This window comes from Mustela putorius, unplaced genomic scaffold, assembly GCF_011764305.1.
Source record: "Mustela putorius furo isolate JIRA1106 unplaced genomic scaffold, ASM1176430v1.1 tig00000275_pilon_pilon_pilon, whole genome shotgun sequence".
Classification (NCBI taxonomy): Eukaryota; Metazoa; Chordata; class Mammalia; order Carnivora; family Mustelidae; genus Mustela; species Mustela putorius.
Genome location: NW_025421341.1, coordinates 26,528,935 through 26,601,023, shown reverse-complemented (window position 1 = coordinate 26,601,023; position 72,089 = coordinate 26,528,935).

Below are 72,089 nucleotides of genomic sequence, written 5' to 3'. Positions count from 1 at the left end.
AGATCGTGACCAGAGCCAAAGTCAAGAGTCAGGTGCTTAATGACTGAGTAACCCAGGTGCCACTCATTCTGTACTATCTTAATCAAATGAATACCAAAATGAGAATAAAAGATCCCAGAAAAAAATGCCAGCCCCTCTTTCCATTATTCCTCCATAAAATCAATCTTCTAAGAGATGTTTACTGAATTTTAAAAATTTAAATAACATAGCATGGCCATATTCACACAAGTACAGGCTTCATTGTATACAAATTCAAAATGCTAATGCTTTTGAATCTGCTTTCTCGGGTCTCTAAGCACTTGCATTCATTTTCTGAACCGTCAATGTCATTGAAAACTATGTGGAAATGAAGAAGAAATAAAAGAACTTATAAATCCTTACCAAACAATGACAGTTTTAGCTCATTAAGCTTCCATTAACCAAATCACCTCCAGCACAGCAGAAATGATGAATATCAATTGCAACTCAAATTTCTTAGTAACTTGGTCACCTCAAATCCATTTCAGAAGTATGCGGGAATAAATTTTAAATAAATTAAAAGGCTTATCATGCTTCTTCATAACATTCTTCAGAAGTTTAAGATTATATTCTACATTACTAAAATTCAGCCTGCTTTTCTATTAAATGGGATCAGTTTTAGAAGGTATGTACTAACATTTTTATCACAATTCTTGACTTCAACTGAATTGGCAAATGGAATTTTGGCTCAAGAGACACATTATCCAAGGAAAATTTTCCTTGATCCCTAAAGTGTTAACCACTTATTGGAGTCTTGGAAACAAATGGAAAATATTTACCAGCCCATAATTTTTAGTAGCCTGCCTTCCCCAAAGGAGTAGGTACATAGTAAATGAAATAAAACACGTATTCCTTTCCATTCAAACTGGCACAAAATGTACTGGTATTTAGATGAGCAATAATATTCAATGATTTCCTCCCTCAAACATGTTGTAAATTATGAACAGAACCAAGTAGGGAACAAAATAACAGTATCACTTGGGAATGGAGTCCTCTGCCAACACAATTCACTATAGGCACCTTACATTCTCTAGTTAATACCTTCCACATCCTCTCCATGAGTGAAGAAAGGTTTTGTTTATTTTTCTGTCTGTTGTGGTTGTGCATTGGGAATGCCAATGAGCCATTTTACTATGTCGTCAACCCAAACAGCTAAGGAATATTGGAAATTACATAGAAAATACAATTCAGGTGGTAGTAATTACCAGGACTAATAAACCCACAAATACTTCTACATATTGAATATTCAGTATTACATGCTATAGTAACTGGTTTCTCAAAACATTTATAGCATGGAAATGGATGATGATTTTAAATTTCTTGAACTGTAGAAGCTGAGATGAAAGCCAAGATAAGCCTGGTCACGGACTTCAAAGCTCTAAGTGACTGAAAGGTCTTGCCCACTTCTCTTATTTTATAGATAAAGAGACTGAAGCTCCAGGAGACTGAATGTTGACCAAGATGATATGTCTGGAGAACTGAAACCAAAAGCAGGTTCCTGGGCTTCCGAGCTAGTACTCTTTTCCTTTACCCTATATAATATGTGATGGCAGAACCTCAAAGATATATACATTACTGAAGACTTTAATTTCCTTAAAGACCTAAATTGATTCACCCAAAATATTCTAGAATTGAAATTCTGAGGACATTGGATGCCTAAACCCTGAGTGTCAGAACACATCTGAATCAAATTATTCCTAACAAACAATTAACATTAATTCAGCACTCTGTGGTAGCTCTTGAGTTCATTACTGACACTAATTAGCAAACCTACACACTATCCCTTTGAGGTAAGCTAAGCTTTATTAGCTTTGCAGAACAGATGAGGGATCCGGCTATACATTTTATGTGTTTGTTGCCAAAGGCTGTGGCTACTAAAATTCAGAAATACACCCCAAATTCAACCACTCCTAGAAGGATAGTGGTATTCTAAAAGGGCTGATTTCTAAATCTGGTTTTCCAAATCAGTCTCTTCTGATGCTGCAAGGCTTGTCTATGGTTAACTTTAGGTTAGCAGTCAGGTCCAGTTCATTGCCTGCAAAACCAGTCACTGCACAGATACCCATGCATGCCTTACAGATGCTATGCCAGGTGGAGGCTGGCCATCTAGGAAAGAACCCGGCAAGCCATGCCCTGACTGCCTGCAGCTTCCCAGAAAGCCCTGCCCCCATCATCTGTCAAACTTTTCTTGGCACTAACATACAAAGAAGAGAGATAATCAAGTGGGAAATATATGTTTATAACCTATTATTATCTTCAATCTTGACCATGAAACATCCAACCAAGAGTCCCCATTCAAAACTATGTGCATTACCTGGTGCAATATAGTAGAAATAAAGCAGTGTCTTCTGGGTGGCTGACAGCCTGGTGGTCTGGCTTCTACCAGAAGTTTACGTGGGACAAGGTAAAAAACAAAAACAAACAAAACAGGGACTCTGGCTTGCATTGATGATAGCATCTCATCGTGACTGTTTACTGTGACCTAGTAAGTTTAAATAGATAATTTTATCTTCACAACCATATAAGGTAAATACTATGAGATAAATGAGGATACTGTGCAGAGGGATAAAAGAACTTACTCAAGTGATGGAGTTACGATTCAAATCTAAGCCTGATGCTATCAAAGTTCATGCTCTTTTTTTTTTTTTTAAGACTTTATTTATTTATTTGACAGAGATCACAAGTAGGCAGACAGGCAGGCAGAGAGAGAGAGAGGGAGGGGGAAGCAGGCTCCCCGCTGCGCAGAGAGCCCAAAGCGGGGCTCGATCCCAGGATCCTGAGATCATGACCTGAGCGAAAGGCAGAGGCTTTAACCCACTGAGCCACCCAGGCACCCCAAAGTCCATGCTCTTTTATTCACTGCTGCTGTGATCCTGATAACAAAGACAGCAGAAAGGAAAACAAAGATGCACACTATCCCCACTCCCAACTCCTTTACCAAAATTAGATCAGGTGTATCTTAGATAAAACCAACTAAGAGATGAACAACAATAGCAGTCAGATTGAGTCTTACCACCCTAAACAACACAAATGAGATTCGTTCTAGAAACAAAATGGCAGAAGAGAAACCAGATGAAACATCTAATAATATGTTACCGTGAAAGCTAAATAGGATGGGAGAAGAGCAATTGCCTATAATGATTTTTGTAAACCTACCAAATATCCTAAATGGGCCGGGGGACCTCTGTCTATCAGCAGCAGATTTGTAAGTAAAAGCCACAGGACTTTTAAATTAATGACATATTTTTCTAAGCTTAGAATTATTTAACAATTTATTGAGTGTATGTTGTGGTTCACGTAGAAGTTAACACCTGCGGTTTTAGATTGCAGCTCTGCCACTTGCCAGGCTTGGGGTCTGGCACAACTGAGTTAACCCCTGTGAACCTCAGTGTCTCTTCTATAAAGGGTATTCAACCTGACATCACAGAATTGCTGTGGGGATTCAATGAAATGATTCCTTATAAAGCATCTGACACAGAGCCTGGCACACAATCTGCATTTCAATATATGTTACTATTATTATTAAACATGTGTGTCCACATACAAGATGTTAGAGAGAGAAGCAATAAACCGTAAAAAGTGGTCCTTTCCATTAAAGAATATATAAGAATATAAGAACTGTAGACCAGGGCTTCTCAGACCTGAATGTGTGCCTTCATCCCCTGGGGGTCTTCTTACAATGCAACTGCTGATTCAGTGGGTCTAGGGTAGGGTCCAAGATCTGCATTTCCAACAAAATCTCCAATGATGCTCCCATTATTGGTTCATGAACCATACTTTGAATAGGGAGATAGTACATGTCCAGAGTTGGGAGGGACTGCATAGTAAAGGCTGGGGTAGTAAGCTTTATAAGAGGATTTGAAATTGAGCTAAAGTTTGAAAGATAACTGGGACATGGACACCTCAGAAGGAGAGGGGGGACCTTGTAGGCCATGGTTGAGGGCAAGAAGGCAAGAGAACAAGTTGGACAAAGAGAAAACTTTGAATTGGTTGACAGTCTCTACTCCCCTCTGTGGAGTGTAGAGCTGCAATACCTTTTCTCTCAGACAGTAGCTCTCAGGCCTCATTGGGCACTAGGACCACCCGTGCAGCTTACAGATACAGATATCTCAGCCCTACCTGCAGAGATTCTGATCAAGCCGTTCTGCCTTAACTGAACTTTAGGTGTTAACATTCCAAATGTGGAGCAAGATAATATTGCATGTAAGCAATAAGTAACCATGCATTACAAAAATCCATTGTGCTGTTAACTTCACAAGTACTGTCAGTACCTCAGACTCTCTTAACTAACTATAAGCCATAGGGGAAATGGAGGCAAAGTGTTTCTTCTGCTTTATCTTTGTCTGCATGGCCCACTAGTGCTGCATAAATAGTCATTCAACTTCAGAAATATTTATTAACACCAAAGTTATACTTTCTGATTTCTAATCATCAGTGCCTCTGCAAGTCATGTAGTTTATTTAAAAAATTCTTTCAATAAATTTTAGGAGAACTTTTTTTTTTTTCTTAAATATATGTGCTACACTTTCCCTTTGCTGCCCTGAAAGGACATCAATCCCTTCCCAGAATTTCTTAGAAATATTGGCTGGCTGCCCTGAAGTTCTTAGAAAAAATCTTGGAAAAATCTTAGACCCTACTGATATGAGTGCCCCAGGTTTTCCAGATACTCTGTAAGACCTTTGTTCCTTCCTCTCTTATTCCTTCAAAACTGTATCAGTCCCCAAACAATAATCCATCTCTGATCTTTCTATGGAGGATAAAGCAAAAAAGATATTAAGTGTACCTACCTCTAATTCACCTTCTATAATTAGATTTCCCTTCCTCAATGTGAGAGATGTGAATTTTTATATAATTACTCTCTTCTACTTAATAGTCTAAATAGCTTTGTGAGTCTTTGATATCCCTTACCAAATGATCTCCTATTTAGCTGGAGCACTCCTAAAATAGCACAACTTCTGTGACCCATGAAAGTCAATGAATACATGTTTCCCAATACACTGCCTTGGGTAATGTTTCTCCAAAGTCTTTTTGGTTCTCTAATATGAATGAGACAATAGGGAACACATAGGGAGAGAAAAATAGGAAGTACTGAGAGGGAGGGTGGCAGGGAGAGGAGACAGCAAAGAGGGGAGGAGAGAAAGATCATAACCCCAATGTTAGGTTATTCGAGAGTGTGGACCTGTGGAGAAATCTTGACTAAAATATTTCCACAGAAAAATAAGTGTGGACTGCCAAATTATACCTATATTTTGGTTATGTTCATTTGTCTTTCTGACTTGAAACAGAGCTAACAAATGGCTATTATTCTTCAAGTTTCTGGTGAGCTATGAATGTGAGTGTGCAAGACAGTAATATTGTGATGTTAGAAATTATACACTGGAATATTAGAAAATGCATTATAGGAACCACTAAATGGGGGATTTAGATTCTCAACGTGGCTTCTAATGTGCATGTATATTGTACATCTACTGTTTTTTCTATGAAAAACTTTCATGTTCTAACTCTTGAATCAACATTCCCACAAAAATATAAGAACTTAAATTTGGAGAAAGACACTAATTGTTTCATATCGCCCTAATCCCTTTGTATGGCAGATCGGATGCTTGTAACAACAGAAATCAAGGCTGGAAGTCTGCCATCAAGGTTTCAGCATAGTCAGGTGAGACGTCTCTTCCAAGTCACAGACTTCTTGCCTGAGCCAGCTCTCTGAGGCACTAATTATAAGGGCTCCAATTTCATTCATGAGGTTTCCAATCTTACTACCTCATCTGCTCCCAAAGCCCCCCTCAACCTCCTAATACCATCCCTTGGACATTAGGTTTTCAGCAAGTGAATGGGAGGGAGGGGCACAAATATTCAGACCATAGCAAGTATACGCAAAATTTTAGATGTATAAACTTTTCATGCTCTCATTTTTTTTTTCCATTTCAAAGGAGAAAAGGTAGAAAAAAAAGTTCCTTTAAAAAAAAACAATGGCAATCACTAACACTTACAGAACATTTCCTTTGTACGAAGCTTTTTACTTGTATTATCCCATTTGACCTTCACAATGGCCTCATGAGACTAGCACTATTTTATTCTCATTTTACAGATACAGAAAATGAGGCTAACTAGAAATATTGAACAATTGGACCAAGATCAATGATCGCATTAGTTAGAGAACCAGAATTTGTTCTCTGGCTGCCTGACTCCAGAGCACTTAATCTTAACCAACCTGTTAAATATACAGAGAAGAGTTGCACATCTTATATTTCAAATACCTTGTGCATGATGCTTATTTCTTTATACTTCTTTTGATGAGGGAACAGAAGGCAAGCTGAAGACAAAGCAGAAGCTGACACCCAGCAACCTCTCCCCCTCACCCCCCACCCCTGGGTGGGACCTGAGTGACATTTTTCCAGGAATCTCCCATTTTATGTTAAATACCCTGCTATAGGGCAAAAACAACCTTAACTTGACAATGGCAAGGCCCCAAGGCCTCTAGTATCTTGTAGGTCCTCTTTAGCATATGAAAGTTCTTTTGAAACCTCCCTTTTCCTTACCTCCCTCCACCCCATAGTATATAGTCAGCCACCCTTCATAGCCTTGGTGCCCCAACTCATTCTGCCCATGGGTCCTGTCCCTGTGCTTTAATAAACCACCATTTTGCACCAAAGATGTTTCAAGAATTCTTTCTTGGTCATCAGCTCCAGACCTCATGCCACTGAACCTCACTTATATTCTAAAACTTCATCATTAATGGGGAAGGGGAGGGATATCAGCACCCCTCCAGGGCCTTTCACGGCTGAATGACTTTGGGGGAAGGCAGGATTGTGCTCAATAGCAATGTCTTGTTTGAGGGACACACCTCTGGTTGCTTTTGACACATAGCCTGTGTGGGACTCCACCCAGGAGTCTGGGGATTTGGTAATGGACTTTTTTTTACTTTTCTGGGAGTGTGGCTTCAGTAGGCTTCTTTGGTTCCCAAGGACTCTACCCTGGAGTGGCTTTTAACCCACTGGAAACAAATTGCATTGCAAAACTTGGGAAAGGACTGAGCTCCTGTAACACTGCATGGCCTTGGTGGGATCTATCAATTAGATCTCCTATGGAGGAATAGTCCAAACGGACCTCAGGTATCTTCATTGCTCATACCTAGGCCTTCATTGCTCTACACCAGGACCCCGACCTAAGAGCCTCTTGCAGATTGCCTTTGCCTGAATATGTCTGGCTAGTAATCCCCCTCATGACATATTGGATGATAAATATCTAAATAAGCCTTCTAGTAAAACCAGGTTGCTGGAGGATACACAGGCCACTCCTAGCAAAGGGGACTCTGACTTTATCTCTCTCTTTTCCTATTATAAATGTGGGGGATTCTCCTTCACTCCTTTCCCAGGTTAATGGCTACAACTGGAGCCAACTTGGTTAGTCTCCATCAGGATGGGGACTTTAAGGAATATTCCCAAGCAGCTGCCAAAACTCCATTTGGTTCAAGGAAATGCCCTGTCTTCTCCGGCCCAAACTGGACTGCCTAACCCCTCCCAGCTTGCTGGCAGGAAAACATGGCATCTGCTCCTCTGTTGGAGCTGATGAGCTCTAAAACCAGGAACCCTCTCTCTGACTTCTGGAAGCATCTTTTTCTGCCCCTGCATCCTGTCCCCATGCTTTAATACACCACCATTTTGCACCAAAAATGTCTCAAGAATTCTTTCTTGGTCATCAGCTCCAGACCACACCCCACTGAACCTCACTTATATTCTGAAACTTCATCACTTTCAAGCAGGAAATACAAATAAAATCTATCCAAATAATGAGGCTAATCTATCTAGAGAAAAACTAATCAATAATAGGAGAGAAAAAAAAAAAACCTTTGTTTTTGTGAGTTTATGTCAAAGCTATTGGTTAAAACAAAAGTCAAAAGTCATTTGTTTGAAGTTCACCTTTCTATTAGTTAAGGATTAAAATGTCCTCTGAGACAAATTTAGAATTCCTAGAACAGCCTGACCTTTAATATTTATGTCATAACACAAGTGTACTTTGGTGTCATTATCATATTATCATTGGTATATTTCCGTTATTCATTCTTCTCTCTTCATTAATCAGGCAAACATCCTGTAAACAGCTAAATTTATACAGAAATATAAATAGGATGGAATTCATTGGTTATTCACCAAAATATCAAAGGACCCATGGGGAGAAAATTCTGTTACAAAACTGTGGCTTGAGGGAGCAACCTTTCACATTTGTTATCATTTTATCTCACATTAAATTTTTTTCCTTAGATAAACCATGAAGTTAAGAACTTAAAAAGAAGGAGCTCTAAAGAACAATGAGTCGCTTTATAATAGTGAACAATTAGGAACTTTGGGGATGAAATAGAAGTAAGATATTATCTAACTAGTAATTTTTTATTGGCTTTGTTTTGTTTTTGAGTGTTTGTCATGTGCTAAATCCTTTACATGGATTGTTCTCACTTTGCGTTAACCAGAAGAGAACTCTAAAACAAAAATTCAAGAGTATGTGGCTCATCTGCAAGGTGTAGGGAAACTGGAAAGGGGATAGAAAGATCAGACAGGAAAGAGAAGCAGGCCAATAAGGTGTGCATTATCAAGTCATTTACCTCTGAAAAGGAAGTGAGCTTAAGTCTGCAGGAAAATGCTAGAAAACATTGTTAAACACATGCTTCCCAGTCATCCTGCCTGAGGGGTGAGGGAGCTGAGGTATTTATATACCAATTCCCTTCCAACATTATTTGTGAGATGCTCCTTAGACATGAATTCCCTAACACCTCAGAGCTGTGGTTTCCCACAGATTCAGAGAGACAGATGTAGGTAGGGATCTTTGGAAAGTGGACCTGCAGACAAAAAATAGGGAGGCTCAAGACCTTTAGGTGGTTCACCTATTATACAACTGCTACAGATGGTCTCATTTACCTTTTGCAATAATCCCAATAACTATGAGTTTGGTGGTGTTCTTATCCCCATTCCAAAGAACAGTGAGGTTCAGAGACACTGAGTAACTTGCTTATGACCACACAGCAAGGGACAGAACTTGCTAATTATTAATTACGCCAGAGCCTATAATCTTAGATATTACTCTGTACCATCTTCCAAAAGTTACCATCTAAAAAGATAATCACCAAATCCCTAAGGAAAATATATGTCTATATCTTGATTTCACAAGTCAAGATCTGGTAAAGATTTACATTCAACAACTTCCATCATAAAAATACTGGGTATCTTTTTCTAGAACAATTTCTGGCACTTAGTAAGTACTGACTGACTGATGAATGAGCACATGAATTACTCTATATTGTTAGCCATAAATACATGGGTACATAAAATAAGAAAATAATAAAAAAGAAAATAATCTTACAGAGAGCCCTAGACCGTTCCAGTCACATATTGTGTGACAGCTACCATTTTTCCTTGTCCATCCTTTTTCTGCCAAATCCGCCACAACTACCTGGTGACATATAGCTTCTTCCAGGCATTCCCAGTGCTTCCACTGGGCACCACCATTAATGTGCCTCTTCCCTAGAGTAGTGAAGCAGGAGTAGACAAAATCACTACTGCCCTGTTTGCCAATATCTTATATGGAGTAGTTAATGGAAAAATTTTCTGTATATTTACTCTGTTTGCTCTTTCCTTGGGACCTAAACAAGATTCCATAGAGTACTGAGACTAACAGGAAGATTCCGGGAAGATCCAATGATGACTAAGGATTTGTGCCAGGGCCAAGGTTGACAACTTGACTCTCCTTAACAGGAGTCCTCTCTCTTCCTGTCCTTCCAAATTTGGGGGTGCTCAGTCAGCTGGTTCACCTTTGTCTAACCTCAATATTGCAATAACATTCTAGCTGGGACCCAAAATCTCCATTCACACTTGGTTGAATGCACAGGGTTAATATTTTATGCATGATTTATATATGCAATAGTATATATAAGGTTAGGAATATAACCTCATAATGTTATTGCTGGCTTGTCTTCCTTAGTCAGCCTCTAACCTCTAACCTCCTAACTTACCATTCACTATTGGCAGATATACTCAGAGTATGTGTGTAACAAAGAATAAAAATTTTTGAGTTTAAAAATCCATTTTCAATATTTGCCAAGAATCTATATTAGAGAATCTGGCAAATCATAGAATTTACTTTTTTGATCTAATAATACAATACTGGAGCATTCTAATGAAAGATACAAAGAGAAATTATTCCTTAGCCCAAAGGAATGTATCTCAATGATGAAATTTCAGGGATTGAGTCAAATACACAGGGGTGACATTTTGGGTAGAAGAACTTTCCCTGACATTTTTCAAATGTGTAGCTAAACTCCAATTTCAACTATAAGTAAAGCTTAATGCGAATGAAGAGTCCTATCTTAAATGTTGACCTTTTCAAGTCAAATGACAATGTGCTCTTTTGAGTGATGATCTTTTAAGTGCCAAAAATTAAAGAACACTCACAAAAAGTTTTCAGTTTCAGAAAGATTAGTCTCCTATAAAGTGTGTATAGTTGGGTGAATAGAAATATAATTGCATTTAGCTTTCATTCATCTTTGAAAAAAAACAGTAAAAATTAAGCAAACATAATGCAAATACTATTAAAAATACAAATCATGCCCATAAAAGTTGTGTAACTCATTATTGCGAAAAAATGGAGTTTTAAATGATGGCACAAGTTCAAACCAGTATATATAAGACAAATACACAGTAAAGACAAATAAAATTTTAAAAATGAAATCTCTAAAATCAGTAGTCATCTTATGATCATGACTGGACAGGCAGCAACTGTGGTGACATTATCATTGCCTGTGCATACACATCAAACCTTATGGTTTAGAAAGTTCTGGAGAGGGGCACCTGGGTGGCTCAGTGGGTTGAGCCTCTGCCTTCAGTTCAGGTCATGATCCCAGGGTCCTGGGATCGAGCCCTGCATCGGGCTCTCTGCTCAGCAGGAAGCCTGCTTCTCCATCTCTCTCTGCCTGCCTGTCTGCCTACTTGTGATCTCTGTCTGTCAAATAAATAAATAAAATCTTTTTTAAAAAAAAGAAATAAAGTCCTGGAGACAATAATAAGTCTAGAAAAAAATTAATAAATTGTCTAGAAATATTGTATCACCAACACTCTTCTTTGCAAAGAGGCAAACTCAGGCTTCCACAACTCTGAATTGAAAAGTGATTCAGGGTGCCTGGGTGGCTCAGTAAGCTAAGTATCTAACTCTTGATGTCAGCTCAGGTCATGATCTCAGGGTTGTGAAATCAAGTTCCTCATTGGTCTCCACACTCAGTGGAGAGGCTGCTTGAAATTCTCTCTCTCTCCCCTCTCTCTCTCACCTATCCCCTCTCTCTGTAAAATAAATAATGAAAATCTTTTTAAAAGAAAGAAAGGAAGAGAGAGAGAAAGAGGAAAGGAGGAAGGGGAAGAGGGAGGTAGGAAGGCAGGCAGGTAGGCAGGAAGGAAGAGGGAAGAAGGGAGGAAGGAAGACGGGAAGGTGATTTCAAGTAGTGTGAGTGTGGGTATAAGCAGTCTTAGGTGAGCCTTGGCTAATTTATTTTGCTTCTATTCTCCTATTTCGTGTATGAAAAAAACACTTTAGATAATAAAAACTTATGTAAATAATGGTGAAAGCTCCTTATGTTTAAATGTAAAAGGCAACATGGCAACAAGTCATTGTATCACAGTTTAGTTGCAGTACTCTTTCCTCTTTTAAGGGTACACAATCCATTTTTAAGGGTGCCTTGTAATCAATGGCATTTTAGATTCAGCAAAATCCTGTACCCGACATTTTAAATAAATTATCTCATGTGATTACATTCTTTTTTAAAAATATTTTTTAAAGACGTACATATTTATTTGAGAGAGTGAGACAGAGAGAAAGCTGGTGGCAAGGGAGGCAGAGGGAGAGGGAAATGTAAGCAGACTCCCCACTCAGTACAGAGCTGGAGGTGGGGCTTGATCTCACCACCGTGAGATTGTGACCTGAGCCAAAAACAAGACTCAGATGCTTAACCAACCGCACCACCCATGTGAATCCATTACTGAAACAATTCAAAGCTGCATAAAGAAACAGTCAGTTAGGAATTCTCTCGTTATAGTACCAAACTTTTAGTCCTGAATGCATAGCCGAACTCCAACTCAATATTGGTTTCAACAGTAAAAGAAATGGAAAGTTCCATGTAACTCAAAGGTCCAGAAAACTTCCGAGGTTTCTGCCAAAGATTAATCCAGCGGTTAAAATAACACAAATCGAAGATCTGGTTTCTTCTCGTTCTTCTGTTTTGTCAGATGTGGATGAGCCAGCCTGAGGCTGAGAGAGTAAGTTAAGTAATGACATAGTAAGTAAGATGACAAGCAGTAAGATGAATACTGTAATTCTAGACTTTATATTTTCATGCACACTAGTTAAGGTGGGATGGGCTGAATCACATCCCTCCAAAATCTGTATATTGAAGCCCTACACCCCCTTCCCCCAGTATTTCAGAATGTGACCATACTGACAAAGCCCTTATAAAGAAGTAATTAGGCTAAAATGAGACCAAGACAATGGGTTCTCATCTAATCTGACTGCTGTCCTTATAAGAAGGGAATTTGGATACCTAAAGAGACAACTGGGAGGAAATACCTGGTGAAGACACAGCAAGCAGGCTGCTCTCTTCAACCCAAGGAGAGAGGCTTTAGGAGAAACCAAACTTGCAGACACCTCGATCTTGGACTTCTGGCCTCCAGAGTTGTGAGAAAAGAAAATGTCTGTTGTGTGAGCCACCCCATCTGTGGTACTGTGTTCCAGCAGCCCTAGCAGATTCGTGTACAAGGGAAGAGAGACACTCTTCTGGCAGCTGCTGCAGAAGGGAGGAAGTATCTCAAGGACAGCAAATATCGCCCATCAAATTACATTGGTTCTGATTAATTAGCAAGGGATGAAATTGAACCATTTGCTTTGGCTAATCAAGGCTCATCTCTACCATAGAGATAAAGTTGATTTCACCCAAACCATAGGATAACATGGTTTCTTTGGGGTGGTTCCCCACGTGAAATTTGTACTGGGTACAGTGCCCAGGAAGAGACATGGATGTTGAGCATTGAGGCTTAGCAAGACCTAGTGTCTTTCCTAGCCTGTAAGTCAACAATAGCCTTTCAACCCAGCTTTGATTCACACCATCACCTAGTGTTCACCACACCTTGCAGCATCTCTTCACTGTGGAGACACATCCTCTACTTTCCCCCAGTTTAAGAAAGCTTTCTCCACCAGAAACTGACCTTGGGAGGCCAGTAAATGGGTAAAGGAGGATTGTTTTCCCTAGCAGCCCCAAATTAAAAACATAAACAAAAACAAAAACAACTAAAAATTATTAAAAGAAAAGAAAAGAACCTCATCCATAGATCACAATTAAGAATTGTCTTCCCATTTTAAAAATCCATACCATACAACAGGATACAAAGCCTTTTTTAAAATTGCCTTCTGAGGGTGTAATGTTCACGGGTGGTCCTGAGATCAATACAGCATTCCCCATCTTCCTTTCTTTCATCAGTAGAGGAAGAATAAAGTGCTTTTGTCGATTTATATGACAGAGGTAGGTAAATACATTTCTTTTGGTCCACATGGCTCATAAAACCTTTTCAGAACAATTTTTGTGTCAAGTGAAAGTTTGCATTTCTATACTGACCAAAAGATGTTACTGAAAACAGCCTGGAGGCCTTGTTGGACCTTAAAATATTGGGAATTATGAAAAAGTCATTCATCCCTTTCCTGCATGCTTGGATTGTCCAAAAGCTAGCTCCGAATGAGGACCCACATGGAAGGGCATTGAGCCCCGATATCATCCCAAGGAGGATCAACCTGTTGTCGTGCTTTTGTGGGAAGTAATAACCCCCAGACACGGTGTGAGTCCCATTGTACTGCCATTGCTTTTAGATTTCAAGGTGTATATAATTCAATCTCTTCTTATCTGACAAATCAGTTTTCTTACCACTGATCACAAAGCTTTGATTTATTCCCTTCTATTTTCAGTAACACCCATTCTTCTTTGAACACAGTCATTAACTATCCATCAAGCAGGTGTCAGTAATGAGCATTTTTCTCAGTCTCTCTGCAACCTCTAACTTGCCTTCAGAATCTTTCTGAGACAAGCTAGAAATCCTTCTACTGCTCTGGGTACGGGGAAAGCAGTCATTGAGGAAATATGCAGAGTGACACCTTGGAAACACCCAGTCTATATGACTACAAAGGCTCTACGAAGTTCCTTTCCTTTCTCTGTTAAACATTGAGTGATATTTGGGCAGTGTGGGTGGGGAGATTTTATTTTTATCCAAGACAGGGTTTTGTCCTTACATCATAACACAGTTTTAGAATGTAAAACTGCATGAAACAGTGGCAAGAGATCTAGAATAAAAAATCTGGAAGTGTGATTCTAATATGGCTTCATGGCTTTGTTCTAATCAACTGGCCTCAGGTTCTTTTTTTTTTTTTTTTTTTAAGATTTTATTTATTTATTTATTTGAGAGACAGAGAGAGAGAGCATGAGTCTGAGCAGGAGGCAAGGGCAGAGAGAGCAGAGGGAGGAGGGTGGGGCAGAGGGAGAGGGATAAGCAGACTCCCCACCAAGCAGGGCGCCTGATGTGGGGCTTGGTCCAGGACCCTAAGATCATGACCTAAGCTGAAGTCAGACGATTAACTGACTCAGGCTCTTTATGATAAAATGAGAGAGTCCACTCTGGCTTTCAGTCTATCGAATAAATCTTTACTGAGTCTCTGTTTCATGCCAGGCACCATGCAAGGCGTCCTAACTGAGAAAATACATGCAGCATTGATCTCAATGAGCATACAATCTCACAGGAGCAGCTAAGTAAGCAGACACCTGTGACACGGAGGCCTAAGTGTTGACGGTGTTTACCACAGAGCCTTAGGTAATAAACATCACATATTATTAAAAATCTTATTCACATATAAATAAAACTTTATGTAGTCTCTTAATATCCCTATTTTAATTATGAATAATCCTAGTGTAGAATCCCAAGTTTGTAGAGACCTTTGGTTAGGCACAACTATCTAGTACTTCAGTGCTATACAAGGTCGAACTTTCTGAAGACAATTAAAACATTAAAATAAAATCAGAATTTATTAAAATAAAATGCTTATCAAATATAACTCAATATATCAATTATATTTATATATCAATAATATATCAAATATATCAAATATATATCAAATAACATATCAAATATATTAATTATATAATAATAAATTTTTTAAAATTGGAAAATGTATATGTTATACTTTTAAGCCATACCAAGAAACTTTAAGTAAAAACTTTTTAATAGATTTATATAATTTCCAGACTGGGTGCTTCTAGAACCATGTCTTACAAGACAAAAGTTTTCCACTAAAACACTTTAGTTGTAATACATCTTTATTAAAATTCTATTCTGCAAAATATTTACTTAAAGCCTTAGCTATTTCCTTTTACTGTAGAAATCCAAACTCTGACATAGAATTAAATATTCTATACCCCTAGTTCCCAATTTTTCATTCTTTCTTAACTGGATTTAACACAGGGTAATGCATCACATGTACACACACACACACACAAATACATTCTTTAGATGTTAGGTACACAATAATTTTTCCAGTTTTATTTTGTTGTATTTTTTGTTAAGATTAGCTTTTTCAATTTAAATGCATCTCACTTTCACCCAAAAAAACTCCACAAATCTAAGGTACATGTTATGGCAGAAGAAAAAAAGGAAAGCTCAATCTCCCATCTTTCTAAAACTTGGGCTTTTCATATTTTGTAATGTTTTAAACATTTTTTAATAGTCCAATCTCAGGCACAATCCTCTCATCAGTTACTTGGGGTGTGGTTTTAAACCACAAGTTAAACTTTCTCTTTGAGTTTACTGTTCTGTAGGTGGAGAAATAGGAAAAATAGGAACTGCTTTAAACAGGTTGATGCATTTTCAGTTTTCAGTTTAGACATTTGGAATTACCCTGAATCATAGCTTAAAAAAATTAAAGAAACCATATTCTATCAAAATCTTCAAATATAAATTAGCAATCCTTCATATTTTTTCCATGTATATGTAGTTTGTTTGGAAGAAAGACGTATTTTAGAATAAGCGGGCTTTAAGATTATTTAAGATTTGAGATACTCCAAGCTAGCTTCCCCACCCCCCCAGGTAATAAGATCTTTTACCTGCAAGCCAGAACAAGTTAAGATAGAGCTGCTTAAATTCCAGCACCTACTTAATGTCTCTTGTTAGATTAAGATTCTTTGCCTGAAACAGCAATAATTGTTCTACCTCTGGCTTCTTGATGATCTAAGCTTACTATGAATAAAGAGACTTACTCCATTTTTATCTATTTCCAGACACTCAAAGGTTAAGAATTGCAAAGTGGAGGAGTTAATTTCAGTAAATAGACTTCTTCTGGGAAGAAATCCTTGGTGCATTTACTGTAGGGCAGCAGCTGGTTATTTCTAGGAGAGCCTTGTTCAGGGCTCAGACTTCAGTGATAACGCTCGGAGCCTAATCTGATACTGAGGCAGTCTGCTCCATGATTCTCAGCCACCCCAGAAGAGAAATCTGGAGCTCATGAGAGCTTGTTATAGGGTTGACTGTAAGTAGAGAAGTAAATTGGAATTTTCTGAGGTTTGTATAAGCATTCACCTTCTCAGTCACCAGGAGTATGTGTGTGTATGTGTGTGTGTGTGTGTGTTTTAGCATAATTATATTTTCATGATTGTGTTTGTAGGGAGGCTCTGGGACATGTACCTTCTCTAAAGTGTAAGGATTTAGTCATTAGCTCTTGAGATATTTTTCTGAATGTCTGTTTCTTTTTCTGATTATGGGCTTTAATGAGGATGTTTTTACAACTTCTCCAAAATATCTGTTAGTTTTCATAACAACTCTCAAGGTAGTACTGATTTTATTCCTACTTTAAGAATGAGAAAACTGATGTACATATTGCTAATTGACTTTCCAGCAGCCCCACAAATGATAGTGATAGGCTTGAAAATCCAAGAAATTCCAGAACCTATCTCCTTAAGAACTAAGAATAATTCTACACACTGATTGGAGGGACCATTTTCTCTTGCTCACTGCTCCCAGTGTATCTCAAGATATTCACCCTGTTCCCAGTATATACTAAAATATCCAACCTGCTCCCAGTGTATCCCTTCAGGGAGTCTAAGACTCCCTGAAAAACCTAAATGACTCTAAATAAAAGTCCTTGTAATAGAACAAATTGGCCAATAAGTAACCCTGCCCTTGGGAGCTCTGCCCAAGCTCACAGGTCTGCACATTAGTTTTGTAGGCCTCACTCTTAAATATGAACAGATAACCAAAGATCACCAGATATTTGAGGAAATATGCAAATTTGAAAAAAATATAAAAATCCAGAAAAAGCAAAATCCATATTTTAACTAGAAGAAAACTTCAAAAGTATAATAATATTCTCTGAGTGATAATAGAAGATGTTGCATTTATAAAGAAAAAAGAGTGCTATGCAAAAGGAATGATCATACCAAACATCATGAAAAATATAATACAACCTAGTAGAAGAGAAAATGAAGACTATGAGCCAACAAAAAAAGAGAAAAGAAAGTACAAATGGCTGAGTTGACAAGTGATGAAAAAAATGAGAATTAAAACCTGTACTTCTTGGACACTGTACAACTTCACAATCATTAAATTGGAGAAAATTTAAAAATCTGACAATATTAAGTGTTGGCAAGGACATGGGATGACAAAGTATGGTAGTCGGAAAGTAAATCTTTAAAGCAGTACCTTCCAACTTGCAGGTAAACATATCCTATGCCTAGCAATTCCACTTTCATCTCTGAACCCTAGAAAAACGCTGTACACAAGGAATCTTGAAAAAAAAATTTTCATAGTGACATTATTTGAAATAGAACAAAAGAAAAAGAAAAATGAAAATGACCAAAATGTTCATCAAGAGGAATACGGATCAGTAAAATGTAGTACAGTCGTACAATGGGCACTATGAAAATGAATAAATGAGAGCTACATATATCACCATGAGTCAGCCTCACAGACACAATTTTGAGCAAAAAAAGTTACATTACAGTCGTTACAATATGATGCCATTTATATAAAATGTTTAAGAATATAAAATACATAGAGAAAAATGTAACATAAAAAAAATCCATGGAAGTCATAAAGACCAATACAGTTACCATTGGAAAGAAAAAGAAGGAACTGTAATTAGGAAATTATTTACAAGGGATTTCAACTCTATTTGTAGTGATTTTTTTTAATTAGCTGTGTGTGTTATTCATTATATTTTATCTATACCACTTTGTGTGTCTGTAAGTTTTTTAAATAAATAATTACAAAATAAAAAATCTATTAGAAATTTTTAAAATACAGTAAGCAAAATTTTAAATTAAATTTAAAGATTTAAATATAAGGTGGAGATCATTTCCCATAGAGTAAAACAGAAAAATAAAAATAATGAAAATTTTTAGGTTTAGAAAACTAAAATTACAAAGTCCAACATCTACCTAACAGGAATTCCAAAAAAGAAACAGACAGAAACCAAGAGGAAGAAGTTGTCAAAGAGATAATACAAAAAACAAGCAAAAAAAAATCCCAGAACTGAAGAACATGGATCTGCAGGGTAAATAGGTTCATTCAGTGAGAGCGTGGCAAAGTTCATGAAAAAGATCCACACTAAGCCTAATATTGTGAAATTTAAGCACACTAAATATTTTAAAAAACAAAACAAAACTACTAAGTACTAAGCCTCCAAATGATTTTCAGTGAAAATTCTATGCCACAACTGTCAACCAAATGTCAGAGTGGAACTTCAAGAACTCAAAAAATTAACTTGCATGAGAAAAATAAATAAATAAAAGTCTTAGTGAAGCAGCAGTCATATTAAAAAGGTAAAATTATGTAACCAAAAATTGTAATGCAACTGTATTGACAAAGATATAGGAAGATGAACTGGGCATATAGGTGGCTTAATAGAGCTAAATCCTTAGCCAACATAACAGAAATCTCAAAAGATAATGTTTCTTATTGAAATTTTATCAAATGGAAAATTTGAGCACTTATTTATAAATTTGGAGTAATGTAAGAAATAATTAGCTAAAAGAGTTGCAAACAATTACTCTTTGGAGTAGAACTGATGGGTTGGGGAAAGTAAAGGATTGCAGATTTTTTCATTATACGTTTAAAGCATTACTTGACTATTTGACTTCATGCAGATATCACTTGTATATGAATTAAGTTAAATCTAATTCAATTAAAATTAAACAAAAATACTCATAAAGAATTTTTTGCAAGTAATTTTAAGGGATTTACAAATAACTCAAAACACATTCATAGACCACATGCTCCAGTTCAAGGAGAAAGTTAAGAGTATCAGAGGAAACTGAAGGAGATGGAATCCAGAACACAAGTGAAAGGGTTGTTTTTGACAGAAAATGAGCACAACTTCCATGATAACAAATGAAAAGGGAAGAGACTGGTTCTGGATACAGCTTTGAGGACAGAAGTTAAGGAAATCCCCAACTAAAGATAATGTCGGAGAAGGAGAGTGAAGGAGGAGGGAGGGAATGGAGGTCTCGAGAGTATAAAAGGAAACCTTGACATTAGAACCATCCTCTGCCAAAGCTTTGTTCTGACTATCATTTGTGCTATGATGACTATGGTAGCAAGACAGAGCAGTATGGTGGGAAGTGAGGCTCATGCCTCTCTCAACAAAATTTCTCTCCAAAGCATCCCTTAAATAAAGATTCAAATCAGCAGCAGCACCTTAAAAAATTACACTGTCTACACCTTCAAGACAAGATTTCTAGGCCACCCTTCCAGAAAGACCATTACCCTCAAGCCATCTTCCTGTTCAAAAATTTGAGAGTTCCAATGATTAATACAATAATAAATTGAATACATATGATCAAGAAGGGAATCTGATCTTTTTGAACACAGGAAATGCTGTGAGTTTTAGCTCACACAGAGCCACTCTCTCCCATATTATCCAGGACAATCAAAAGAACAAAAGAACTGCTGCCAAAAAGAACAAATATTTCAACTGTGAGAAGGGGGCTAACTAGAGCTTTGTTACTTAGCCACTAGGCAGCAGAAAAGGTCCCCGAGCATCCCCTCATATATACTGACCAATCTCCCTTATGAGAAGAATGACTAGTTACAGTCAGCCCCTGAGTAGATCAATCCATCTGAGGGATCTCTCCAGAGACACTCTGTCCCCTTAGGAAAAACCCTTGGCCCCTCCTTTAATTGAAGACTCTTCACCCTCCCAGAAGAGAGGAAGTAGAGTCCGAGTGTTACAAATCTTCTTGACACTGATTGAATTAGATAGGAAAATAGCTTTGTCATTGACCTTTATTTTGACTCTCAGTTGATAAATATAAAGTCCACTGAATGGATTAGAAAATAAATGAAAATGACTTTCTTCTAGGTCATGGCATACTGAGGGTAGAAACTACCCTTTTTAAAATTTTTGTTCCCCTCTGTTCCTTGCATACTGCCCAACATGGAGGAGAAGTACCCAGGAAAGGCTGCCTCATTAATGATCACCACAGGGTAGGCAACTTTCCCTCCCATGGCTGAAATGCCAAAAGGCTCAGCAAGTTGGATTTTCTGACTGAACTGACTGCTGACAAGTGTTGGAAAACATGTACTTTTTGAAAATCACTGCCATGGCTGGTGGAAATGCTTAAACATAATAAAAACACCCCTGATAAAACAGTTGAACTCTGGGAAGCTACAACAATCTGCCTACTGACTTCAGTTTCCAAAGGCAACCATCCAATTTCAGTTTGTGTACTCTTATTTCACAACTCTTCATCTTTCTGTTCTTGTTGTTGGTAATTTTTAAAGAAATAATGAGTTTAAATCAACAAAATAAAAGATGAATGATTTTAATTCAAGGTCTTACAAAATAATTTAGAACATTAAAAGGCTAAATGGAATTCCAAAGACAGTGAGAGAAAGAATATAAGAATAGGTGAATATACATTCTTCCCAGTGCATTTAATCTGTAAATGTTTATTAAGCTCTTACCAAGTTCCAGTCACTAAATTAGATACCAGGCATTATGTTAGTTTCTTGACAAAAAGATAAACACTGAATCTGTATCAGAAAACAAGCTGAAAGACCTATAGTGGAAAAATTAACAAATATTTATATTTCTGCTATGTATTTAAGTTGCTATATGAACCCTAGTCATACAAAGTAAATAGGTTAGAGGTATTTTTCTCCCCAGTTTCAATCTATACTATAAAGCTATAGTAATCAAAACAGCATGGTACTGGCACAAAACAGAAACACAGATAAATGGAGTGAAATGGAGAGCCCAGAAATAATCCCATACAAACATGGTAAATTAATCCATGCCAAAGGAGGCAACAATACAAGAGAGAAAACACAGTGTCTTCAATCAGTAATTTTGAAAAAAACTGGACAGCTACATTCAAAAGAATGGAACTGGACTATTATTTTACACCATACTAGAAAATAAACTCAAAATGGAAAATAGACTTTAATGTAAGACCTGAAACCATAAAACTCCTAGCAAAAAACAAGCAGTAGGTTCTTTGACATCAGTCTTAAAAATATTTTTCTTGGCCTAGGCTTCTCAACCAAAGGCAACAAAAGCTAATATAAACAAATAAGACCACATCAAACTAAAAAGCTTTTTTATAGTGAAAGAAACCATAAACAAAACAAAAATACAACCTACTTAATGGGAGAAAATATTTGCAAATGAGACATCCAACAATGTGTTAATATTTAAAATACATAACGAACTTACACAACTTACTATAAAGAAATCAACCTGATTAAAAAATAGGCAGTGATTACATTGACTAATATTCAATGACTTGAATAGACATTTCTCCAAAGAAGACATGCAGATAGCCAACAAACATGAAAAAAATGTTCAAAATCATTAATCAGGGAAATGAATATCAAAGCACAATAAGCTATCACCTTAAAGCTGTTAGATTGGCTATTATCAAAAACAAAACTATTGAGGATATGGAGACAAGAGAACCTTTGTACATTGTTGATGGGAAAATGTTAATTGGTGCAGACACTATAGAAAATAGTATGGGGGAGCCTCAAAAAATCAAAAATAGAACTACCCTATGATCCAACAATTACATTTCTGACTATGTATCCAAGAGAATAGAATCACCAATTGGAAGAGATAGATACACCTCTATATTCATTGCAATATCATTTTCAATAGCCAAGATATGGAAGCAACCCATGTGTCCCAACAATAAATGAATGGATAAAGAAGATGTAAGACAGATATATGTATGGTGTATTACTTAGCCATAAAAAAGAATGAAATCTTGCCATTTGTGACAACATGAATAGCTCTAGAAGATATTGTGCTGAGTAAAATAAGTCATACAGAGAAGGACAAATATTGTTTGATTTCACTTATACGGGGAATCAAAAAAGCAAAACAAACAAAATAAAACAGAAACAGACTCATAGATACAGGAAACAAACTGTTGGTTACCAGAGTGGAGAGAGCTGAAGGGCAGGTAGAATAGGGGAAGGAGATTAAGAGGTAAAAATTTAAGTTATAAAATAAATCAGTCAGGGGATTGTAATGTACAGCATAGGAAATATAGTTAATAGTATTGTAAAACTTGTATCATGACAGAGGGTAACTACACTTATCATGGGGATCATTCTGAAATATATAAAAGTATCAAATCACTATAGTGTATATCTGAAACTGACAGGACATTGTATGTCAATTATACTTCAATCATGCTTCTAAGACAATAATTGTAAATCTTCCACCTCCTCCTAAAAATATCTAAGTAGCTTGCTGATGTCACATTAGGGAGAGCAACAGGACTCTTGGGCATTGATGAGTTCTTCTGGCTCTGGAAATTCTTTTGATCTGAATTTCAATTTCTCTTGTAGTAAATTCCGAGCTGTGACTTTTAAATCTTCTTAGTCAAACTGGCTTTAGACATGTTCTCCAGGAAACATCCAGAGATCCTCTCTTTCTAACTACTGTAAACTGTACCATCTCTCAGTACCCTCTCTTGGTTATAAGACTGACCCCAGAAAAAAGGAACAGAAAATGCAAGCTTCCTTGAGGACTGAAGGTGTTATTTGTGCCTCTTTGTTGATTTCCTTTTCCCCCCACCCAGTCACCTGATGAAATCGAGCCCTCTCATTGCTTCTATCCTTTTTCAAGAGATTTATCCTTCTAGTAAGGAGGGGCCAGGAGCTGATCTGACAGCAGCCACTGGAGTCTGGTCCTGGTAGCACTTCTATGGCACTCAGTTACTGGGATTTGGAGTCACTCAGGATCATCTGGAATTCTAGCTCTATTTCCTGCTGGCTGCATAACTGATGGGAAGTTAGCTGACCACTCTGAGACTCCCTGTCCTCATTCATAAAATATGAATAACAATGCCCAAATCATGGGATTTCTAAGAAGACCCAGTAAATGAATATACACAAACACCTATCACAATGCTGAGCTTATAATAGGGATTCCGATAATTTCTATCCCCACTTTTTTTTTCCCAATTTACTCCCCACTTTTATTTCTCCCCGATGCTGGCAGCTTCTCTGGGGAAGAGGAAACTTCACCATGAGTCAGGTTTATCTTCCTTTGGGAGAAGAAAGTTGGCACTCCAACCACTGATCACATGGCTCTGTAAATCTTGGTTTCCAAACAGTTATGAAAATAAAGAATCACAGTGTTGGGACACTTGATCTCACTCTAGGTTTCAGGAAAGGCTGAAAAGGTCTGTAAAACCCTGGTGTTTATAGCGGCATTATCCACAATAGCCAAATTATGGAAAGAGCCCAACTGTCCATCAACTGATGAATGGATAACAAAGATGTGGTGTATAGAGAGGGGTGTGTGTGTGTGTGTGTGTGTGTGTGTGTGTACCATAACAAAAAAAAAAAAAAAAAAGATGAAATCTTGCCATTTGCAACAACATGAGTGGAGCTAGAGAGTATTATGTTAAGTGAAATAAGTCAGTCAAAGAGAGACAAATACCATATGACTTCACTCATGTGGAATTTAAGAAACAAAAGAAATGATCATGGTCGGGGTGGGGGGAGGAAAACCAAGAAACAGACTCAAATATAGAGAACAAATTGACGGTTACCAGAGGGGAGGTGGGCAGGGGGATGGGTTGAATAGGTGTTGGATATTAGGAGTGCACTAGTTGTTATGAGTACCAAGTATTATACATTAAGCATTGAATCACTGAACTGTGCTCCTGAAACTAATGTTACATTGTATGTTAACTGGAATTCAAATAAAAACTTTTAAAAAAAAGGTCTGTACAAAATCAAGAAAGAATATGTCCAAAGCAAAGGGGAAATGTGGAGATTTGTATTCATTGTCCATTACACTTGGTTCATGAGCCCTGGGCTGACACAGAATGTCAGATCCAAGTGAAGGTTCTATCTCTGGCACACTGGATCTGTGGAACAAAGGCAGCTAAGCTAAAAGAGAAGTCCCAACCCAACCCAAAAAGGATCACTGGTGAAACTTAAAGGTCCTAAAAGTGCAAGATCCCAAGAAACCCAAATGCACAGATGTGAGATGTTAACAAAAGCAAAGCAAAAGCAACCTCACTTTTAGGGACACAAAAAGCCCTGGCTCTACTTGTCCTTACATACAAGTGTCACAGCACATTATATGCACCCTTCACTACTAGCTGGACTTACAGCTGCTACTGTTTCTCACACTTTCTTTCTCTGGCTTCCTGGGGCATCAACTCCCCCTGTCTGGGACAGCTTTGCTGCTGAACCCCTTTCCAGAAAGGCTAGTCTCATGATATCCTCCAATGCTCTACACTCAAAAATGCCCCTTGAAGTTGCAGTGAGCAGCCCCAAGAATTTCTGGACTCCTGCTTCCTTCATGGTCCCAAGACAGCACTTCTTATGAAAGCAGAGACAGCCCTAGCTTCCAAAGGCAGAAATCCTCATGTTCAAATGATGACACTGCATTTTAATATGTGACCCTGAGCAAGTTAAATAACCTTTATAATCTTCATGATCTGTATTAGCAAAGATAAAATTTTTCCCTCATGTATTCAGTTACTGAGAAATTCAAATGAAATTAAATAACATAAGGCATGTAAATCTTCATGCTCAGTAGAAGTTGGATACTCTAATTATTATTGTTGTTGCTTCTACTTAACCCATGTTAAGTAGCTTCCCTCCTTTTCCAAGCATCTTGGGCCTCAAAATATGTTGCTTATGTTTCCCATGCCACAATAAACCTAACAAGTAAAGGACTTCCTAGTCCCTCTCAATTATTTTACAAAATTCCCATGGAATGCTCATGAATAGGTATTCTTGGCTGTAATATGTCATCTGCCATTTTCCTTCTCCCCAAATCAGGCCTCTCAAACTTGTCTGTTCTTGTATTCTCCAGGCTTATCATCAAGGGTATCCATGGCAAGAGAGCCATCTTCCTTTGTCCCCAAAGCTGCCAGAGCCATCCTCCATGCTGCTAGTCAGGTGCCCGGTGTGCTAAGACAAAAGTGTGACTGGTATGCCTAAAGTCTTACAATACAGATAGCACTCCATTCCTTTTCAGCCTTACCTGCTCATTCCCTGTGACTACCCCAATGCCTGAACCACTGGCATTCATTGCCTTAGGGTGAGACCAGGTACATCCTGCAAGAGGTCATTTTTCAAAGAGATCAGTGGCTAAACTGACTTCTTAAAGATCTTAACAAGCAATATTCCTGAAATGCAGATTTTCTAAATCCCCTTTTCATTTCATGAACAAAACCTAAAAACCTGATCATAGAATTTAATAAAGGCTACCTTGTATACAGGAATGGAAAAAAATGACAGAAGAACAGGCAGTCCTTTGCTTACTCAGTTATTGTGCTATAAATTGTCTTACACTGTTACATAAAGGAAGCTGAATTCATGACCCAGTCATTTAAATAAACAGCTTCAGGCCTAGGTAACCAACTAAGACCAAGTTCCCAAGTAGGATCTAATCTGATTATCCCTAGTGCTTTTAATATGGAATAAGTTCCTCTGTTGGGTTTTCCTTTCCTCTCTTGCTGACCTTCACATTTCCTTCTTCACCGCTATTCGACGTAAGAGAAATAAAAATTCTTTTGTTGTTAAATTGTTTCACTGCAGAGCCTGTCTTTATCCAAGGAAAATAAAAACACTTATGTTTGAATGTTATTTGAAGCATATTTGAATAATTGTGGAAAGTCATAAAAACGTGATAATTCATGCATAATACCTATGATTTGTCACTTCAGGTACAACTGAACTGAGAGTACAAAAACACAATTTTTTTCTCTTTTTCCATCTTAGACTAAAGTTTTTATTTCTGATCTACCACAAAAATCCAGTACAAGTTCTAGTATTCTGAAATATTGTTTGATATTTCCCATCTCCTGCCACAACTATTTGTAACAAGTTTGAATTAAATAAAAGTACTTCTGGCCATTTCTAAACTTTAAAAAAATGCAGAACTTTTTGTCTTCCATATAGATCTTTTTTTTTTTTTTTTTAAAGATTTTATTTATTTATTTGTCAGAGAGAGAGTGAGCGAGAGCGAGCATGGGCAGACAGAGGGGAAGGCAGAGTCAGAGGGAGAAGCAGGCTCCCTGCAGAGCAAAGAGCCCGATGTGGGACTCGATCCCAGGATGCTGGGATCATGACCTGAGCCGAAGGCAGCTGCTTAACCAACTGAGCCACCCAGGCATCCCATATAGATCTTTTTAAGTTTTGAAGATTGTTGATCTAGACATTTGAAGCAAAAGATTAGAAAAAGAACAGCAAAGTAATTAAAAATAAAGTAGGAGAGATAAACACAATAGTAGAAGAAATTAAATAAAACTTCTTAAAAATAGTACTTTTTTGAACTAAGGTTTTTTTTGAAAGATGCAACATGGAAAAACCTCTGGTAAAACTGAATGAGGGAAAGAGGTACAAATAAACAATAATAAAATGAAAAATGGGCTAAAACTCATACACAATAATTTTGAAATAAGATTACTATGAAAAAAATATAGTTCAGTGCTCAGCATATCATACATAAAATTTAATATTTAAAAAATATTAGTTAACAAAAATGACTTAAGACAAAATAGAAACCCAAAGAAACTGGAAACAATCAAATAAATTAGATTGGTAGTCAGAAACCAACTCCCAGAAAGCACAAAGTCTAGAAGGTTTTAGTGAAGAATTTTCAACAAGGAAGAAAAAAATTCCATCTTACATAAACCATACCTGTAATTAGATAAAGAAGAGAAGATATACACAATACATTTTATGTAGCTAGTCTATCCTTCAATGCAGAGAAGAGAGAGAATATCAATAACATCAAGGCAGGATCTAATCTGTTGGGGGAACCTGTGAGGAGAAGGGCAGTTGGCCAATTATCGGGTCGCAGGTTGTGAGACAATGGAGGAAATAGGAAAGGACAATATTTTCTCTAAGTTACAATCTGGTTTTCCTTTAATTTTTTTGAGTGTCCCCAATAAAACATTCAACTCTACTTTAATAACTTTTGGCTACTGGCATTTGTTCTTTAAAAAATGACTGTATATGCTAAGTGAAATAAGTAAGACAGAAAAAAAAAAACACATGAAGTATGATATCACTTATTTGTGGAATCTGAAATGCCAAACTTAGACCTCTGGGGAAGATGACTGTGTAAGAGGATACTGGGATCACTTCATCTGATGTATGCAACTAGATTAAAACCCATGCCAGTGTAAATACACCAGAAAAGGACCCAAAGACTAGCAGAACAGACTCTCCACAGCTAAACATAGAAAGAGGAAGCCACACTGAAGAGAGTAGGAAGGGCAGAGATATGGTCTAAATATAAATGGACCTGCAGGACTGTCTGTGGGAGGGAGGGATGCTATGGGCATGGAGAGAGGAGGGGAGTAGACACAGGGACCTGTACTAGGAAGATGAATCCCCATAATATTTGGCTTTGAAATCCAGAAGGACCTAATTTCATGAATTTTTACAATCCGTGAGGCTTGACATCCAGAACTTTAAAAATCAGCGAGCTCAGCTCAGGGGGAGCTGGAGGGTGATAGGAAACTGAATCAGTGCCCTTCAAGAGACAATACAGCAAACAGCCCCACTGAGATACACCACAGAAGCAGCAGTTTGAGAAACACTGGGAGTGTATGGGAAGGAGATTTATTTAATCATATCAGAGGGATGCCTGGGTGGCTCAGTCAGTTCAGCATCTGCCTTGCTGGATCAACCCCCTCTAACATGGCTAGCCCCAGCGAAAGTTTTCCCAGAAAGAATAGCTGGGGGGTGGGGGTGGGGGGAAGAATAGCTGGAAACTTCCTGAATCTAAGGAAGGAAACAGAAACCCAGATTCAGGAGGCACAGAGAGTCTTCAACAAAATCAACCCAAGGAAGTTCACACAAAGACACACAGTAATTAAAATGACAAAAAGTAGTGATAAAGAGGAAATTTTAAAGGAGCAAGAGAAAATAAAATAGTTCATTCAAGGGACATCCCATGAAGCTATCAGCTGACTTTTCAGCTGTACAGATGAGAAGAGAGTAGCATGATATGTTCAAAGTGCTGAAAGGAAAAAACAAACCAACAAAAAAAAACCCTACAACCAAGAATAATCTATCCAGCAAAGTTATCATTCAGTATAGAGATAAAGAGTTTCCCAGACAAACAAAGTTAAAGGAGTTCATCAGACTAAACCAGTTTTATAAGAACTGTTAAAGAGGACTCTTGGAGTGGATGGGAAAGACAATAAGCAGAAGTAAGAGAAATAGGAAGTAGGAAGTAGGAAGCACAAAAGCAGTGAAATTAAGTATAACTATATAAGTCAGTCAGAGGATTCACAAAATGAAAGGAAGTAAAGTGTGACACCATGCATCTAAAACATTGAGGGGGGAGTAAAAATTTAGTGCTCTTAGAATGAGTTTAAACGTAAGCAACCATCAACTAAATATAGACAGTATAGGAATCAGGAGGCCACCTGGGTGACTCAATCAGTTAGGCATCTGCCTGTGGCTCAGGTCATGATCCCAGGGTCCTTGGATTGAATCCCACATCAGCAGGAAGCCTGCTTCTCCCTCTCCCCTTGCCCTCCCCACTCCACTCTTTTTTTTTTTTTTTAAATGTCTGGTTAACCACTGGTGTAGTAGTGTTCAATGATTCATTGTTGCGTGTAACCCCCAGTGCTCATCACAATGCATGCCCTTCATAACACCCCCTCCATTCATGTTCTCTCCTGCTTGCTTTGCTCTCTCCCTCTCAAATAAACAAATCTTTAAAAATCTTTAAAAAGCAAAATGGAATCAGGAAGAAGTAGAAAATCTGAACAGACTTATTACCAGGAATAAAATTGCATGAGTAATTTTTAAAAAATAATAATAAAGAATAAAAAGCCAGTCTCCCAACAAACAAACAAACAAAAGTCCAGGACCAGACAGCTTCACAGGTGAGTTCTAACAAACATTTAAAAAAGTGTTACAGGGCACCTGGTTAGCTCAGTTAGTTAAGCGTCCAACTTTAGTTGAGATCATGATCTCACAGTCATTATAGACTGAGTCCCATTTTGGGTCTTACACTCAGCATGTAGTCTGCTTGAGATTCTCTTCCTCACTCTGTCCCTGACTCCATCTGACTCCCCTGACTCCACTCTCTCACTCTCTAAAAAGAATAATAATAATAATAAAGTGAAAAAAAATTTTTTTAAGTTAATAACTATTCTCAAACTATTCCAAATATGGAAAAAGAAGGAAAGTTTCCAAATTCATTCTGAGGCTAGTATTACCCTGATGCTAAAACCCGATAAAGGCAGTACAAAAAAAAGAACCACAGACCAATATTTCTAGTGTACACGGATGCAAAAACCCTTAATAAAACATTAGTAAACCAAATCAACAACACATTAAAAAAAAATCATTCACCACAATCAAGTAGGATTTATTCCTGGGATGCAAGGGTAGTTCAAAAGTCACAAATCTATCAACATGATACAACATCCACATCAACAAGAGAAAGGATAAAATATATATATATATGATCATCTTAATAGAGGCAGAAAAAGCATTTGACAAGGACAACATCCACTCATGATGAAAACCCTCAAAAAAGTAAGTTTAGATGGAACATATGTCAATATAATAAAGGCCATATGTGAAAAACTGACAGCTAACATCATACTCAATGGTGAAAAACTGAGGACTTTGCTCCTAAGATCATGAACAAACCAAGAATGTCCAATTCTCACCACTTTCATTCAACATGAGACTGGAAGCCCTTGAAGCAATCAGACAACAAAAAGAAATTTAAGTCATCCAAATCAGTAAGGAAGAAGTAAAACTATCACTATTTGCAGATATCATGATACCAAATGTAGGTAACTCTAAGGATTCCACCAAAAAAGCTACTAGAATTGATGCATAAGTTCAGTAAGTTTGTATATACAAAATCAATATACAGAAATCTGTTGCATTTCTATACACTGATAATGAAGCAGCAGAAAGAGAAATTAAGAAAACAGTCTCATTTACAATTGCACCAAAAATAATAAAATACCTAGGAATAAACTTAATCAAGGAGGCAAAAGACCAATACTCTGAAAACTATAAAACACCAATGAAAGAAATTAAAAATGACACAAACAAATGGAAAGATAGTCCATGCTCATGCATTGGAGGAAAAAATATTGTTAAAATGTCCATACTACCAAAAAGCAATCTGCACATTTAATGTAATCTCTATCCAAATATCAATAGCATATTTCAAAGATTTTGTTTGTCTGTTTGTTTGTTTGACAGAGAGAAAGAGCACAAACGGGGGAGAGGGAGAGCAGGGAGCCTGATGTGGGGCTCTATTCCAGGACCCTGAGATTATGACCTGAGATGAAGTCAGACACGTAACCAACTGAGCCACCTACAGCATTTTTTCTTACAAATTTAAAACAAGTAATCCACTATGTCAGCACCAAGAGCCACCGCAGAAACCAATCAGCTGAGAGAAGTCCTTCTGAGCGACTGAACAACAGACTAAAATAATTAGGCAGATTTTAATGCCATCAGAGTATGAAAGATAGACCATCTTTTCTACCATGGTCCTTTATGAAGACTGTGTGAAGTTTGAGGTCAGGATTGGTGGTTAAAACTTGAGCTTGTGGGATGCCTGTTGGTTCACTTGGTTAAGCAGAAATAAACAAACTTGAGCTTGTGTCTGTATGCCTCTGGAGGTAGTTCAATAAGAAGACATCTATTTCCCAATGTAAAATTCTGTTGTATCTATAAAAAATGACACTTTGCAGAATTAACATTGCTGTATGAAGAAAACCTACATTTCCTGCCCATTGGAAACTCTTAATTAGTAGAAGTTTATTCTTAAGAGCATTTATATTTCTCTACTTGTATTTTAAAAAACTATCTAAAGTTGAAAATCTTGACATTAGGGAAAGCAAGACCTAAAACAAACAAACAAACAAACAAAAAACAACCACCACCACCAAAAAAACAAAGGTTAATTCTGAAATACTTCCCAAAGTCACTATATCAATTTTCACTCCTATCCTTGATGATGAAGTTCCTATTACTCCACCTTCTCACAAGTGTTGGGTGGTCTGGGTAACTTACTTCTTCAGGTAAGGAATACTTCCCTTCGCTTTTCATCTTCTTCATTAACAGAAACAACCCTACAGGATTTAAATTCTGTGGGCTGCAGCTTATGATATCCTTTTACTGGTAGCTTCCCAGATATAGTAGAAACAGGTTGAATAAAAGCAAGAGAGATTAGAAGTGTAAAGAAGATGGAAACTAAAGTTTAGTAAGCACCAACTATGTTTCATGGGCCTGGTGGTTTATTTGTATTATTGAAGCAATCCTCAGAGATCCTGTGTATGAGATACAGAAACCCCCATTTCAACAGAAAAGGAAACTGATGCTCAAAGAGCTTAAGAACTTCCCAGGGTCAATGGTGGTCAATGGCTTTCTTTTCACTATCACACTGACTCTAACACTAAAGATCACCCTTTTTTGATGTTTTCTTCTACAGGAAATCCTTAATACATCACAGCTGGTGTTTGCAAAATGAACTGAGATTCTTATGGTAAAGATGCTAAGATACAGGAAATAAATTCTTTACAAGAAGAAAATTAGAATTCAAAATTGATTCTTTTTCTGGTTAATTTCATTGAAGGCCCCCCAAAAAATACAATGCGAAATTGTCTTCAGTCAGATGTTTTACATGTTTTCTTATATTTCTGAGTTTAATCAAGGGTCAGATGAACAATTTTTGAAGTAATGATCTCAGGCAGCTTATTTAATCAATTACAAATGGTAGAATAAATAAATAAATATTTTCTAAATAAATAAATGATTGATTAATTAATTAATTAATGAGATAGTAGAGCGATAAGCAGAATAAGGCTGTAATTCAAAAATGAGTATTGTCCTCTTCAAACTTGGGAATATATGTGCTCACTGCAGTGTTATTGCCTCAGTGGAAAGCATTCAGTTTTTCAAACTGTCTTTGGGCATGAGTGTGTACATACATGCATCCCTACCCTTGAGCACAAGCAAACACACACACACACACACACACTCAGAGCTAACCTTTTCTAGAATGTTCTTTATAGTGTTACTGATGAAGTCCCAGAACCTAAGTCAGGTTCGGTGGGGTGAGGAGGTTCGGAGCCGACGACTAAAGAAAGAATTCTTAAGACGTCGTTGGTGCAAAATGGTGGTTTATTAAAGCACGGGGACAGGACCCGTGGGCAGGAAGAGCTGCTGCCCTGGGTTGTGAAGGTGGGCATGTTATATACCCCACGTTTGGGGGGAGGTGGTGAAGGGATGGGAGATTTCGACAGAGTTCTCACATGCTAGGGAGGGTCTACAAGGTGCCGGGGGGGGGGGGGGGTCTTTGCCATTATGGCTTGATTAATGTCGTCTTTAGGTCAAGCACTAACATCAAGATAATGGGGGATTCTTGGTGGGGCATTATGATCTAGCTATCATTTACATTCCCTTCTACCCCAGTCTCCTCCAGTTTATGGTGGGAGGGGGACATTAGGGCTTCAGGAACCAAGAGTTATTTGCCTCTGGAAATTTGTGCTATTGATAAGGTAACCTCCCTGTTTAGGTCTCTAGGACATCTTGTAGAGCAAGGGAGATTCCTGTTCTGCAGGATTGCGATCCCTGCAAGTTAACTATTTATCGTTTTATGACGATCAGGGGTGCCTGAGGAATGCTACACATATGGAGGGGAGCGGGTGAAGAGGGGGTGCAAGGCGCCAGCTTTTGCTGTGTCCTCAGCCAGCCTCCTGCCCCCTCATCATTACCACCCTTTCGTCCAGAAAGATTGATCTTTCTGCTCAGAACCTAGAACGAAGTCCAATGTAAATTTCTAAAAGTCTAATCCAACCCCCAAAGGTAAAAATTTACACTATTTCAAGTATTTTAGAATGGCAACTAATTCCAAGAGAAAGGCTCAAAAGTGTCTTCAAGTTTGGAAACACACTTTGGATTGTTGGTATATGCCCCTAAAGTCCTACATTAAAGGAATGCTTACACTTAGAGGTTCAGCAAGCCAGTGAATTTTTTTTAGACCAGTTACAAAACACACATGTTAAGAGTCAATAAAGTAAACCTTATCTTTGTGATGATACAAAGGGATGGGAAATAGCTCCAGAAATATTTTCTATGAGATGTTAGAACCAAGGAATCCACCGTCAGTGGGTAAAATGAAATCTACTTTCATTTTTAAATACAGGGAATTTTTAAATATTTTTAATATTTAAAATACCTTTTTATTTTTAAAAAATTTTTAAATACAGGCAATTCTAAGTATAATTAGCAGCATGCATAACTATCTAGCCAGTGAAAAGGGAAGGAAATTTTAGTAATCAAAGAAGACTTGTATGCATAGCTTCTATTATGTCCCTCATCCAGTGGGTGTAATTGTGAGGACCTATTTTATATTATTATTTTAGCCAGAGGCTTCCGTTGAGGTTAAACAATAACTTTGTTGTTTAACCCTTAAACTGTCCCTGCTTCCCTTCCCCCAGGGGACTTAAAAACAAGTCCCAGAAACCAGCTCCAGGTAACAAAGCCCAGATACAAGGGTGGGTCAGGCTAGGTGCAGACATCTGATCAGTGGGGGTGCATACTGCCTCCTAGCTACCAAGGTGATGGGCTAGTTTCCATGGCTACTGTGGGGTGAATTGTAATTCAATTAGCCATCTGTGTGTAGCCAGGCCAAACCACTTGGCCTTTGCTCTATAAAAGTTAGTCTGGAAAGCAGGGAGGGGTCATCCTCTGTAAGGGGCGACCCCAACCCGTCTGTTTGACAGTTGGTCTGATTCTTGATGCTTGGCACGAAATAAAGCTTTGCTTGACCTTCGCTTTGTATCAGTCTCACTCCTTTAATCACGGACCCATTATTGGGATACCCAATTTTTGGTGGACCTAACAGTAATCTGTCCCTGTACTCACTCTACAAATCTTGTTCATCCCATTGTGTGTAAGGAAGAAACCAAGATGGTTAGGTTTCATCATGTTCATATCCATAGTAACCTTTGTCAATTTAAAGAACATTTCAGATGAGGTTGAAGTAGAATACAAAATTTTAGTTTATGTTAATCTAATCAGATGGCTCAATTCTGAAATTCCAAGAAATTCAGTGTACTACATACTTCCTTTGACCAAGAGCTCTTTGGCCTCAAAGATTTTGGAAGTAAAGACATCTGAAGAGCTGTCCTGTGAGCCCCTCCAGTAACTCATGTGATTGATTTCCAAATATCCATCCAGCATATGTGTACCATGTTAAATGACCCCAAGCTCTCTGGAAAATCCTCGATTTGAGGCTCTTCAGATCTGTCCCACCATTGCAGAAGAGGTTGCCCTGAGCAAATACTTGCTGAATGTGTCACTGTAAATCAGGCTTTAATTTTCTATGGAAAATTCCAAGAATATATCTCAGAATGTGTTTAGACTTTCAAGCATCTTTCCTATCATTATAGCTCAGTTTCAAGAGAAATTAATTTTACTGGGAAAAAGCCTCTGCCCATGTGTCAGTCAGGACTCATTTTGCAAATGAAAGAGGGTGAAGGGAAAGCAAGGGAGAGGATGACTCATTCTCCTTCAATCATTAAAAAAAAAAAAAAAAAAAAAAAAGGCCTGAGCTCTACAACAACTAGACTTCTACTTACTCACTGGATGCCAACCACTGCAGGGAGGAAAATGCCCCCTGCTTCAGCCAATCACGGCCAAACCCTGAAGCTGCGGGTGGTAAAGGTCCAACCCCTCTGAAGGCTAAAAATGCAGAAAGGACCTTCTCAAATGGAAATTTGGGTATAGATAAAAACTAGAGGAAGATGAAAATAAGGAGGAAACAAAAAGCGTTCTTCTGATCAGAAAAATATTTATCTCTTATAATTTCTTCTTTTGGGGCACCTGGATGGATCAGTTAGTTGAGTGGCTAACTCTTGATTTTGGCTCAGGTCATGATCTCAGGATTGTGAGACATCAAGCCCAGAAGGCTGTTCTGCTCTCCACGGGAGTCTGGTTGAGGATTCTCCTTCCTTCTCCCTGCAGCCCCTCCCCCACTCTGTGCAGGCTAGAGCTCTCTCAAATAAATAAATCTTTAAACAAATTTCTTCCTGCACATTCTAAACAATGCTTAGGACACCTGGGTTTCTTGAAAGTACATTTGCTTTCTTGAAATCGCTGAATTAAGAAGAGTCATCATCTGAGATTTCAGATTGGAATTTATTATCTTTTAATTCTTATTTATTTATTTGACAGAGAGAGACACAGCAAGAGAGGGAGCACAAGCAGGGGCAATGGGAGAGGGAGAAGCAGTGGAGCAGGAAGCCTGATGCGGGGCTCGATCCCAGGATTCTGGGATCCACGACCTGAGGCGAGGCTTAAAGGCTGAGCCAACCAGGCGCCCCTTGGCTTGGAATTTAAGTGGAGATGCATTCTATGAGTCCATAGTCAATACCTCAAGAATAATTCAATACCAGTCATCTCAGTAATTCTTTCAGTAATTTTCACTAGACTTACAACTATGAACATTTCTACAAATAAAATTAATAAGCTTTTCTAGGCTTGTTACTAACATTCCACCTTTTATTAATTTATTAGACTATATTTCACACATGTTTTGAGTAAGTATCTCAGACTTGGACACAAACTCAAAACATGGCTCACAACAGACAACACTTGTAGATTCCAGCAAGTTCTCAGGATCTTTCACTGCTCAAGGAGCTTCATGCTACAAGGAAAGGGGACATTGTCTACAGTAATGATCCTGATCCGATCTTAAAATGCCTGTGGTTAAACATTCTATAATCTGTGTCATCTGGAAAAATTTGCCAGGGGAATTTGTAGATTCTTCTTTCCTACAATTCTGAAATCTGGCTGGGGTGACTTGGGCAGATTTTATGAATTCCATGCCCACTGAAGAGTGGGAGACAGAGGATTTGAAGAAGGGGGCTTATTATTTTTATTATTTTGATGGGAAGAATGTCTCGAGGCTTCCCACCATTCAGAGAAGCCCATCCACATTCCTAGGTTGACACAGTAAAAAACTCTGAATCTGAGGAATAAAGAGCTGGTGATGTCATGGATGTCATTCAGTCAATCTACCTCTCTCTGTAGTCTCATCTACAAAATAAATTTGAAGACATAGAGATTATTTTATCTGTCAAAAAAAATATTTTCCTCCAAGAAAATTTCCTAATAAATTCTTTAAATACTAATTTAGTTTACTTGTGTACAGCTTGAGGAGTCAGTGATCACATTTTAGACCCTTGGAAGATTAGATGAATGGAACATAGCAATGCTATCATCAATTTCAAGCTAGCTGTTCCGCTAAATAAACACATTCTAATGGGAAGAACTAACCTAACTCTGGTTAAATTATGAGCCAAAATCCCATTTCCATGGCGAGGATGCTAGTCTAGGTCAGTATCTAAATCCTCAGGAATAAAATCTAACCCTGTTTGGTAAGGCTTGAATATGAAAGGGTCTGAATAACATTATGCGGCAATATAAATAGGCAGTGACAACTCTGAACATCAAAGCCAAGCATTCTGAGATGATGTAAAAGAAGAATAAAGGTGGAATCCAGACCTTTCTATGCATACCATTCTTCATAATTTGAATTTTCAAAGCTTCCTCACCAGGCAAATAACTTTGTAAAGTATCAGAAAATTATATATAATATCTATCCTAATATATATCAGAAAATTACACAAGTGTATTATGTATTTATATAAATAAGTCACCTTTCTCATAGTTAACATAGAGAAGGAATCCCTTTATCAATATTTTCCCAGGCTAAATTATTTCTTCATTTCCCTTCTAGTTTTCAAAAACCAGTGTGTGTACAGTGGAAATCGGAAAGAACGGGAGAAGAAGTTAGGATCTCAGGATTCTGTTTTTTTTTTTTCCAACTCTGCACCCATTGATCAGCTGTGGGACAGCTACAAAGGCAACTGAATTTTTGCCCATCAGTTTTTTCCACCGATAAATGGGTAGGGGGGGCATGCGAGGTGGGGGGGGCTAGATTAATATCTCTAACTTTTCTCAATCCTTGACATGTTCTTGGGCTACAAAGTCCATCTCCCCAGCACTGAATTGACAACATAAACCCATTGTGTGTAGGTTTGTTCCTTCTCCACGAGCACGTAATGCAACCAATCCCAGACCTTTCTGTAAGCATGTCTCTGACTGGAAACACAACCATGAGTTTACTTTCATCTGTCATCAAAAGACCTTGAAAATTAACACTATGCTTTGCTGTAGATTTTACGGAAGAGATATGGCATATGAAAACTTTATAAAAACTCACTCTAGGGACACCTGGAGAGCTCAGTCGGTTAAGCATCTGCCTTCGGTTCAGGTCATGATCCAGGGGGCCTAAAATCCAGTCCCTCACCAGGCTCCTTGCTCAGTGGGGTGCCTGCTTCTCCATCTGCCTGCTGCTTCCTCTGCCTGTGCTCTCTCTCTGACAAATAAATAAATAAATAAAATCTTAAAAATATATATCTTTTTTAAAAAATTTTTATTCTAAACATTTCTCCTTTTCCCAAAATTCCTCACCACAGCAGCTGCTACCTTGCTCCCTTTCCTTCTTCATGTAGCTCAGCCACCAGCATGAAGTACTTACACTCATTTCTTCTATTTCCTGCTATGTAGCTTCTGCCACCTTCCAAGAACTCGAGCTGTCAACACACACCCCTCCTCACAGCATAAAGTCATTCTGAATATTATCTCCAATCCCCTTTTCTCTTAGTGAGTATCCTGAATTCTAACAAATAATGTTCCATCTCCTTGTATCTATATAGACCTCCATGTCTCATACCTGTTTACATGGACACTGTGGAGGTGATTTGGCCCCTTTGAAGCCCTTTTTGCTTGCAAAGCTCCCAGGGGAAGCACTTACAGTTGGAGGAGGTCATCAAGAGGATGCGATTGCCAGTGGACCTGCAAACTGGACCCAGGCAACCAATCGGAGGCTCCTCACCCTCTTCGCTGATCTTGGAAAGTATGCTTTGCCCACAGTTCCCATAGCTGGAACTATTCCAAAGACATGGCATTGAGAGAGCACAAGATCTTCTGGACTGAACACACAACTAAATTCAGTTGAGTCCTCTATATAAACTTCCAAGATTCTGGTGGGCAGGTGCAGGAATCTACTTGCTTCATACTACCTTACGATGAGCTTTGTAAGTTCCCTTGCCTTTTAAAATTGCCACCTACTGGGGCGCCTGGGTGGCTCAGTGGGTTAAGCCGCTGCCTTCGGCTCAGGTCATGATCTCAGGGTCCTGGGATCGAGTCCCGCATCGGGCTCTCTGCTCAGCAGGGAGCCTGATTCCCTCTCTCTCTCTCTCTCTGCCTGCCTCTCCATCTACTTGTGATTTCTCTCTGTCAAATAAATAAATAAAATCTTTAAAAAAAAAATTGCCACCTACTAATATGGAGTGATCTGTCTTTTTCTTTGGTCTCTCCTTTCCCTCCATGTATAGGACTAGGTTGTAAAATAACATGTACTAGAAGTTTCTGCTCCTAGGGTTAGTTCAATGTGACAAGATTGGCTAACCTAATAGAAATCAATGTCCTGATTCCTGAAAAAAGGAGCAAACTTTATCTATTGGAACACAGAAGATTTAATAGTTTAATTTTGATTCTGTTTTTCTATTGAGTAGATATAAATGTCTATCCCCATGATACATTTAAAAAAAAACAAAACACCTAAACTGAAAACTGGTGATTCTGTGTACCATAGCTGCCTTTGTGATCCCTAGGCACATACCAAATTCTACTGACATTTATCCAAAATTCCAAATAACATAATCATTTGGAAAATTTTCACCTCCTTTTAGATTTTAGGGGATTGGGTTCCATGACAAATTGCATTTAAGATGTTCAGGTGTGGCCTCCTCTTTTACTCAGTTTTATCCCCTAATCCAAATTCTTCTGATGAGAAAACCAAAACCAATGAGATGTATTTTCAAGTAATTTCTCTTTTTTAAGATTTTATTTATTTATTTAAGATTTACTTTAAGATTTTAAATAATTACTTGTTTATTTGTTTACTTATTAAGTAGGCAGAGGGAGAGGGAGAAGCAAACTCTCTGCAGAGCAGGGAGCCCAATGAGGGACTCTATCTCAGAACCCTAAGGATCCTGACCTGAGCTAAAGGCAGATGCTTAACCAACTGAGCTACCCAGGCGCCCTTCAAGTATTAGAAGAGTATTTAATGCTATCAGTTTTCTTCTATGACTTTCTGAAACAGACCACTGAAAGAAAAACTTTCTGTGGAAGAGGAAAAACAGACCTCTTTTTCATTCAGTTTCCGGTAGGGTATCTGGCACATGGTCCTTAATAAATATTTACTTAAATGGATCAGTTCAATCCATTGATCAATAACACTTTCTCTTCCATGACCCAAAATTCATATTGTTAGTAAAAATCAAACATGGACATTTCAAGTCAAAACAAAAGGAAGAAGAAAGTAAATCCACCTAACTTGGAAAATGGCCTTGGACTTCATTAACACTGCAACCTCAAAGCAAGAAGAACAAGGTTGGGCAGTAGGCAGAAGAGGTGTTCTGAGCCTGAGTTGCCCCTGCCTGCCTACCTGAATTTAGGGACAGTTTGCTGCAATGAAACCGCTCCAGTTTGAGCTCAAAGTTGAGTGCAGCCCTGGCTACAGAGCCTATTAGACAGGTCCTTTCACTTCTTCTTCCCTAAGGGCTGTATCTGTGAAACTGCCTGCCTGGCTAAGGTGGCAATTCTGGAAAGAATAATGAGAACATGAGTTTTCTATCCTCTGAAGTACTATTGAAACATAAACATTATTTCTTTGAAGCATTAGTGCAGACACATTCCTCCAAGTTTAGAGTATCCTCCTCCAAGCAAATTAAAAAACCAATATTTTTTTTTTTAAGTTTTTTATCCTGTCACTGGTATCTTGGTGAGTAAAATGAAAACACCAGGAAAGTATGCAGCATAAGAGTGTGGAGCTGAAGACAAGTTCTACTAGCTCACGAGTTTAACTTGGGCCGATCCTTTGTGGAAAATGGTGGTAGGTGGTTATCCTGCTTTGATTCTCTCTGCAGTGGTTGTTTCATGGGCTGCCCAGAGCCCTTTAGGGATCATTTCATTCCCCAGCTACCAGAAGTAACAGCTACTGACCCAAGTGGAATTTTGGAATTGCTGTCCATCAAAGGGAGGCCCCACCAAGGTTCCATTCCCTCCCCAGGAGCCATACACATCCAACAAATTGTAGATACTGGAAAGGGAAAGAATAGAAGCCTCCTTATCCCAAAGTGCAACAATAAAAAGCCATCTCAGCTCCTCAACTCCAGCGAGCTTCGCTAAGCCTCTGTTGCTGCTTCCTCGGACTCCACATCCTCCCTCAGTCCAGCCCTGCTTTCCTCATTCTTTCACAGGTGTTGCTGCTGAACATAACCCCAGTACGTGCAAAGCATTACTGCCAAACACACTCCCCAATAAAATTTGTATATGCAAAGTTCAGTTGCAGAATCAGTTTCCTTGAAAACTCAACCTGAGCTACCATCCCATGTAGATGGTGGTCATCTAAGATGAATTGGATTCTCAAGGATCTTCAATACAATTCCAATGGCAGCATTATGAAAAAGAGACCATGTGCTTTATGTGTTCAATTGAAAGCCACAGAGGATTCAGAAAAGTCATTACATCCAGGATCTAAAGATATCTTGGCACATCATAGGTGCTCTGTAAATTATTGAAGAATGAGGGGAACCTGGGTGGCTCAATGGGTTATGCCTCTGCCTTCCGCTCAGGTCATGATCCCCAGGTCCTGGGATCGAGCCCCACATTGGGCTCTATGCTCAGCTCTCTCTGCGTGCCTCTTTGCGTACTTGTGATCTCTGTCTGTCAAATAAAGAAATAAAATCTTTAAAAAAAAATAATCGGAGAATGATTGAACTAATACTGGTTTCACCAAATCAATGGGCTTACGGATAAGCTGAGGTTAAAACCAGAGAGCCTTGGCCAAAGGCTTTTAACTTTCCTCCAAGTGCTCCTCAATCCCTCCCTCCCCCAGGGGACTAGGTCAGAGCAGAGGCTCAGGCATCAGAATTGAATCCTGAGGCCAATCCGCACTGCTAAGAGAACAATTGTACCACCAACTCAGAGTCACTTCTGACTTCAGAAGGAGCTCTTCTTCAAAAAATTAAATTATTTAAAGAAAGTATTTTGTTTTCCCAAATAATAGCACTATATTTTTCTGAATGTGTTTGCTTAAATCCAGACATATAAATCTAGAGCTTTGGAGAGGAAGGGGACAAAGAGGGAAGGGAAAGGGAAGTGAGAGTTCTGGTGGAGCGTGTCTCTTTTATTATTTGGTTTGGACAGGAAGTGCATGCATCTAGTGATTGGAACCAGCTGTGGACTGTCACATCTGGGACAAGAATCAAGCAGAAGTTACTGCAGATGTAGTCCTTGAAGTAGCTCCCCAGCTCCCCCCTGCTCTCCTCTCAAGTCCCCCCGTATCTCTGGGTCCCCTTCCCCTCCCATATTCCCGACTCCTGCTAAGGAGCAAGACTATGTGTGGATAATGCAAATATGTATGAGATAAATTTTACTTAGGAAAAGTTCAAAATAAAAAGAACATGGCTAAAGGGAGGATGTAGGTTCAGATAGGTCCTGAGCAGGGGAAGGAGGCAGGGGGTGGAGATTGCAAGGAAGTGACCTTCAAACCCCAGTTGTAGGAGACTAGCAGTACCGGAGGACAGCGTACACCTGCAGTAATACACATTTCATCAGTCAGGACACACTGGGTTATGCTATGATAACAAATCACTCCAAAACCTCAGTCATGTTTTCTTCTTGCATGATCTCTGGCTTTCAGGTGACAGCTCCCACCTACTCCACTCTGCCTTCACTTCAGGGCCTAAAAAGAAGGAATAACCCATACTAGGGACAAAGTCGGGCTTCCAAGAGGCAGGATGGAGAGAGATGGCTGACCAAGGGTAAGCTCTTGAAGCTTCTATGTGGAAGAGATGTGTGTCCTTTCTGCCCACTTCATTGGTTGAAATGAATCACATGGTGACATCAGACTTCAGCAGGATGGGAATGTGGGATCTTCCCATACACCGCGCCCCAGAGTCCCAAGGTCAGGCAACCTAAATAGTAAAAGGATGAATGTCCTCATTCTCTCAGGTCTGTGTCAGATACCATCTTGGCACCAGGTTTCCATTCAATAAATACTTGTCTGTATGAATGAAGTAAACAAATAAGCCAACTACAGGATGACTACAGAAACTCGACTCTGCCCAGGTTTGTTTGCTTTTCTTGTTTGTTTTTTTCTGCCCAGGTTTTATCTTAGCCATATTAATTTACAGAAAAGACCTATTGGCATAATTAAGTCAGAAAGGGTCATTTACAAAATAACCCTCTAAGTGTCACCCTTCACAGCTTTCATGAGGACAAGTCATCGCTGGCAAAACTGTCAACACAGATAAGCCAAAGAAACTGTGTCAACACTGAGAGGCTCCATTTTTGTATTTAAAAAAGAGGCACCAGGGAGGCTGGCCAGCCTACATTCTGAACTGGAGCCAAAAACGATTGCAGTAGCATGTGCTGAGACTTTGTGTACTTTTCCATTGTGAAGGATGGAGCTACTGTGTAATATTTCCAGCCTGGCCTTCCTGTGACAGTTCAAACCACGGTTGAACAATCTGTAAGAAAAGTCCTAAATTACATGTCCTAGGTATACTATACTCCCCCGTTGACCAAGAACAGCAGTATCGTCTTGTTGAAGTACTGAGTCAAATGAAAACAAGATCCTCCTGAGATAATTTGCCCAGTCTTTCAGCGGACATACATAAAATACAAGGCAATTGAGACTTACTTTTCAGTCTGTACTGAAACTATTTATTTGGGCAACTCATAAAGAAAGATTTAGAACTTTAATATAGTAAAAACTAGAAGCAAAAAGTATTTTTTATTTATATGTGAATGTTTCTTCTTTTTCTGAGAAAAAAGGGAAAGAGGATGAGAAAACCTACTGAAATTTTGTACACCATTACATTCGATGCAGTAATACATGGGCGACAAGGAACAAAGTGGCTAAAAATCCGTGATACTAACTGAACTGACTTACCACAACTCTAAAAGAAATACCCCAGTGATTTTTATTTAAGCATATGAGATGAATTTTACTCTCATTAAAATTTTATGTGTGTTATAGATTAACATTATAAGCTCCTTAGTTAAGAAGGTTAGGTCTTGTATTTTGTATGTCATACACGGAGTCCCCAAAGTGGTTTTACAATAACAGGTGTTCAGTGCAAATGAATCACCAATAATGTCCCCATGAGAGAAGAAGAAATGACAAATGTGCTTCCATTCAGTCTATTCTTTCTTTTTTTTTTTTAAGATTTTATTTATTTATTTGACAGAGAAAGACACACACAGCGAGAGAGGGAACATAAGCAGGAGGAGTGGGAAAGGGAGAAGCAGGCTTCCCGCTGAGCAGGGAGCTTGATATGGGCTTGATCCCAGGACCCCAGGATTATGACCTGACCCAAAGGCAGATGCTCAAGGACAGAGCCACCCATTCAGTCTGTTCTTAAGGCTCATTATTTATTCATCTTCAGTCTTCTTCCAAGCTTTGGACGTGTTAACAAATAAGGAAGCAGAACCATTTCACAAACTTGCCTTTCTCATTTTAGGGTCCAGAGCCACTAAATCTTTTTCAGAAAGCATCTATCAAAGGAAGCCACATCTTCCCAGTGCCAATTACCTAAGTAGAAAGATAAATGCAATTCACGAGTGGCTAACGGTTTCCAGCAGTTAGAAATCTAAACTGGATCTTTGGTCAGGCTATGGTTGGTATCTGAGTATTGAGATAGATTATTTATTCAGTGTTTGTTCTTGTTTTCAGCCAGACAATGGCAACAAAAACTGTAACACTTAATGGGTTTCTTCTATGTGTCAGGAAATCTTCTGAGGACCTTATAGCTATTAATACGTTTGATAACAAGCTCTATGCTCCAACCCATGGTTTTCAATTTTGCTAGACACTAGAATCACCTAGGGAGATGGGTTTTTTTTTTTTGGGGGGGGGGGTCTTTTGTTATTGTTTTTCTTTAACACCAAATACCCAGGCCACACTCCAGACCAACTAAATCAGAATCTCTGGGGATGGCCCCATGCATTAGTACTTAGTAAAGCTCCCCAGATGATTTCAGTGTGCAGTCAAGATAGTAAAGGTACAGAGTTTGACCTATTCTAAGAACAGGGCACAAAAAACAGTCATGTGGCTTTGGATAATCACTTAAGACCTGGTCTTTTAGCGGGAAATCTAACAATTTCTTCTTGAAATGTGGTGCCCCAAAACCATAAAAGTAATTGAAGACTCATTTGGTCCAGATCTGGGAGTAGTTGGGAGCCAGTATTACTTCCAAATGCCAAGCAGAGAGAGACCCGCAGAGTCAAATATCCATTGTGACCATCATGTCTCATTGCCATAGGGCACCCCTGCTCTAAGGAAAGTCAGCAGCACTGTGTGGGGGCAGTTTGTCTGTCACTGGGTTGACATTGCTGGCCCAAACTTGTCAAGAGACAGCACTTCAAGGTCAGTTTGGTTAGAAGGGTCATTGCCATTCGCTGACACTGAACTTTGGCTTGGACTACACAATATATCCTGGGATTGTCCCAAACTTCAGATCTCACTGAGAGGGGAGAAAATAGATGAGGGGGGGGGAGTGTGCAGTGGAAATTAGACTGTCCTTATACGCCTTTTTCTTTTTTTATGTTGCAGTATTTATAACATGGTATTATTTATACAGTATATTCTTCTTTTTTCTATTGTGGTAAAATGCACATAACACAACATTTGAATATACAGTTCAGTGATATTAAATATATTCACATTGGGGACTCCTGGGTGGCTTAGTTAGGCTTTGGTCTTCGGCTCGGGTCATGATCCCAAGGTCCTGGGATGGAGTCACATCAGGCTCCCTGCTCAGTTGGGAGCCTGCTTCTTCTGCCTGCTCCTTCCCTGTTTGTGCTCTCTCTATCTGACAAATAAAATGAAGAAAATCTTGAGAAAAAAATAAATAAAAAATACATTCACATTAGTATGCAACCATCACCATCATCCATTCTGATAATACTATCATCTTGTAATACTGAGACTCTATACCCACTAAACAATAATGCCCCATTCTCCTCTCCCTGTAGCTCCTGACAACCACCTTCCTACTTTCTATGATCTCAAGACTTTTAACATGTGTGTGATTCAGTAATTATTTGTAATCCTGATGGAAGCCCAAATCTTTCCCCTTTAGAGCTTTTTGAGTGTGTTTCCTCCCACATGACACATACAGAAAAGAGCGGTACCTTGTGATCAGTATTGAGTGATATTTCTCCCTCCCCTCCTGCGTGTGTCTATCAAGGAATGCAGGGACATTGTCCATCTTTAGTCATTTGAGTCACTTGGTCAGAGGACGATCTCTTCACTGTCCCATAGAACTTCTATGATGGTAGAAATGTTCTATCCAACTCGGTAGCACTGTCCAGTTTGGTAGCCACTAGCTACATGGGGCTCTCGATGTAACTGAAGGATAAGGAACTGAATGTTTTCTTGAAATTGAAATTTAGGAACATCTGGGAGGCTCAGTTGGTTAAGCAGCTGTTTTCGGCTCAGGTCATGATCCCAGGGTCCTGGGATGGAGTCCCACATTGGGCTCTTACTCAGTGGGAAGCCTGCTTCTTTCTGTGTCTGCTTGCCACTCTTCCTGCTTGTGCTCTCTCTCTCTAACAAATAAATGAATAAAATCTTTAAAAAAAAAAAAAGAAAGAAAGAAAGAAATTGAAATTTAATTTCACATGTGAGTAAGGGTACCAAATTGGACACAATAGCTCTAGATAAGTTCTTACTCTAGCCTCAGTCCTGGATTTTGCGATTAATCTGCTCTTTCCAAGGGTTTTTTTATCCTGGGGCAGAAATGTTACTTGCCCTCTTTGAGCCTCAGTTTATTTATTTATACAGTTAATATAATTTCTGTCCCCCCCCCCAAAAAAAGATAATTTCTATCCCTTAGGTTTTGGTGACCTTTAAATGCAATAATAATATGGCAGCCTATCTTGTTTTGCTCAGGTTGCTATAACAAAATATTACAGACTGTGTGATTTAAATGAGAGAAATTTATTTTCTCATAGTTCTGGAGGCTGAGAAGTCCAAGATCAAGGTGCCAGAAAATCCTGGCTTGCAGATAATGACTTTCTTTGCCATTCCTTCATGTGGTAGGGAAAGAGAGTTCTGGTCTCTTTCTCTTTTTATAAAGGACACTAATCCCATTGTGGGGCCCCATCCTCAGTACTTCCTCTAAACCAACTGACTTCCCAAAGGCCCCACCCCCACTCCAGATACCCTTACTTCAGGGTGTTAGGTTATCAACATATGAATTTTGGTTGGGACACAAATATTCATTTCATAACATCCAGTAAGAACAAAAACAAGTTACTTTTCAGTTAAAAATAATGAAAAAATAATTACAAATTATGTTTGGGTATGCAGCAAAAAAGTCCAGTCATATAGATTGAAATGGCAATGACATTAATTTCTATTGGTGGGCTAGGAAGTCATCTAAAAGATGTATATAGGGACACCTGGGGTGACTCAGTCCGTTGAGCATCCAACTCTTGATTTCAGCTCATGTCATGATCTCAGGGTCCTGGGATGACGTCCCCTGTCGGCCTCAATGCCCAATGCAAAGTTTTCCTGAGATTCTCTCTGTCCCTCTCCTTCTTCCTCTCTCCCCTTAAATAAATTTTTTTTAATTAAAATAAAATAAAAGATGTGGATAGGATTTCCCCTCAGTACGTCCAAGCCATACCTGCTAACTGCTCACCATTATCATCCTACAGGAATAGAAAATAAAAGCTGACTTCTGCAGCCCCTAATGAGTTGAGAGACAAGAGCAGGATTATAGATTGCACTCATATGTTTAAACTTAAGTCGTTTGCCAACTGCCTCAGAATGAGCAAAATTAAGAGAAGGAACCCAGAAATACATTAATGACTGCTTAATAGGGATTTAGAAGGCTCTACCTCATTAACTTCACAAGAAAACCCTGGAAAAGTATGAAATTAAAGCATCCTACCAGCTGAATGAAAACAGTTGTCTGCTAGTCAAGTCACTGCACCTGCCCTCAACTCCAGAGATACAGACCACAGCTGCTTCCCCCAAATGTGTCCTAGAATTTCTCAAGAGTTGGCTGACACATAAAGAGTGGGCACCCTGATCGTACAGGGTTCTCCTTTTGAAGCATTGCAAGTACCCAGTTTTTATTTACTTTTTTAAAACTTTGTGTGTTTATTATCTCATTTTCCCCAGTTTTATTTAGATTGTATGTTTATTTGCGATGAGACTGATGAAAATTCTAGTGAGGATGAAACCCTTCTAAGCCATAATTTCACTCCGACACTGGCATATTTGAAATGAACAAGAATATGAATGGCTGAGTGAAGGCAATCCATTATGCCCTATGGCAACATAGGAGTCTTCTTTTTCTTCTCTTTTCTTTCTTATTTCTGTTACTCTTTTTTTTTTTTTTTCTTGCAGAAGTATGATGGATAGTGGATAGGAGAGGATGGAGAGAAGGAGTATGAATTGGGAATCGTCTATAAAAATGTTATATTGAAAATCCCCCAAATTCTTAAGTTTGTTTAAATGTTGTGAAAGAGATTTATTCAGAAATTCAATCTTTTTTTTTTTTACTATTATTTTGGGTATTTCTCAGAACAGATACACTTTCAGAGAATCAAGAAATTTTCACTTCCCATTCCCAAAACGTTTGTGTGCCACCAAAGCATTTTCCTGAAGGGGAAACCAGAAAAAGGTCATGACTTTATGTTGTTATTGACTTAGATGTGACTTATCTGATTTCCTGAGAATGAAAAGCAATTAATCCATCTTACCAGCAATACAATTTGTGAGTGAAACCAGTATGTGTGTCTTGATGAGATTTGTGTAACTAATACCATCTGAGAAAGGGTTAACACAATCACCATCTATTTTCATAGCTATCCTGAAATAACCCTGTGGGAATGTTGTGAACCTGACACAGGTCACCCAGTGAAGAAAGTCAAACTGCACTTCCCCTCACAAGGATGATTTTGGCTGCTTGGCAACAAGAAAGAGCTCTAGCGACAGGACTCTGCAGTGAGGAAAGTTTTGTCAATTACCAGAAAGTCATCGGAAGAGAATGGTTCAGAGAATGTGGTTTGCAGAGCCTACATGAACATATCTGCAGGTGAATTCCTATATGCATTACTCAATGGTTTTGCAAGGAAAGTATCAGCAGACATGGAATATGGCTACTGCCTTTAACATTCAACTTCGAAAGTTTCAATATTATGTGTATCATCATATATGTAGAAGTTCTCATTCATTTTTTCAAGTGTTCCATAATGAAAATATGAATTCATTCATATAAACCCACTCACTACCCACCATTTGGGGACTCAGCTCAGGTATAACCTGCTCCAGAAATTCTTCTGTGTTGCACCCTTCCTGACTCCCAGGCTTCATGTCTATTCTTAAACCATATCCACAGTAAACCAGGCTTCCCTACATCACAGGTCTTATCATTATGTAGAGAAATTTCCTGCTTAGATACCTTCTTCCACTGAAAGCCTCTCTGGGCTGAGATCTGTGTCTCCCCCTTCCTGTGTCCCTCCCAAGCACAGTGCCCAGCACAAAGCAGGTTCTCAGTTGAGCTCAAGTGAACTGAGACCTTAGGGGATGGGATTTCCCAGTGCTATAAATGGGCTATTTTAAGTCCCCTTCCTATGTGAAATAAAAGGGGGCTTTTCACAGCCATTAAGTCTCCTATGAGCCATTTCTCAAAACTAAAATATGTTTATATGTATTTTAGGCTATGCTAACCCCTGGTGTTTTCTGGTCTTCAGCCAGTGCTTTTCTGCATGCTGGGACCCATTCCCTTTTTTTTTTTTTTTTTTAAGTGTCTTGATAGTTGTTTTTTTTTTCATCTCCATGGTGTTTTTCCTTCTACAAATTATGTTTCCCTTCGGACTCTTTCCTCTGGCAGTGTACAGGCCCATGAAAGTAAAGTTTGCATAGCATTCCTGATTTTTACAGGAAGCTCCAAGGAAAAAATAGAGGAATATTCTCCATGTTTTAAATAAGGTTAATTTGTCTAGGGATTATCTTCCACTGCAGTATCCCACTAACATTAAATATAAAAATTTTGATGGCATACCTTGCTTTTTAATGAAAATACACAATTTTATTTAACTATCTGAAATGCACTAAAGAAAATTTGGATTGAATATTTGTGGGAAGTAATCTACAGACTCAAAGGTAAACAAGATACAAAGGGAAAATATATAATAAACTCAAAATATAATCATAGTTGGAAGCTACTTTGCAACTGCAGATCTCAACATTCTTGCTGTTCATATGATATTAAAGTAGGATTTAAGTCCCATGAAGGCTGGAACCATGTCTGTCTTGTTCACCATCCTCCCTTGCTGTCGACATAGCACCTGGCTCATAGTAGGTCTTACTATTTGTTGAACAAATCAACGAATATTTCTGAATAATTATGTAGGTGGGGCTAACAGAAGTAAGTGGGTCCAACTAGTTGGAAATACCACCTCCCTCCTTCATGTACCTCAGCATAGCAATGGTCCTACAACTGGTCAGTGCTCTCACTTCCAGACCTCCAATCAGGCTCTTACTACTTAGAAAATATTGTTTTCTATGCTCAGTTTATTGATGAGCAAATGAAAGCTCAGGTTAAGTAATGTCCCCAAATTATAGAGCACATAACAGCCATGACAAATGCTGACTTTTTTCACTACTGCACAGTGCCGCTCAAATGCCAAGTACATGTCATCATTCTGTCACAAAATTCTGGGAAGGCCCAGCCTTCCAGAAAATTGTGGCCTTCAGGATGCGCACATGAACCAAAGCAAAGAGAACTACAGTTGTAGCATGCTGATAACCTTTTTTTTTCTTTTTAATTAAAGAGAATTCATTTTCTCCATTTACATCTCTTGCAAAACCTGCTACTCTTTGGCATCTGGGCAACTCAAATCTTTCCTATAGGTTTTGATACACTGATAATAAGTGAAGAGAATTAAGCAATGTCTCAGGAGCCCAGTGAAATCGGAGACCATGTCTTGCATTCCAGTGGCTGTCTCAAATGCTAAGAATTTTTGGTAATCTCCCCTCTGAGGTTTTAAGTCTTTAAGTAAATTCTTCAAGACAGCACAAAATCCATGGGTTTACTTTTCACATAAATCACATCATGGGGACCCGATAACATTCCCGTTACTCTTGGTAGTATCTCAAAGAAATGAAGTCCCTTCTGAAGTGCATTAGCCAAGAAAAAAATATCATGTTTTGGTGAAGCTGACTGAAGGCTGCCGTGTGATGTAGATAAAGGATTTCCAATGAAGATCTGAGTCACAAATCATTCATTTAATCATTTAAAGTTGTCAGGAAGCATCTACTCCCCCAACCCAAAATATAAAACACTGATAAGCTCGAAAAAAAAAAATCCAAGTCAAACGTGATATATTAGTTTCATGTTCTCTTATTAATTTTGCAGTTGTCATCATCAACAGAATTAAATGATGGCTTCCCACAGTACTGGAAAAAGAGAAAAAGTAAAGACAAAGTAACTGACCTCAAGGAACTTGTATTACAGCAGACACTATTCTTTCTACCTCAGTTTTTCTACCTGAGAATGTTTCCCTAAATAAGAAAGTTGGGCTTGAAGACTGTTCCTCAGGGTCCTGTCAGGATTCTTTCAGGCTTCTCCAGAGAAGTGGAACCAATTAAGAGAGGACAGAGAGATGGAGAGATTTATTATAGGAATTGGCTTGTGTAGTTGGTTATGGAGGCTAAGAAGTTCCACAGTTGGTCATCTCCAAGCAGAGAACCAGGAAAGCCAGTGGTATCATTCATTCCTAGGACAAAGGCCTGAGAACCAAGAGCTCTAATGTCCAAGGGTAGGAAAGACAGATGTCCAATCTCAAGAAAAGGGATAAATAGTTTGCCCTTCTTCCATCTTTGTGTTCTATCAAGCCCCCCAAACTGGATGATGCCCATCCAGCTTGGTAAAGGTGACTCTTGCCTACTCAGTCTACAGATTCAAATATTAACTCTTCTAGAAACATCTTTACAGATACACTCAGAAATTATGTTCAATCATCTATCTGGGCATCCCTTAGCCTAGTCTGGTTGACACATGAGATTAACCATCATAAAGACCGTATTTAAAGGGTCTTAGTTCAAACTAAGTCTCCAGAGAGTCTTCCACTAGTCAACTCCTTTACTCCCTGCTCTCCAAATGTTGGAATCACAGTCTTTTATTTTTAGAAATATGGAACTGGAAATATGTAACTCAGTACTTTACATGTAATGAGAAATGCTCATAGTTTATACATATACCTAATGTTACCACATCTATCAAATAACTGAGCTACATAAGAAACAGAGGGAGCTGGGGTGGGGGGCACCTGGGTGGCTCAGTAGATTAAAGCCTCTGCTTTAATCCCAGGGTCCTGGGATTGAGCCCCACATTGGGTTCTCTGCTCAGCGGGGAGCCTGCATCCTCTTTCTCTGCCTGCCTCTCTGCCTACTTGTGATCTCTGTCTGTCAAATAAATAAAATCTTTAAAAAGAAAGAAAGAAAGAAAGAAAGAAAGAAAGAAAGAAAGAGAGGGAGCTAATATATACGGGGCACAGATTATGTCAAACACTATACAGAATGTTATCTTTTTTAATATGTGATGTAATATGTGATGCAGGTATTGTTAACTTCTCTAATGTTTAATGTCTTATCTGAAAATTGGGAATAAATATTTTGCCCTGGCTATCCATTGCTATGGAGTAAATGTTAGTATCTCTTAAAATTCATATATTGAAGCCCTAACCTCCAATGTAAGGGTATTTAGAAATGATATCTTTAGGAGATAATTAAATTTAGAGGAAGTCATAAGGGTAGAGTCCCAATAAATGGAATTGGTGCCTTTCAAAGATCTGAAGACCAGAACTCTCTCCTCTCTCTTCCATATGAAGACACCACAAGAAGGTGGCCATCTGTAACCCAAAAGGGCCTTCATCAAGAATTCCACCATGCTGGTACCCTGATCTCCGGTTTCCAGCCTCTAGAACTAGGAGAAACAGATATTTGCTGTTTAAGCCATCCAGTCCACAATAATTGGTTAGAGCTGCCCAAACAGACTAGGACATCCATTAACACCATCAGGAACACAAACCATGTCACCATCTCTTAAGAGTTCCTGATTTCCAATCTTTGGGTTGATAGATACTAAGTATGAGAAGGCATAGCACTGACTCTTGTCGTTCTACATCCTCCTCCCCATGGTTGAAAAACATCTTAATTACCAAACTTTTTTGTGTGCTTAAGGTAAGGACAGGGAAGAATGTTCCAGTATAACTCAAGGTAACTCCAGCCACACTCTGAACTAAATAATGCTCTGGACAGGAAAGAGCTTCCCTGACATTTTTCAGGCAAGTCTTCAATCTTTCCTAAAATTAATCTTTTATCATTATGATCTTGCATTGTTCCTCATTTTCCTCATCCTATAAAGTAATAATTAAGAGAACTACCTCACAATGTTTACAATGATTATAAATGCATCTAAGCAAAGGTGTGGAATCAGCATTGAGATACAGTATGTACCTAATAAATGTTAGCTGCTCTGCTTGTTGTTAATGAAAAAGAACACTTATTTCTAAGCAGCTCAATGGAATATATTATTGTCCCAAAGGGAGGGGTACAGCAAATTTCCCTTTTCATTTTGTGGTCGCTATAACCTGTCTTTGAGATTCATATCCTCTGGTCACAGAGCTATCCACCTAAACACTATTCTACATCCATTCTGGTAGACTAGTAAGTCTCACCCTTACCATCCTATAAACTCACTGAGGTACTGCATAATTCCATAATCCCATCCCCTGTTCCTTTCAGAGACACAGTTTTCTATAGGACTCTTGCATTTTTGAATGTCCTGGGGTGTGGCACTATCTTTTCAAGGATGGTTGTTTAATAAAAAGTACTGGAATAGAGAGATAGTGATGCCTTCCAGAACAAAGGGCAGATTTGCCTGCTGTCCAGTGTGGTAAAGACGTTTCCCTCCAAGGCAAAGAGTAAGTTGCTTGAACCTATCATAAAAGATTACATTTCCAAATACCCTTCATAAAATATTCAGGTTCCCAAGCTCAGAGTTCCTCAGGTGTGATGCAAGCCTACTACCTGCCCAGTACCCACCTGAATACTTCTCCATTATCCTCGTGGATTTGAGGGACAGTTGACCAAAGTAAATACGACACCCATGATGCTTGCTCTGGTGTGAGTGAATAATAAAGTTCTTTGTTTCTGACCTTGGTGTCTCATGTCTCCTGCCATCATCCATGACACTGTAGCAGACTAATTTGCTAACTTACAAGTAGGATAAAGCCTCTAGTCCTGAAAGCCTCTGAAGAACAAGGTAATAAGACAGACACAAATATAATCTTCCCATCATAGCTTCCTATAACTGTTGAAGGCTATTACAAAGGGTTTCTGGATACAACAGCCCAGGGAGTAAAGGAGCTAATTCACTGAGGAAAACTGAAGAGCTGTTGAGCATTACACAGTTTTCTATCTGTGGACATCTTGAAAATAACACCCACTGGCTTTAAGGTAACAGGCACTAAATTTCAGTGTTTTAGAATTTGTTCCACTCTGACACATGGGTACTTTTGTGTTCTTTTAGATTTTTCAAGAACTTTTCTGTCGTTTTCAAGAATCCTCACAGTTAAGAAGTAACTAAACTAATGTATACTAACAACTACAGTACCCTAGTAAGTATTTCGTCCTTGGTGACATGAAACAAACTCTGATTTTTAAAGTTTTTTTAACACTAGCCATTCTAGCATGACTTTATATTCATCTAATGAATCAAGATACTTTCAAGGCCACCTGGGTAGCTCAGTTGGTTAAGCGACTGCCTTCAGCTCAGGTCACGATCCCAGAGTCCTGAGATCCAGCCCCACATCCAGCTCCCTGCTCAGCAGGGAGCCTGTTTCTCCTTCTCCCTCTGCTGCTCCCATCTGCTTGTGCTTTCCTTCTCTCTCTCTGTCAAATAAATAAATAAAATCTTGAAGAAAAAAAAAAAAAGATGCTTCAGCTCAAATAACAAAATACTACTATTCAAACTGTCTTAACCAATAGGAAATTGTATTATCTCACACACACAAAGAAAAGTTAAGGCACAGTCCAGATATGGTACCTTAGGATTCTCACTCTATTTCTGTATAATTCCCTTGGCTCAGCCTTTCTCTAGCTGGAGGACTTAAAGTATCATATATAATTAACTTTGTATCCAGAGAAGGGATTTTTGTTTCAGGAGAAGAAAGAATTTCCCCGAGGCACCCAACAGACTTCTTCTCTGCCATCCAGAATCAAAGCACTTGCCCATTCTTTAACTAGAAGCAAGTGGAATGAGATGCCTTTGGTTTAGACTCTTCACTGTGTTACACTTGCTAGGTTCTAGATTTAAGGGAAAAAAGATGAGAATAAAAATCAACATTGAAGGTTGATTTTAAGAATTCTCTGACTTTCCTTTGGGAATTAATAATATACTATACCATTCTTATTGTTCTTACCACATTTTCTTCCATTCAGCCAACCAACCATCTATCCATCCATCCAAAAAGTGTTTATTAAAGGCCAACTATAGGCCAGGCACAGTTCTAATTGTTGAGACACACAAGTAAACGAAACAGAGTCCCTGTTCTCATGAAGCATACATTCTTCTGCCTAGTATTAGAGTTATTTTGGTATTGTATGAGTCAGAGTTATCCAGACAAACAGAACCAATAGGAAATAGATAAATATTTAGGCAGATAAATGTATAAATACATAGATAAATTTTAAAGAATTGGCTCGCTTAACCATGGGGTCTGGCAAGTCTGAAATCTGTCAGGTAGGCCAGAGGCTGGAAACTCCAACAGGAGTTGGTGCAGTTTTGATGAGGGAACAGGAGGCTGGCTGAGGACAAAGCAAAAGCTGGCGCCTTGCACCCCCCCCTTCATCCGCTCCCCTCCATAGGTGTAGCATTCCTCAGGCACCCCTGACTGCCATAAAATGATAAATAGTTAACTTGCTAAGATCACAATCCTACAAGACAGGAGTCTCCCTTGGTTTGCAAATATCCTTGAGATTTACAAACAAAGAAGTTACCTTATCAATAGCCCAAATTCCAAAGACACAGAACTCAGTTTCTCAAGCCTAATGTCATCCTCCCCTCCATAAAAACCGAAGGAGGCGGAGGTAGAAGGAAAAGCAAATAAAGTTAAATTTCTTCTAAACCTAAATCTCATTAACAAGGATGTTCGATGGCAGGAATGTAACATTCCACCAGGAGACTCTCAATTGTCTTTACTTAATAGTAACTAAGCCTTCAATATCCTGATAGTATTCTTTGCCCCAATAACCCTTTGTCCTCACCTACCCAACTCCTGCGTATATAACCAACCACCCCTCACAACCCGGGGCGGCCGCATCTCTGCCTGCCCACGGGCCCTGTCCCCGTGCTCTAATAAATCACCTTTTGCACCAACGACGTCTTAAGAATTCTTTCTTTAGTCGTCGGCTCCGAACCTCCTCACCCCACCGAACCTGACTTAGGTTCTGGGACTTCATCAGTTTAGCGACAGAAATTCTTCTTATTTGGGAAACCTGTTTTTGCTCATAAGCAAAACTGATTCGAAAAGCCTCACCCACATTATCAAGATGGATCTCCTTTGCTTAAAGTCAACTTGCTTTTAACCACATCTACAGAATAATTCACAGAAGCACCTAGATTAGTGTTTGTTTAAAGAACTGGGTATTATAGTCTAGCCATATTAATATATCAAACTAACCATCACAGATACCTCGCTTATCTCCTCAACTCCACTACCAGCTTCTTTCAAAAATGACAACATCATGTACCTGGATGTCTTTAATCCCCACAGAGCTTCACACAGTGCTTTGGAAGCTAGTAGATGTTCAAGAAATACATGCTATTGGAATACATAAGCTCAACTTTAGGGCACCTACTTGTCTGCATTTCTTCAAATGAGAAGGGAAGTTTAAATCAAAAAGAATCACCCAGAACTGAAGCAAGATCATGAATCATAAAACAGAAGTGACAACCTCCTCATTCACTCACCCTGATCTAAAGATTCTGACTTTCTTTCAAACCACACAGCATCTTGACTCAAGAGCACACTCCTGACCATGACACTAATGTCAAAATTTTATATTCTTCGAAAAAATGCTACTAAGTATACCCATGTTTTTTGGCGGGGGGGGGGGGAATGAGTTTAAGCTTAGGGTTTAAGAGATTTCATTTTTTCCCATCTGATTTTGATCTTTCCTTGAGCCATTTGATCTGCTTCTTTCCATAAAGCAGATGTTCCTGGAGAGATCACACAGGGAGCCAGGAGCCAGAGCCAACCCTCTGATCTGCATGTGTCTCCACTGGCCACCCATGAGGCAGGCAAACTGTGGCCTCTGTGACTCAGAATCTGGCATTTCCAAGCATTCCATACACCTGATCGCTTGCGGCGTCTCTCCCCAACCCCCACCCAGTCCTTAAGGAGAAATACATTTGTAAGTGTGGTTTTTGTTGTAGTTGTTTGCTTGTGGTTTTGGTTTTGTTTGGTATTCAGAAACCTGATCCACATCTTGTATAAATTATTTTCTCCTTGGAGTTAATCTAGACACACCCTCAAGGTTTGACCCTCTGCACCCCAAATCAAGAAAAGATAAAAGTTAATAAACATTGAGTGCCTACTCTAAGCCAGGCACTGAATAAGCCATGTACATATAATTAATCTTCCTTAAAACTTCACAAAATAAGTGCTATTATATGCATAATTCAAATGAGGAAACTGAAGCCATCTGTAATTTGGGACACAGACTGCAAGTTAAAGAAAAGGGCAAAACTAAAGTATTGTCACACATCTTGGTTCTCTCACTTATTAAACAAACTAATCATAACTTCACACTTACCAGTTAAACAGAATATAATGCAGTTTAACTCAGAGTGTTCTCAAGTTTCTAGATTTTCCTAAGGAAAAGGGACAAGTAGGTTTTTGGCTTTTTTGTTGTTTTTAAGACACAAAGAATAATTTGTGTGTGGAGTGGCAAGTGAATACAAACCTTTAAATAAAATGCTTTTCCAAAAGTGTATTAATCTATCATTAAAATATAAGCAGTATCAGGGCACCTGGGTGGCTCAGTGGGGTAAAGCCTCTGCCTTCAGCTCAGGTCCAGCCCTGCATCGGGCTCTCTGCTCGGCAGGGAGCCTGCTTCCCCCTCTCTCTCTCTGCATGCCTCTCTGCCTACTTGTGATCTCCGTCTGTCAAATAAATAAATAAAATCTTTTAAAAATAAATAAAATATAAGCAGTATTAAAGTCAATATTTAAAAGGATATGTTGACATGTCTTCCAAACTACATTTTCTTCTGAAGCAAAGTGTCAGGCATGGCCCCATGTTTCAATGCACAAGGTCCCAATAAATAAGGATTAATTTAGTTAACTGATGAAAAACATATTCCTTAGTAAGTCTTCAATTAAGATGGATCATACCACAGAAAATCTTCCTGCTTACAAGCTTAAAAAATAAGTCAATCAAGATTTGGCTCACCACCTCAGTGAATTGTTGGATGGAGGGATGGATGGATGGATGAATGGATGGATAGATGGATGGATGGAAAGAATTCTGAAATCGTGAAATCTATAAAATGTCATGGAGTGCTGCAAAAAATACCACCAAGAAAGCAGAAAGATAATCCACAGGACAGGAAAAAATAAATATTTATAGATCATATATCTGATCAGGAATTTATATCTAAAATACATGAAGAACTCCAAAAATTCAATAATAAAAGATAAATAACCCGACTAAAAATGGAAAAATGATCTAAGCAGGCATTTCTCCAATGAAGACACACAAATGGTCAATAAGCAAATAAGAAGATATCCAAAATCACTGGCCAGCAAGGAAATGAAAATCAAAACCATAGTGGTATATCACTTCATATCCACAAGGGTAATTCTGATCAAAGGGACAATACAAGTGTTGGCAAACATCTGGAGAAATTGGAACCGTCAATCACTGCTGGCAGGAATGTAAAATGTGGTAGCCATTTTGAAAAACAGTTTGGCAGTTCCTCAAAAGGTTAAACACAGAATTACCACATGATCCAACAGTTCCACTCTTAAGTGTTTACCAACAGAAATTAACAAATATGCATGAGCAAAGATACAGAAACATTCATAGCTTCAAGATAACAGTTCAAGATAGAGAAACGTTCATATGTTCATATTATTCATAATAGCTAAAAAGCAAAAACATCTCAAATGTCTCTCACTGGTGAATGGATAAACAAAATGTGTTATATTGATATAATGGACTATTGTTTGACAATAAAAAGAAATGAAGTACTGATACATGCTATAATATAGATGAACCCTGGATAAGTTAAAGTCCCAAAACACCATTTGTTTTATGACTCAATAAATGATAGATTAAATTGATAGATAGATAGAGATAGATAAGAAATGTCCAGTATAGGCTAATTCTATATAAACATAGGGTGCTCAATTGCCTAGGGCTATAGACAAGAGGTTTGGGAAGAAAAAAGGACTGGCTACTAATAAGTACAGGTTTCTTTTGGGGTAATGAAAGTATTTTAAGATTGATTATGGTAATGGTTGCACAGCTCTGTAAATATACTAAAAAACATTGAAGGGTACATGTTAAATGAGTGAGTTGTATGATATATGAGTTCTATCTCAATAAAGTTGTTTTTAATAAAAGTCATTGAACAGATTGAGGTCAGGCTAGGAAAAAATGTATCCTGAGGGGGCACCTGGGTGGCTCAGTGGGTTAAAGCCTCTGCCTTCGGCTCAGGTCATGATCCCAGGGTCCTGGGATCGAGCCTCGAGTCGGGCTCTCTGCTCGGCAGGGAGCCTGCTTCCTCCTCTCCCTCTCTCTGCCTGCCTCTCTGCCTACTTGTGATCTCTGTCTGTCAAATAAATAAATAAATCTTTAAAAAAAAAAAAAAAAGTATCCTGAGGATACATATATAAGAATATATCATCCTTACAATTTGCCTATCTTAGGGTGGTTATATTATTAATAGTTTTTGAGTGAAAAGTTAGATCAAATATCACCCTCATTCTTCAATATCATAATCTATAGAAAAAATATGGTCATATTCTATAATAATGGATTTATCAATGAATTTCCACAGTAATGTATTCATCTGAACTGCAAACCTTACTACTATTTACTTAACATATTTTTAAACCAACTCACTTTCCTCTTAAAAATACATATATTTAAAAGGAAAATTATTTCCTTACTAAAATTAGAAAATTAATTCACTTGCATAAATAAAAGATGATTTAAGTAAGCACAGTAAAAATAAATCTACACTTTTAAACTCTAAGGAGATAGTATTGCTAACCAGAAGACTTTAAGCCTAGGACCCGTTATTGTTTTTTGTTAAAATAAGAGAATATCAGTATTAGAAAAATAGTAAAATCTGGTGCAGTGGAATAAAAAGATGAAAAAGGAAATAATCTATTAAAGGCACTGTTATTTAATGTTATATTCATGTACCACCCAAAATTATTTCTACACCACATCTACCTAGCAACCTAGTGGTGGTCCTGGTTGGTTGATTTCTCTTCTTCCACTAATCCGTAACTCCAGGCCCAACTCCTATCAACTAGTGGCAACTTTAGGCCCAGGTACTTCCCTTCTTGTGTTGTATTTCGGTAGAGTTCTCTTTATCCAACTGGAAGATGATGCTGGAAAAGCCAAGCCACACTCACTTCCTAAAAATCCTGGAAAAGAAATACCCACTTCTGTTTGTATTCCATTGTTGAAAATTAATAATATGGTCGTTCCTAGATGCAAGAGGAGCTGGGACCTATCTGGACTCTCATTTTCTAGGACAAAGCTCTGTACCATGGAATGGGGGCAGATTTTGTGGAAGAGAGCTCTCTAGGCCACAAGCCAAGCTAACCCAAGCATTCTTTTTTTTTTTTTTTTAAGATTTTATTTTATTTATTTGATAGAGATCACAAGTAGGCAGAGAGGCCGGCAGAGAGAAAGGGGGAAGCAGGCTCCCCACTGAGGGGAGAGCCCGACTTGGGGCTCAATCCCAGAACCCTGAGACCATGACCTGAGCCGAAGGCAGAGACTTAACCCACTGAGCCACCCACGCGCTCCTAACCCAGGCATTCTTATAAAGATAGACCTTTATTTATGGCTAAAATGGCTAAAACATTTTTTTTGAACTCATGGCCACAGAGACTTCTTTCAACATATGTCTCTAAAGGCAAGGAAAACAAAAGCAAAAAAGAACTTTTGGGACTCCATCAAGATAAAAAGCTTTTATACAGCAAAGGAAACAGTTGACAAAACTAAAAGGCAACCCACGGAATGGGAGAAGATATTTGCAAATGATATTATGGCTGAAACTTTTAAAGAATGTCATGGTACACATGCCTACTCAAAAACTGAACTTGAGGAAATAGATCTATTCGAAGGGATACCACTTAAAACCAAATGGCCATTAAAAAAAGAAAAAACAAACTAAATCAAGCATGTAGTTACAGATCCTTTGAGTTAAAAGAGACCCCAGAGAGCATCTACTTATCACACAAACTATTTCACCTAGAGCAAAGGCTCAAAACACCTTACCTTTGAGACCAACCTCCTCAGCCTTCACTCTCATGGAGGTAGTTCCTCTCGCCTTTACCACCAACACCAAAAACGATCTTGTGGCTAAACTGAAGCAGAGAAAAATCAAAACACATAGTCTGCCTCACTCAGTGGTAAAACTATGAAAGTTCTCAGACACCACTACTTCTAAATCAATATCAAAGCATTTCTAGGCTATCCATTATCCTCAAGAAATTGGTCTTGGTGGGGAGCTCTTCCAGTTAGTGGTATTTATCATTTCTACAACCAAAATTTGTCTTTAAAAATTAAAATGGTGGGTTCCCTGCTCAGTGGGGAATCTCCTTGTCCTTTTCCCTCTGCCCTCCCTCCCGCTCATGCTCTCTCTCTCAAATAGATAAATAAAATCTTTAAAAAAAAAAAAAAATGAAAATAAGAGGAACTCTCTAAAATGTGTTATGTCCTTCACTCCCTTTGAAACAGAAAACCATGGAGCAGCAAGTAGTCTTTGTTGATGGCCTGGGATTATCAAGAACATGCATGTAGGGACAGCTGGGTGGCTCAGTCAGTTGAATGTCTGCCTTTGGCTCAGGTCATGATCTCAGGGTCCTGAGATCAAGCCCTGCATCAGGCTCCACATTCAGCAGGGACACTGCTTTTCCCTCTGCCTGCTGCCCCTCCCCCCAAACTCTCTTTCAAACAAATAAAATCTTTAAAAAAAAAAAAGAGAGAGAGAGAGAGAACATATATGTGATGCAGAATCTTTTGACCTTTGTGTCAAATGACTACAACTGTTGGGTTTGTGAATTCTTCTCTGGATCTTCTCATGTTAGACTCCCCAGTTGCTCCTCACTTCTCTCTTTCCTGCCTGGAGCACCAACTTCCTTGCCTTGAGATTTGCTCCTTATCTGCTATAAGTCTGAAAATAAAACAGCGAAATCGCTGAGAGCATTTTGACTCTTATTTCACATACAACCTTAAAGAAAAGTTTTGCCTTTGAGTCCAACCAGAATCCTTAGTGCATATCATGTTTCCTCAAACTTAGTTCACGCCTCTCTTTGTTCCACATAATCAAGCAATTGGAGAACCGGGTTCTAAATAAATGATACAGTTAATCATATTCTCATCTATTAATTCGGAATGTTTCATTATCACGTAACCCATGACCAGCGCAAATTGGCTCAAGCAAAATAAAGAATGTATGGACTCATACAGATGAAAAGTCCACCTTCAGGCATGTGCAGATCCAGCGGCTTAAATAATATTGTCAGAGCTCCATCTTTCCCCATCTTTGGCTCTACTTTTTGCCACATTCCCTTTGCTCTCAGGCAATGCTGGCCACCAGCATCTATGTGCTTATATTCTACCAGAAGAGCAACCTCAACAGAAACTAGGTACCTTTGCTCCAGTAATTGAGCAAAAGTTTCACTGCTGATTTCCATTGACCTGGATTGATTCACACAATCATGCCTGAACCAAGCACAGTGACTTATCGACCAGGCTTTGATCATGTGCACAACCCTGGAATTCAATCCTTCTGAAACTATGTGGATTGAGAATAGGGACAGTTAAGGTTAATTCCTTAAGATGAAATCAAGGTGTTGTTGCAGAAGAAGAAAAAAACAGATAAATGCTGGACAGGCAAAAAACAAGAGATGTCAATGGAAGTTATTACAGGCCAGTTAACTGAGGCTTCTAAGGTTCAAATGCAAGGCAATTTTTGGATCATGGTTTGACTATACGATCATTCCTGTTCGTAACACTCCTGAAAGTTTTCTATATGCAGGAAGATAAACTTGGCCCTGAAAATGTACAATATACCTCTAACATTAGGCCTTCCTAACTAGAACATATTTCTGTTTCCTGATTACAGCATGTTTCTATCATCACCCTTATAATAATTTTCACTCTTTTTCTCTCACTTGAAGTAAAAATTCCAGTGTGAAATTTATCTCCTGTCTTCAATGTCATTATGTTAGCAGTCTTTGAGTCCTTGTAAGTCTTTCTGGAACACCATTTTTCTCCTAAAACAGGAAGCATGAAAGCCAAAAATAATCTTTCCTGTTAGCCTAGTAGCTCTCCAGTAAGTGTTGCTGGAAGTTCTAGTAAAAAGCAGTATTAGCAGCCAGGGCACTCCAAGCTGGCATTGCACAGAAGGCATCTTTTAAATTCCTTTGGGTATCAATCTCCCAAGCAGATGTCCTCTGTCTTTGAGGAGATTGCATTTCCCCCAGAGAATAGGTGGAGCTCTACCCTTGGCATTGAATAAGGGCTTCTCAGATGCGGTGGGGACACACATAGTGGAGCGCCACTCGGGCCTGCCGCCAACACACTCACATGGTGAGAACTGGCCACGCATTACCCCCCACACCCTGCCCACGCACTACCCCCCACACCCTGCCCACCCACCTCTACAAATCCTACTGTGGTGTAGGGGCCAGGAAATGGATCTGTTCTCTATTCAAAGGGCATGAAGCCAAGAACTCCCAAAGTTCTTGCGTCAGAACCACCCTTCTCCAGCTCTGCTGGGCGTTTTTCCTTGATCTCTCCTGGAAAAGGGCCACAGCATATCTCGGAGTTATCCACCTCCCTGTGCTTCTAGAGGAAGAACACTGCACTTGATGTAGGGACACCAGGGTTTGAAATGTGATCTTACCACTCGTTCAACAGAGAAGTTGTTCCCATTCCCCTCCAAAGGGTGCTTCACTCCCCTTTCTGACCACAGCTCCTACTTTTTTGGGGGACTCCACCCCATCTCCTCACCACCATGCTTATGGTCCAGACAAAGCTAAGCATCCAAGTCTTAAGCCAGTTGGTGCCCCTGCAGCTACCTGGCTACAGAGACTGGTTCAGGGACAGGCCCTGGTTCTAAGACAGTTGGGCATGTGCAACTCAGATCAGTTTGCAAGAGCTACTCAATGAAACATGCTCTTTTCCTCTAGACTTGAAGCTGAGACAATGCCAAGGACCAGCTTGTCACAATTTGCCTGGGAATTTCCTAGCTTGAAAACTGTAAGTCCCCTGCCCGGGGGATTCCCCTTCAGTTCCAGGCAAAGCAGGGCAGTTGTTCTGCCTAAACAGATGTCAGGACTTCATATGAGAGGTGCGGCTCCCTGCAGCCATATTGTTAGCACATGAAACCTGACAACAAAACCAGCACAAAGCAGAAGGAACTGAGAGACAGAGAGAAGTTAGATCCTTGGCACATCTGCAAAACTCCTGGATCTACCCATGCCTGTAGCCAAAAGTCCCTACAATCTCCTATCCTTATAAGAACCAATATATTCTCTTTTTGCTTAAACGAGCTCAACTTTAATTTCCTGACACCTGTAACAAGAAATCTACTCACTATTTTATCAGTTGCATGATACTGCAGAAGTTGATTCACCTCACTAAGCCTCATTTCATTCATCTATAAAATTGGAGTGCTGTTTTCTGAAGATCAAAGGAGACAAGTATCTGTCTCAATGCTCAGCATAAAGTTCTCTTCCCTTCCTTTCTGTGAGCTAGAGCACTCATAAGTCATAGGCAGTGCATGCTGGGAGGAAATAGAGACAGAGTTGTTCTGATGGCTCATTATACAAATAGGGAAACTGAGACACAGACAAAAACTGAATCAGCTAAAGTCCTTCTGCTAGTAACAAAGTCAGAACCAGAACCAGGGCCCCTGAATTCTGCCTAGTGCTATTTTCATCCCATCATGAACCCAACATTTCATTTTCTTTTCTGAGAACAGTCTGTTGATGCAAAGGAGAAGGCCAGTCTTTCACAGCCCCAGGAGACTCCACTTAAAAGTGATGACGTCAGGGGCAGTGCCAGGAGCCAGCCCAGAGCAAGGGCTGACCTGTCCAGTCTTCCTAACTGGGTATTAGTCCACTGTCCTCACAGGTTATCACCAACAGGGCTCTTCTCCTGTCCCAGAGGCTCTTCTCCATGTGCCCCAACCACAAGAAGCCTCTCTCCTGAAATGCAGACTTTAATGCAGGCCTAGGGACCTATTCTTCAACCAACCACTTAATAATGAAATGTATTAATAACCGTCTGGTCCTCACAAGATTCAGAAGTTCCTTCAGCTTGTTCTCTTCTTAGGAAAGTAAAATTGATTCTCAAAGTGAAGCCCCCAGCCATGTTTGTGAATGCCTTTCCCAAAGCAGATGATACTAGGGGAGGAAACAATGAAGAAGGGAGACGGTAATAATTATTCACCGCTTGGATTTGGGGTAGGGGTGGGAAGAGGACAAGGAAGGCCCCTGCTGTCCCCTGAGGGGACTGCTCTATGCTCAGCTGGCCCACTGTCTGCTGCAGTTCAGAGACATGGCCAAGGGCGCCACAGGCAGAGGGAGGTGGAGCCCAGCTGGCTGCTTGCTGGGTGGTGATTTATCTGCCCTGTCCACAGCCTCCTCTCCTACTGCCTGGGCTGGTTTTACTCTAAGCTGACTTGAGATCATAAAAGGAATATTCTCCTTGGCTGCCACATGTTAGGGAGGGAGAGTAGGACAGAGTGGCCAAGTGATTTCCCCCTGGAGTGCTGGGCTTGAGTCCAGCTGCTTCAGAAAATCTTGGAGGAATGTACAGTACTGAACTGAAGGAATTTTCCTCTCCATCAACTAATGGTAGAACCACTGTTTGTCCAGAGTCCGAGGAGGGTGCTTATCACCTGGGAGGCACAGAAATGCACCCGCCAAGCTCTTGGCAGCCATTATTGCTTTGCTTACCAAGTATCACAAGGTTGTGTGTCTGGCAAATGTAAGTGTGAGGTGTCTGTCGGTGTGTGTGTGTGTGTGTGTGTGTGTGTGTGCGCGTGTGTGTGTGTATGTAGGGTTTACAGATCCATTTAATCACATTTCTCAAAACTACAGGTTCTGAACCAATTGATTAGTAGACAAAAGAGTCGGGAATCACAATTCCAGCTTAACTTGGTCCAGTTGGATTAGAGTTGTTGGACTAAGCCTGGGACAGTGAGGAGCCCTCTTCTCCTTCCTGTCCTGTTCCCAGACCAGCCTCCTGACTCAGCGAGAGTCAGAACAGCTGGACACATCCTTGCCTCACTCCCACCAGCTCCTGCCTCAGTGAACCTTCTATAAGAAGAGGAGGCCTATGGGCAGCCAGCTCTGAAGGAAAGAATCCATAAAGGCCTGAGCATAATGTGCCCCCATGATTCCCTTTCCCATCCCACCAGTTAGATAAATCACTCCTAATTCCAAGGGGAGGGGGTGTCACAAAAAAGAAGTGCAGAAGTTTATGCATTGCTTTGTCATAAGTTTTGAAGACATTGTCTTTGGAGTTCAGAAAGCAGACCCACCTTATATGTAAAAAAGACGACCTCTTAATAGAACTCTAGGTTCACCAAAAATAAACTCCCTAAAAGAACTCTCAAATGAACCCACCTTTTTCCAAGGTCTAAATGGCAGCAAAGGGCCAAACCACCACCAACTTATACTCTGCCATGCCTTCACTATGTTCCTTAATTTTCATGCATTCAGAGTAAACAAACAAAAATTTGATTTGAAAAAATGGGAAGTTTAGCAGCTCTGTTTCAGAATACTGTCAGCCCAACCCAGGCACCAACCTTCAGAGTAGAAGCCAATTATGGGGCATTGAGTTGTCCCTTATTTGAATTGTAGATTCATATAAGCCAATTATGGGGACACCTGCTGTGCCACATACAGAGTCGGACCCATCAGAAATCTAAGGGTGCTTGATAAATCTCAGGAGCCCTCACTCCCATGCTCCTGAGGGAAACACCAGCAATATATTCATGTAATGGTGGGTTTTGTAAGGCTTGCAAAGGTCAGCTAATTTAACCCTAACTGGCCAACACCACTGCTTATTTCTACTTTGATGTGCCTTGTCACACTTCCTTCCATGTTGGGTGGTATTGGAGGAGCAGCAGGCATTTGGGAATCTGGCTAGGGAAAAACTGATTTAGAAATACATTGGTTTGGGGGCACTTGGGTGGCTCAGTCAGTTAAGATACTGACTCTTGGTTTTGGTTCTAGACATGATCTTATGGGTCATGGAATCAAGCCCCACATTGCGCTCCAAGCTCAGAGAGGAGTTTGCTTGAGATTCTCTCCCTCTGCCCCTCCTTGCTGGAGCTTTCTCTCTGTCTCTCTGTCTCTGTCTCTGTCTCTCTCTCTCTCAAATAAATAAATAAATCTTAAAAAAAAAAAAGAAAAAGAAATACATTGGTTTGACCTTAGCAATAATACATGTATATAGTTTGTAGTCAACTCTGTGTATAGTTATTAGAATATAAATAACACCCAGAAGTATTTTTAAATTTAGTTTTAATTGAAATTTTTATTGAGGTAATTATAGATTCATATACAGCTCTAAGAAATAATATAGAGATCCCTGTACATTTTGCAAAACAGTGCTCTAATATCATGACCAGATACTAACTTTGATATAATTCACTTACCATATTCAGACTTCCCAGTTTTACTTGGATTCTCTCATGTGTGTGTATATATGTATGCATGTGTATATATGTATGTGTATTAAGTTCTATCAACTTTATCACCTGTGCAAGTCCATGTATCTGTTACCACAATAAAGTTACTGAATAGTTCTAAAGCCACAAGGATTTTCCATGTGGTCCCACTATAGCCACACCTGCCTCTCTCCCCCATCTCCATCCCAAAGCAACCACTAATCTGTCCCTCATCTCTAAAATTTTGTCATTTCAGTGTGCTTGGGTGGCTATGTCAGTTAAGCATCTGCCTTCAGCTCAGGTAGTGATCCCAGGGTCCTAGGACTGAACAACATATCAGACTCCCTGCTCAGTGGGGAGCGTGCTTCTCCTTCTCCCATTCCCCCTGCTTGTGTTCTCTCTTGATCTCTCTCTCTCTTTCTCTCTCAAATATATAAAATCTTTAAAAAATAAAATAAAATAAAATTTTGTCATTTCAAAATGCTATACAGATGAGATCAGTAGTATGCAATGTTTAGGATTTTTTTTTGTTATTGTTTTGTTTTGTTTTGTTTTGTTTTTTGCTCAGCATAATTCCCTTGAGATCCATTCAAATCATTGCATGTGTCAATATTCCATTCTTTTTTGTTGCTCAGTACTGTCCCATGATAGGGTAGCCCCACTGTTGTTTATGCAAAACTGGCCAGTTGAAGGACATCGGGGCTGATGCCAGCTGCTATGAACACTTGTGTACAGGGTTTTGTGTGAACATATGCTTTCATTTCTCTGGGATAAGTGTGTGGGCAGGCAATTGCTGTGTTGTATGGTTTTCACTTATTTGCTTTTTCCCAAAAACTCCCAAAATATTTTCCACAGTAGCCATACTATTTGACATTCTCAGCAACAATGCATGAGTGGCCATTTCCCCTGCATCTTAAGCAGCATTTGTTGTCATTATTTTTTATTTTAGCCATTCTGATAGTGGAAGGGCCTAGTCCATTGTGGTCTTAATTTGCATTTCCCTAATGGCTAATGATGTTTTCATGTGCTTAATTATCTTCAAACAAAATGTCTATGCATGTCTTTGGCTCATTTTCCATTTGGATTTCTTGGTTTTCTTTTACTGTTGCATTTTGAGAGTTCTTTATCTAGTCTTGATACTAAAACTTTTTTCAGATATGTGGTTTGCAAATATAGTCTTTCAGTCTGTGATTTATCTTTTTATACCCTTTGCATACGTTTTCATAGAGCAAGCTTTTAATTTTGATGAGTTTTCAATTTATCAACTATTCTTTTTATGGGTTATTTTAGTCCACTTGAGCTGCTGTAACAAAATGTCACAGACTGGGTAGCTTATAAACAACAAAAATTCATTCCTCACAGTTCTGGAGGCTGGAAGCCCAAGGCAAAGGAGCCAGAATGGTCATGTTCTGGTGAAATCTCACTTTCCAGTTCATAGTCACTACCTTCTTCCTGTGTCCTCACATGGTGGAAGAGGCTAGGCCATTTGGGATCTCTTATAAAAGCTTTTCCTTATTGAAGAGGGCTGTATGCTCATGGTCTAATCACACCCTAAGTCTTCACCTAATACCATTACCTTTGGAGTTAAGAATTTCAACATATGAATTTGGTGGGGAGGTGGAGAGACACAAGTGTTAAAACTATAGCATGGATTGAGCTTTCAGTGAAGACCAGGAATATTCTGAATACATATTCTGCCAATTAACTCACTAAGAAGCATGATATGAACATGCAGTGTGACAGGACATAAGACAACACAATTGTGTCCCTAGCCACCATCACTGGTAAGTAAGTGGGTATAAAAGAAAATGAGACTTGAAATATGGTGCTAGAAGCTAATCTTTAGAAAATTCTTACAGTCATCAGATGTGCAAAACTATAAATAGAAAGTTCAGTTTTCTATAATGTCCAGTTAAAACTAGTAAAAACTATTAAAAATAAAAGTAAAATCTGACTAACCATATGAGTGGAAAGATAAATTTTTCTATTATTTCTGCTAATCCTATTACAAAATTGTTGCAATATAAAGAGATCATTGTGTAGGGAAGGGATAAAGATGGTCAGAAGAGAAGATAAATTTGGCTCAGAAGAGTAGTTATTTACCAACTAGTGTGGAAGCATTTCAATTTTTTCACTGGTATGAAATCCAGCTAAATGTAAGTTCTGTCCTTTGTATTTATATTTTGTTGGGGTAGCAGAAACTGGGCAAGGAAACAGAGATCTTCAACATCAACAGCTATTGAGAAAAATAATTAATTTGCCCCTTGAAGTGTTGAACAGACATTCATAGGGGAAAAATATCCCACAATTTGAAGGTCATTGGCCAGGAATAGATTACAATAAGAACATTATAAATCACTAAGACATTAAACTAGCAGGTTTCAGCAATTTTTTCCCCAAGACTCCTGTATCAGGTAGGCCTCCAAATAGCGATGAATTCCTGCTTGTATGGGCTCTTTCTAATTGCTATCCATTCCACCCTCCAAGTCTTCAGAGAGAAAGCCAAAGGTGTCGAAGCAGCTTGATTGAACAGTGCCTTTTAGTCATTTTTATAAGATATTTGCTATTATGTGACAAGACTGGTATTGGAACTAGTATGAATGCTCAAATTTTCCTTTCAGTTCCTTACTTATCTTCAAACTTTTCTCCCCTCCAAAAATAAAAGTCTTTCACTTCATCCCATCTGATATGAAGAATTTTAGAGAGTAATTAAATTTAAAAAAGAACAAATTAATTTATAAAGCTCCCAAAACAACGAAGATATATTCATGAATATGTAAATGTTTTGTTAAACCCAGAGTTAAAGCATGAAATCAGCAAGGTTATATATTACCCTTTCCAGTATTTAAGAAAAAGGCCTTAGTAGGCAAATTAGCAATATAGACAAGATTTCAAGGGGAAAAACTTTCATTTCAAAGTATTTCTAAGAATGTTCAAACTGATAGTATAATCTAAGCTCTAGTCATACTTTGTCAAAACCTTTTATGAGAAGAGACCCAGAAAATGTTACTTTTGTTACTTTTTCTCCCTTTTAGTATGAGAACCTGAGAATAGTAAAGCTGCATTGAGAAAGTGGATGTGTCCAGGGAGACAAAGCCTGGACTTTGTAATCTAAAACACACATTCAAATCTGTATTCAATAATCTCATTTCTTTTTTTGCCTTTTAATTCCTCAAACCCTCAGTTTTCTCATCTGTAAAATCAATACTTCATATCAGAATTATAAGAAGTCAAGGTATATCAAGAACCCCAATGTTTCCTTATGCAAATAATAATATATTTTAAGTAGTTCTAATTCAATCATACTATCTCAAGAATACTTCACTATTCATATTATTTCATGTTATGTTAATTAAAAAGTTGTATTTTATATAGTTAGCATATAACACATCATGATGATTTGGACAATTTCTCCTATTAAAACCTTGGAAAAGAATAAAATTTATTTGAAAAAGATTCTATTGAGATATTTTGGGTCACAGTTAGCTACTTTAACTGCTCTCTTGAAAAGAATGTTCCAAATTTGATCTAAAAAGTAGTTCCCCTGATAACTATAAACACACGAGCCCAGCCTATATTTTTTTTATGGAAGCAAAATTCCTGCCAATCTCTGTGACACTACAGAAAGTCTGAAAAACTCAGGCCAATATTGTTTCACAATATTTTTTTTCCATTTCTTTATACAATCCAGTAGAGTTGCACAGAAGGAAATGAAATATAAAAAGTAATCCATCATAAAGATTTATATTTTAGTTTGAGAATGATGTCACCAAGATGACCACAAAGGTTGTTCCTGACTTTGCTCCCCATAACAAGAAAAACCAACAACTATTCAAGAACAGGACACCACTGAGAGAATCCTAGAACATGGGAATGAGGCTGAAGCATCCACTGTACACAGAGGCCAAGAGAGACCACATGAGAAAGGTTAAGAGTCACAGCTACACGGTGAGTGCATTTGCCCCTCCCCCATGCCAGAGCTGTACCACAAGGAGAGGTCTTCCTGAAACTCTGAGTCTTCCAGTGAAAAAGAGAATTGTTGTCCCAGGAGGACAACAAATCCTTTTGCCCCCACCCAACATTGTGGGTCACTTTGCAGGAGCCCCTACCCTGATCTTGCACCACAGGGAGTCTATGGGGTTCAACCACTAAAAATCTGAGTGTGATGGAGAAGAGAAGGACTTGCAAAAATTAGCACATAGATCTTGGCAGATTAATACCTACAGTGTCCAAGTAGTAGTACCAAAAAGAAATTTGCTAATCTGCAAAACTAAATGGGGCATACTTTGACCAGGGAACTTGGCAAAATATAGATCTGCCTGATTTTATTTTATCTTTTTCAAATATTTTATTTATTTATT